We start from the raw sequence: 72089 nt of genomic DNA, 5'->3' as shown, positions 1-72089 counted from the left end.
CTCTCTCTCTCTCGTTCTCGTTCTCACTCTCTCGTATCCGTCTGAGATGGGCGATGATGAATAGTTCACAGGCTGCGATTATAACAGCCCAGACATAGCCCGGAGCTATTCCCATTACGTACGTTCGCTGGGGGCAGCTCCATCCCACACCGGACGGCGGCCCCTAGTCATTGAACTGCTCAGGCATTTCTCCTGCAGTCAATCAGCAACCATTCGTCTGCTGAGGCTCAGCATCGGGCAAGTAATTATACCTATATCTAGTTAGTTACTTCGCTGCATACGCTTTGATCATACAATAATAGGGTTGGGACCTATCTGCATGCTCTGTATGTTTTGGTAAAATAAAAAAGCTCAGAATTTTTAATGATTTAATTTAAAATCACTTTGTTAAAAAAGTGCCTAGTTAATTCAGAAATTAATTATTTGTGGCTGAAAACAACTTGCTTCTGATTGGTCGGGCTAATCATGACGTCACATGTAGGTATATAACTGTCTGTATATTTGGCGCAGTTGAGACATACATTTTCTATGTATTTTCCTATGGTAAATCGGAGCGATTGGTCGTGTTTTCAGTGTCTCTTTATTTTGAGCTGGTATTGCGTGGCTAAGAAGTTTTATCAAGAATGGCATATACTAAAATGTTCCTTTAATAATGGAGCTTCAATATCTGTGAGTTTTATTGGCAAGCGAAAACTGATTTCGCTGTTATTTTATCTGGAAATTACTCATTTTTTTAGGTCAATATTCAAAATATTTTACGGGAACAAGTTGGCACTTTTCTTGATTTTTGCACTCAAATCGCGTGCGATTCAACTGTATTGGAACTTGCAAAGAAGCTTGGTGATTAATTAACTGTGTTGTTATGGCACTGTTTGCAAAGCATGGATAATGAAACTCTGCCAAAGACTTAGCTACATAGCAATGCCTCAAGTAATACGCAGGAGGAACAGAATTCAGAGTCCGATCGAGAAGAATCGGTGCAAATGCTACGAAGACCAGGCAGCTCTGATACAATAGCTAGTCGTCTCACTACTCTCACTCCATTAGACCAGCTGATTCCTGACAGCACCGACTCGGATGCAAAGATGGAGCTCATCTTCCAAGCCAGAAACCAGTTCTTTGATGGAAGATGTGATGCTGCCTCTGTCTCTGCTTTGTTGGCCACTTTGGACGGGGCGGAGCTCCGCTCCTTGCGTGAGCGGTTATTCGCCTGTCATCCTATGTATCCTATGTATCCTATGTACATGTTTGTATGTTCTATGTATGTTTGTTTTAAAAACGTTGCAGCGGCGCTGGAAACTGCAGTCTTAGATCTGGGTATGTTTGGCATCTGCAACTCTTCATATACACATTAACCCTATTTCGGACGGGGAGACCTTTCAGGATTTTCTTGTACAATTGCCAAACGCCGCGAGACTTCAGCTCATATTTGGTGACTTTTCCTAAATGCTCATTGCGCACATCTCAGCAAAAAAAAAAAAAAATGCCGGGTCAGGTCAGGTCAGGTAACCAGAGCGGGTTTGTTGACCCCACCTCAGAAAAGTTTGCAAACACGTCAGAGCTTGAGTTTTTCACGAAGTTATTTCCTCTCATCAAGTCTTCAAAAGTACCTGCAGTATGTGTCGTTTGTATATCTCAGAATTTTTGATCTGTGACCTGAGGTTAGGTCAGAGTCGTGACCTTTACATTGCAAGCCTATGGAAAAGTATTGAAATGCGACCTGCACCTCGAGTAAACGAGTCAAAACCACCCAATTCTTTAAGAATTATGACAAATTATCTTATCTGTAATGATCCAGGTGCCATTTACTGACAGGGACACCGGAGAGGGTTATCTGAGCCGAGATCATGTGAGGTGATATCTACCATACATCAATGCTCACAATAGGTACTTACAATATTGACAATGCTTTTGCTTACAACACTTACAATACTTACGATGAGACCAGCAAGCACTCTGCCGTTACAGTTCTAACTTCTGCTTCGAAAAACGACGTTACACACATTCGCTGCCAGCATAACATGTATTGTTTGACAGTAACAAAATACAATTGACATCTGAACCCCAAACGGACCGCCATCCACTCAAATTTTATAACCCTGACCGGTCAGGGGGCGAATGGAGGTCATTTCCTGGGCATTACACTCAGCCCTTGCACAAAATATCTCACCTCACAGTGATCATTACAACAATAGCACCGACTTGATAGTGGATTTCAAAGTACTTGCATCAGCTCTTCCTGCTATTGCAGACGATCATCTCAGTTGGGCAAACTAGACTTTTGGAATCAAAATATGGAGGCATCAATAATTTGATTCTGGTGGGAGGAGCCATGACCAAATATGGGCATGGAATCAATTTTTTGATTCATTTGGGTACACTTTTGACTTCAAATGAATCGTTACGGTTGAAAAAAGGCCCATGACGGTGAGATTTTTCTTTTAAAAGGTAGAAAAATGTGGTAGGTTTGCAAAAAGTGTTACCTCAAAGCTAAGAAATTGTCCCTTTGGCCTTGTGAATGGGAAAAAGACAGAGCCAGTGTCCATCACGTAAAACCTGTTTTGAGGAAATCACACTGTATGTTATTTTTATATCATGAATCACATACTAACTGATCAGTATTTGTGTAAAATGGCAAAATGAAATTTTTAAACCCCTAATTATCATTTTTGTAGTGCTTTTATATTATTTATATGGTTTTTACCTGTTGCTTCAGTTTTTGTATTCTTGACATTTAAAAATTGTGAATTGTTATCAAATGTAGTGAAGGTTAAGTACAACAATGCTATAGGTATCAGTTGTGGTGCTGAGGATACCACTAAATGAGAATAATAGCAAGATAAATGCTGTATTCTTGCAAGTCATTGTTGCCTATCTGTTAACATTACCTGTGAATCAAAATAATGATTAGCCAGCTGATGGGGAATCAATATTATGATTATCTGTTTAAAGTGAATCAATTCCTTGATTGCCTTTCACTACCTATAGAATTCAAATTGTTATGATAGGAGCAATATTATTTTGCTTAGGAGATAGTTCAAGCATTTCTGTTCAAGATCAGGCATGCTCCTTCTTGAAACACTCTCTTATTTTTATGTGATTGGTAAGCTAGAAATGGTCTGCATTTATGCCCAAAAGGAATCAATCTTTTGATGCCTCCATATTTTGATTCCAAAGGTCTAGTTTGCCCAACTGATCTCCTCAGGGTAATGTTGTTCGGGATGATGAACGAAGATCGTTTTCGGAGTTTCATAAGTGCTACTGCAACAGCCTGGCACAAAACAGGACTTGTACGCTCTTCTCTGCACTTTGCCCTTCAGTATATCACAAAAGAATTGTTTAGAATCCATCTTACGCTTCTTTCACAGTCTCCCTTGCCACCGTAGGGCGTAGATAGATTGCTGTTGCTGGTAAGTTAAGGCACGGTAGATAGAAATTACCTCGGTTCTCAACGCCTTAAGTTATTTTCATAAAAAAGAACAAATAAATGATCAATAAGATGACAGGAATGTAAACATTTTAATCGTAAAGTAGTCCAAATATTGGAATGAGCTTTTGCTTTTCATCATCCTCCGATTCATCATCTTTATCATTTGAAAATTCGAGGTACATAAAATGTTTATCACGCGCTCATGTTAAGTGGGAATATAGTAGGTACACGGCAGACACATCAATTTTTGACACTGAACATTTCATCCGTAAATGTTTTAGCATAATTTAAAGTTAAAAACAGCGCGAATGGCAGAGTGAAGCAAACAACATCTTTCACCCATTCCTTGCATTGATATAACATGTAATCTGTGGTGCGCCAGATGCGCCATTATTTGTCAACCGCAGAAGGTGACATGTGACGTAACAGCATCAAGAGCATCTTTTTTCAAGAACTTTTCAAAACAAGTTTCCTATCTTTCTTCCCCCATTTCTCTCAGCTTATTGATTTTATGAGGCAATGGTATGCACCATAAATTCTGTGAAAATAGTTTGATCATTTTCATGCATTCTTAAAAAATCGAGTTCCCAACCCCATTGCAAGGACTAATTCAGCTCCATTCGATTTCAGAATGCCCATAATAAGCCATTAGTAAAAAAAAAGGTTGGCGCTTAGCCTCCTTGCATAAACGCAACAAAATGTGTGGACACGTTTACATCCAACAACGTGAAATATAGCCAACAGCCCAACACCGTTGCCACAGGTGTCTCACATCACGTCTGGGGCCCATCCATCCTTTACAACGGCGTCTCCATATTAATATGGGCCGCACTGTGTCCCCTGAATGGGGATAGACGTGTTCAGAAAACAGCCGGCACTTGGGCGCCCGCCTGGGCCCAATCTCACCAAGTGGGGTAAACTCAATTTGGGGTAAAATACCAAACTACCCCACTCCGTAACTACAAAAATACTACCCCGAAATTAGTTAAACTAGCTTGGTGAGGTTGGGCACTTGGCCCAACCTCACCAAGCTAGTTTAACTAATTTCGGGGTAGTATTTTTGTAGTTACGGAGTGGGGTAGTTTGGTATTTTACCCCAAATTGACTTTACCCCACTTGGTGAGATTGGGCCCTGGTGTCATCCGGCCCGCAAGTTTCACGGGTTTCCGGGGCATGGCTCTGAATTCTCAGTTTTCCAGGAACAGTTGACGCGGTATTCCGTTATGTAAGCTAATGCAACGTTTAAATCAACTGCAATCACAAAACTGTGCGCTGTTAGCTACAGCTTTGGACAAGAACTCACCGGATATAGGAGAATCTGCATAAACTCGCCATTCCTGTCAACCCGCCCACATAGCGGCAAACAGGCTACGACAGCGAAGAGCCTGCAGTCCGTCCATCCATTGGCATTCCAAAACAGCGACCTGGACATCATACCTTAGACGCAGAGAACACATTCCTCGTTCGTACTCACATGCGAATGGATGCTCCATTATGCTTTATGGTGGATTCAGTTGAGCGATTTGGAACGGAACTATAAACAAAATTACATAACATGAATGAATTTAGCATGAAAGGAAAAAATAGTGCAAAGCCCAAATGCAGCTATAAATGCTTCCATATGTTATGCCACTTGCCAGCGATCCTAAACACACGAGCACTGCTTTGGCGAGGGTAACAGTTTGGAAAAGTTAGAATGAGCTGCATCATGAAGCACAAGCTAGTTGTTGAAGCGAGTCACATCAAGTGCTAGATAAAATGTTTTTATTATCAGCTCCATGTTATTGTTAACCAGGAGTGTTAAGTCGATGTATTTTTGTGACTGATTCCGACTCCGACTTCAAAAATCGACTCCAACTCCAACTCCGACTCCGGACATTTCTCCTCAATTCCATACAATGAACGTGAATCTCATGTCGGAGATCTTTTTATCTTGCCTGAAATGGCCCTAGGTCATGGGTTTCGAGCAGGGATGCGGAGCCGTGGAAATTTCAGACGGCTCCGGCTCCGGCTCTGGAGAATAAAATCGGCTCCGGCTCCGGCTCCGGGTGAAATGCCATGGCGGCTCCGGCTCCGCCTCCAATAGGTACTCAGTACATCCCCTATGCAATTAAATACGGGTGGAAGAAAACAGACGATGGGATTGGTGCGCGTTGCTTCTGTATTTGCAGGAGCTAACGAGCATTGTCAATGCATATGAGCCATGAGGTGTTGTCCGTCTCTACACTGCAGAGCGGAGGTCATCTGGTGACCGCCGGCTACACCACCGTCCGATGGGCCGATCCCGGTCGCGGCCATTCGTCTCGTGTCACGGCACCATGCACAGCCACTTTTGCGGCGTGTAGAAACACGGGTCTCCAACCTGGCCGGCCGCGCCGACTGCAGAGCACGAGGGTGCAGAACTCATTTTAGGAGCGTGCGTTTCGCAACTTTGTTGGATATGAATTACAGACCACGGTGTCAGTTGCACGCTCGATGGAACTTTGATTGATATTGGTCTTGCACGAGCCGTGTACTAATTAACGTCCACGGCTACGTTATAAATTACTGCATAAAACAGCCAATAAAGGGTGGCACGGACATGATAAATGGCCAATATGGGTGCTTCTTCTTTATAATTTTACAATCACGGCTACAAGGCAATGACTTAGAAGCTGTAAGGATTCATTTGGCCATTTCAAAGGGGGACTCGCTGGGGCCTTGACACATTAGTGACAGGAGGGAAAAGCAGTTTCGGGTCTGCAAATGGCTCCCTTCTACGCATATTTGCTCCTCTAGTCGCACATTATCGATAAGAAGCTGTTCGGATAAGTCACATTTGATTACATTGTTCTGTCATTGACATACTGTTTTGACACTAATGTCCCATTTCTCAACGGGGAGAGCTCGCGGGCGTGACCTCCCTAAGGCCCATTCAGGAAGAGACAGAATGGGGCTCTGCCTGGAAAAATGGGACGACGGGCCACATTTATGAGATGAGGACTGACCCGTCGTGGGAGAAATGGAGCTCAATTCTCAATCGGGTTCTCAATCAGTTCTCAATGGGAAGAAACCGGATGGGACTCGGGACTTTAAACTCGTAAAGAGGCGGGACCTCAATTGAGGACTTGTCAGACGCACAGTTAGAGAATGTTGCGTGCGGTTCAGCTGGGAACAACGAGGTCCCAGCCGGGGACGGGGGTCAAGAACTTAGCCCGAGAGACAACGGGAGATCAACCGTCAATTTCGTAGGAAAACAATGCGCCTCGACTAAGTCTTCTAATGTGAACCTTCGAGCAAAAGCATTCTCTTCTAGGTACTGGTTATCTAATTGGCATTCACAATGAGGTGTGTCCCTTGAATCCGCTTATTAATTTTGTTTTAACTAGACAACTCAAATTTAACTCTCACTCTTCGCCGCTCTCAATATATTCAAATGCCCGTAGAGCGGAGGTATCGGACCGCACTAAGGAGGGTGGCTGTGGGATGGGCGCAGCACGGGACGGTACGGGCAGCACGCCGCAGCCACCACGCACGAGCGGTCATCGTGTAGCGTTCCGCCGGGCCGCGCTACCGACGGCGTGGGAGCGGCACCAGCCGAGGTCGGCGGGGCGTCAGTGGCGCACCGGCAGTCCGCTCCCCGGCCCCCCAGGCCGCTACCTCGGCACGGCACATAGCTCCGCCGGCCGCTAACGGTAACGGTTGTGCCCCGATGACGCTCATACCGGCGTGACTGTCCCCGCGATCCTGCCGAGCAGCTGCTGCTGAAGTGACGCTGTAGCGGTGCGCGGAACAACATTCTACGTGCCAGGCTCCGGCCGGTTTTCACGCCTCCCTTTGCTGTCACGGCGGCTACTGTGACAAACACAGTGACACATGCCAAAGGCGATGGATCTGTTTGGACTCCGGAATCACTAATGTCTATTTTTAATGCCGCACAAATTTGATGTCTGCTCTTGGCTCGCTAAAACGATCCTTTTAAAAGCAATAAAAGTGATCCTTCTAAAATTTGTCATTTTAATGTTATCGTTTACTGTTTACAACTTTCATATGTCAAAGCAAATTGAGTTTGAATTTTGACTTGAGGCAGATGCATCGTTCACACTTTGATACCTTTAAGTATTTGGTATACCAAATTAACGCCGTTCGCATTGTAGGTAAATAGATGCCATTCACGCAGCACTCCAGCAGATTGTGAACTTTTTAATATTCTTAGATCACCTCAGCATATGTCGTGGGCCGTTAAGAGGCCATTCAGCATTGTTGATGCAAAGCAAATCTAGAATGTACAGCAAACACCACCAGTTACCCCGGCGAGTTGGGAATGCACCAGCTGAACGCTCAGTGGAATTTGACGTACAGATGGATGCTTGTAACAGGCAGTCCCACCGGAATCGATGCCACGTTAGGTATTTCGATTACCATGCGGCAGAGGTGGCTATAAAAAGACGGGAATTTCATTGGAAGAGACGGCTTCCAGGAAGGAGCGATACGTCTGTCTATGACAAAACAAGGTCACTATACGCCACCGTCTGCACGCCACGCACATACGCAATGATCGGGTCGTATGGAGTCAATTGGGTGAAAAACAGAGGGAACCGTTTTGGCGGCGTAAGCACCGACAACTTTTTACTTGAAAATACGCATGTCAAATGACGACGACAATAACCACAATGACGATGTATGACGTCACGTGGGGCACGTGGCTGGTCACCCCAGTCTTAGCCCCGGTCATCCGTTACACCTTACACGTAACCCAATGGCAGATTCGAGACGAATCACACCTGTCATTGCACAGTACAGTGTGAATCTATCAAGGTGTTTTATCCATTCAGATTCAGTCAGATGTCACTGGTTTTTGTCCTTTCAAACCAAAGAGCCACAATGTCTGCAGTCTACCGGTGCCCACGCACACCTCCATTGGTGCTTACGCACGCGTCTATCGGCGCTTGTTGGCTCGCCCCCATTAGGGGTTGGGGCCCATTGGCGCTTCCTCGCACGCCACTTGTTGCTTACGCACGATTAAGGAAACGTGCTAGAACAGAAAAAAGAAATGCTGAAAGGTTTCACACATATACAATGAAAGATAGGACGCTTTACAGACACATTGCTGATTGCACACTTTCCACGACAGCACAGTCAAGGTCAGAACTGTTTGGCAGATTCGTAGTACCTAGGTATATTCCTGTCAGAAGAGTACGCATAGGCAGTGGAGCACATGCAATATGCATCTACAATTAGGGTGAAGTCGTATAAGAGTACGCACTTAGTGGATTTCTTGCTCTCATTTGTTTAATATTTGAAAGAAAGAAATCGCAAATAGGGAATATTAAAGTTCATTGAATTAGCCATCATCCCATGAGGCAACGATCCTTCAGCGTAAATGGAAGTGGTCTAAAACTGACATTTTCTGAACCGCTGCAGTTGCGTACTCTTACCATATGGGGTGTGTAAGAGTACGCACGCCAGGCGGGTGGAGTACGCAAGCATATGAACACACACCTATGTAGCTTGTACGGTCCAAATGCTTAACTTTAAACTCAGAGGGCATTTAAGTTAATTCTAGTATCCAAAAAGAAAAACATAAAATAAATCTTTCAAGTCTATAAATCAGTAAATAATCATGTCGTGTGTTTCTTTAAAAACATGCACAATCAAAAGGGAGAATAACTCGTATTTGGAAGAATTTCGGGTACGCATCTGCATCACAGTGCTCCATTGATGATATACCTACAAAACAAACGTCATTGAGCGATAGATTAATAATTGTATATTTCTGTATATTCGATTTAATGTATAATTCTGCGTACTCTTACCCTCCTGAACAGTGCGTCCTCTTACCATACATGCAATTCGCGCACAAAACAACCCCGAAACGTTGTGCAAAACTTCGCAAACAGAATATTGCACTGCACAGTATTTCCCCAGATAACCTCACAAGTTTGCCACAACAATCGCGGAAATGTACCTTATCTGAACTGCCAAGTATCAACATTATTGTACCATACCATAATAATATCATAACGCTCTAAAATAATATTCATCGCCTTAAACTCAACAGCGTCGCCGCTCAACGCCCACGTTCCGTTGGTGACAAGCACGCACTGGCGGCTTCATGTCACTTCATGAACTCGACAAACCCGCGTTGCTAAGCAACCGAAACAGCTGATGCGTACTCTTATCGCCCGCGTACTCTTACCCGCCCTTACCCTAATATCAACCGTCTCAGAAGAAACCGAGAGCTGAAGCCACACATGGATGCGAAGCACGCAGCCAGCACTGGCCACTTATCTGACACGTGCGTCTGACCGAGGGCAGGGCGAGGCTTAGGGCGGGGCAGCCCCTGCACGCACGATGGGGTGAGCGTTCGGTTGATGGCCCACGCGCTCTGTGTATAGCTCGCCGTCCCTGCAGCAGGGGTGGCCGTCCGGACCCGGGTGGCCGGCGGCAGGTGCCGGGCACTGGCACTTCCTGCCCTCTGATCTGCAGGCAGGAGGCGACGTGCCGCAGGCGGCAGCGCTGCTCCCAGGGTGGTACCGCCAGCGGATGGATGGTGGCTGGACGTTGACCTGCGGCTCAGCCTTGACCCAGGGCGGTGCGCGGCGGCGGCCGGCCGGGCGTCGGTAATGACCGACCGCACTGCACGGCCACCACTGCCGCCGGCGGCCCGAGCAGCAGACAGGGAGAGGGGCGGAGATAGAAGGAGGGATCGTGGGTACAGGCAGAGGTAAATGGAGCTGACTGAGACGAACAGGGACCGTCAACGGTCTCAGATAGAGAGGGATAGGGAGGCAATGCCCATCGCTCATCTAATTATCTTATCTAAAATATGCCATCAATTATAATCAACTCATCATGTTTCTTGATTGGTGACTACCGTGGGCGGGGTGGACACTTTTGTTCCACTTTGAGCGGAGCTGTTCCATTTTAGCATAACTGCATTGTTTGCATTAGCTCGATTGTGGCATTAAACTTTTCTTTATCAGACTGGGCTTTCCATTTTTTTCTTTATACCTACCTACCTATAAGACAACGAAACACATCCCAATTTCGCTAGTGCGGTCCTGCCTCCGAACTAGCGAGAGCAGCCGAATCGAAAAAAAATACACAGATTTACACGCGCGCACAAAAATAAGCTCGAAAGTAACAGCACCTCTTTCAGCGACATCCGCGGCAATCGCGTCTACCGACCAAAGAAAATTCACGGCCTCAGCAGCAGCCGGGCGACACCGGTAGGTCACCTGGCACCGAGCCGGGGCGGCCCCGCAGCCAACCATCACCCAACGTCTCCGGGGAGGGATGGGGCGTATCGGAGGTAAGGGATCATTTATAAGGTGAACAAAATTCATGTATTATAATTTCCACTAGGTTCCGTGGTCATGTGAGCTTCAGTATTTCCTACAAAAGCAAAATAAAACAATAAAAAATATCACACCAGGGCAAAGGCAAGAATTCAGTTTCATTTTTCGGGCAATGTACATATATCACTAACCCCAAAAACCTGCATTGCCGTTAATCGGACAATCTTCGAACCTAAAAAGGGACGTAATTCTCTAACCCTTTAAGTGTCGGACAGATACACCTTTTACTTTGAACAACACTTTCGGCTTTGAGAGAATGTTGCCTTTATCATCTCATCCCAGCATTCTGAGTAGATCTTATTGAATCGAAAAAGCCAAGCCCAGGAAAGCAAATAAATATACAACAGGTTATGAGGTATTAATCAAGGGAGGCTGTTGCTCCAAAGGTGCATCCGTCTTTTCTACGGTTATTGCCACTGAAGCGTGGTGGAAATTAAATCACTACAAAACAAGCCAAAAGAAACCAAAAGAGAGCTCAAACAAATATTTTGTTACGGATAATTCAAAGGCAAGGAAATGGCATTTTATGAGAAGTGAGAACCTCGCTCATTAAATTTCAGAGTTTCATTTGATGAAAAAAATCAAGAGGCTTCACATCACAGATAAGTCTTTCGCGACCCAACATTCAGCAAGTCGTGCACCTCTCCACCATCGATCGACCGCCGCCGTCCCTAAAAATCTCGGACGGCGGCTTATATCTTCGCCCATTGGTCTCCCTCGAGCCAGCTGCACTAGTCTCCTCGCTGGGTGTCTCCGTTAGTGTTAACTCGGGCGCCTCCGCTCGATCGTCTCCGACAGTCACTACCGTCTCTGGCCGATCGCCTACCCCCGGTCACAACCGTCTCAGGTCCAACGTCTCCGCCGGTCTTCCCTCGGTCGTCTCTGTCGGCCGCTACCGTCTCCGCTCGGACGTCTCCGAGTCACTACCGTCTCCGCCCTAAGCATCTCGCACGGCGGCTTCCATCGCTGTCCAGGGATCTCCCTTAGGCCAGCCGCTACTGTCTTCAAGCCGAGCGTCTCTATTGGTCATAGCTCGGCCGTCTCTGCCGGCCATACCGTCTCCTCCTCCGAGAAGGCCGCTACCCCTCTCCGCTGGTTTCTCTCCCCCGACTGGTCTCCCCGATCCGTCCGCTACCGTCTCCCCGATCCGGCCGCTACCGTCTCCCCCGTCGGGCAGCTCCCGTCGCACCATCTGCGGCCCGGGGCGCCGTGCCGTGACGTCACGTCACGGTCAGGCCTTAAAGTGAGCGCGTGCGATGACCCGTGTCAGTCCGGCAGTGGCGTGGTGCGTTTGGGCGAGCGGCTGCGTCGGCTCCGTCACTGGTCCACGAGCAGAGAGGTAGGTGAGCTGACCCCTAAACGGTCCATATTGATAACTTCTCAGATCTTCTACCCTCCCTACCAAAATTCTAATTATGACCACAAAAACCAATCTGCGACAAATTGAGAGTAAAAGTGAATCCTCGCGTAACCGTGTAGCTCGATGAGAGTGAGAGTGTTTGCCAAGATCAGCCTCAGAATCACGTTGAAAGTGAGAGCGACTCCCAACTTCAGTTCTGGGTCTCACCGAAAGTGACAGTGAAGCGGCACAGTTATCTTCGCCCGAGCCTGGTTGCGAACCGTGCTTTGGTATACTTTGGTTGCTGAGGCTCTTGCCTTGGTATCGAAAGACAAAGGCTGGTTGTTTCCTGTTTTGCACAGGTGAACTTTTTAAAGCCGTAAATGTGTCATTGATCTGTACGTCGCAGCTAGAAAAAAATACGCTTCCAAATCTAATGGTGGGCGTGGGTATCGTAAAATTTAATGCCTTGGAAGAGTGACTGAGCAATGTGTAAGCATAAATAGGAAAAATAAGCACCCTAATTTGTCTACAGAGGTGTCAAAGTGGATATATTTTCCAGATATGTGCATGGATCCGAGAAAATGGATCTAGAATTTGATCCCACGGATCCTGATCTCGGATTCGTCGGGATCATAGATCCAGCTCTTTAAATCATCGAGAGATCCGTAGAGATCATAGATCCAAGTCTAATTTTTTACTTAAGATCCAATGAGATCATAGAACCTAATTACTTTGAGTCAACACAGAAATCCAGAAAAAAATCCATCGCTGAAACTCACAAACGTTCTGTTTTAGTGATTTCATGTGAGTGCATGCCATAATCCATAGTTTTGTGGCACTTATTGCCATAAAAACACTTGCAAACCTAATTTCGAGTTTGTATTTGTATTTGTATATTTAAAATCGCCAACAGACAATAAGTCCACTTAAAAGGCGAAGTCAAAGAGACAGTAAAACAGCACACACCCACACACACAACACACACACACCTACATACACACACACACACACACTGAAGATAAAAACACGTAGGGTTATAAACACAGGAGATGTAAATAAATAAATAATAGCCTAAAAAGCCTAGTAAACAAGAAACACTAAAAGCACAGCGGATGCGATCACGCCGCTTCCAGCCCTTTCACATAGTTTAAAACGTGTCCTCTAAAAGTGTAGAAACTATCGCTAAAAACATCAGCGGGACTTCTAGTTAAAAACACGTTCATGGCCCTCGGTAGTCGGCGCAGAAAACCATCCCCGACGGTCCGTACGCGCCAGGGAAGCTCGGCGAAGAGCCGCTGTGAGCGGGTTGATCGCGGCGGCACATGGAGCGGAAAGCTACCAAGGAGGTTAGAAGAACGGATTTTACCGGCCAGGATATTCCTCAGGAAGAGCAGGTCGTGTTGGTTTCTACGGACAGACAGTGATGTAATACCAAAATGATGCAGAAGAGAAGGATAGGACAGAGAGGAACATGGCGAGGATGTGTGGCTATTCAACCACAACAAGAATTTGTGCTGCACACGATCAACCCGCTCTGTGTGGGATTTGGCCGCTCCCGCCCAGACCACGCAACCGTATTCCAAAATTGAACGAACATTGGCATAGTAAGTAACGAGTAACGTATGTTTGTTAAATTTCGATCTCTTAGTCCCGGCCTGAAAGGTTCTGATCATCAGGCCTAGGGCCCTGTTTGCCTGGCATACAATCCGGGACACGTGCGCCGAAAATGACAGCTTGCTGTCAATTGTGACGCCAAGATCTTTGATCTCGTCTACGCTCTCCAGAACAGCGCTGCCAATACGGTAGGTGGTCCGAACGGGAGCGCGCCGCAGAGTCACACTGAATCCTTTACATTTGGCTGGGTTTAGAGACAGACCCCATGTGGCCGACCAGGAGCTCAGCCGGTCGATGTCCGTCTGCAGAGTGGCAGCATCCTGGCGCGTCGTGATTTTCCTGAAGATTTTTGCATCGTCTGCGTAGAGTAAACATTCTGAGTCTAGATCGGAAGGGAGGTCATTGATAAAAATAGAAAATAGGATCGGAGCAATCAATGACCCCTCTGGAGTTCCCGAAATGACACTAGTCCATTCCGACGTTTTGCCGTTCAGTGTGACTCTTTGGCGCCTATCGGAGAGGTACGAGACAAACCACATGAGAGCCGAGCCGTGGACGTGGAACGAATTTTTTAGTTTGTGGATCAAGTAAATGTTGTGCATGATGGGATCCACTCAGATCATCATCATCATCATCATCACGTTTATTAAGAAACAAAAGAATACACAAAATCAAGATAAGTAAGAACTGGTGCAAAAGCACTCGAAAGTGCTTAATTCGAGGCACCAGCTCTGTTAAAGAACATACAAGCAAATAAACACATACACACATATACAAGAACTTAAAATGGACTCAAACAAACTAAATCGCCGGTCGCCGCCACCAAGCCGAACGCGTCGCGCATTAGAGGTTGTCCAGAGAGCCCCGTTGCCGACGCCACCCCACCGAGACACGCCCATCCCGCCTCGTAATTAAATAGTCAGAGTGTTGGGATTGTAAAGCGCCCAGAATTAAGTAAGAACGTTTGGAAGTGTTGAGCCACCGCCCGGCCGTCGCCACTATTTAGGTTGGTGCCATGAAGAAGGATTTCCAATTTTTTATTAGTTTGGTATTCATGAAAGTTAGTATGGAGTGTTTGCGATACTTTTTGGTAAAGGATGCGTCTTTGAGGTAAAAACAATGGACATGCTGTGATGAAATGACGAACGCTTTCTATGCTGTGACCACAAGGGCATGCCGGAGAATCTTGTTTTTGAATGTTAAATTGTTGTGAATTTAAATCGGACATTCCATTTCTTAGTCGCGAATGTAGGATGTTGCCTGTCTTTGACCCAAACGAGTAGTATTTTGGTGGCTGGGGGGAGCCAATATGGTGTACAATGTGTTTTTTGAATTCTACTATGGATAAGGATTTAAATGTTGCCGGTAGTTCGTTGTACTCTTTGCTTGTGGTGATAAAGAATGATCGTTGATATGATGATGTTTTCGGACGTTGGATCGTGTGGTCATGGGCATTTCTTAAAACCAACTGTGTGTCTGTCACCCTTGTGTTTGTTATAAGTTCTTGTATGTACTTCGGTAAAATTGGTTTCGATTTAACGAGTTTGTGATATAGTGACAATCTATGAATGCGTCTTCTTGTCGTTAGTCTGTCCCATCCTGTCTCGAGTCGTAATTTGTCGGAGGGTGTTCTAAAGAGTGCTCCTGTCGTCAGTCTAGCCGCTCTGTTTTGCAATGTCTCCAGTCGTGTCGTGTCCTGTACTGTGATATGTCCGTCGTAAACAGTGTCACAATAGTCAAAATGTGGTCTTACATAGGTTGTATATATTTGGTGAAGGATGGGTCTTGGCAAATGTTGTGCAATAGGATACAACTAGGGTGACCCGCGTGCTCCGCAACGCGAAAAGGGATATTTTCGATCGGCGGGTGTTCGGTTGTTCTTGTGTCGGTTGGGTTATCTATCCATTTCGGTCGATTGCTTTTTGACGGCTAAACGTTTTGGTTTGTGGAAAAAATATCCACCGCATCGAGGTGCCCGTGTCTGATAAGCATGCTTTCCACTTCAGAATCTGTCAAATGTGCTTTATAATTGAGGTGCGTAGTTTTAAGACAAATGAAAGGCGTAGATAATTTTCGCTAAAAATCGTTTTGCAGAGGTTTAAAACATTTATATTTTTAAGAATACTGTTGCTTGTCATGCAAACGTGATGATTGGATCTTGGAGAGAATTGAATGCTCTTTCTAATGATAGCATTTTCAATTGTCAAGCGTATCAGGTTAAGCAGCAAATCCCGTGTAACTTTTTAGTGGCACATTTTGGACAAATACCATTTAATTCAGCGATTTTTTCCACATTGTTTTTGATCAATTAGCTTTTCACAATTTTTCCATGAGAGACGGTACATTTTTATTGCTAATAGGCGCTGTTTCAACTCATTCCGTCTGACGATCACCTGAAATTAATATAAATTCCAAAATCCGTTTAAAATGGCACTTTTTGAAATGAAATTGCCCTCACACTTGCACGTGGCGCGTGCCACCCCTGCACCGCACACTATTCGATTGCCCGTTCGATTCTCTACACGATGCTGTTTTCCCCGTGCCGATCGGGCGCACGGCTACCGAGATATTGCACGGGGAACGGACCCGTGTCGGGCAAATTTAGCCATTTTCGCTCGTTTTTGCCAGCCGATTTATACATGTAAAGTCTATGACGCGAATTTGCACTTTTTGGGCACGCGCCACGCGCTCGCTATCGATCCGATCGAGCCGAGACCGCTCAAAGGCACGTTGTCCATCCTTGTTCTATAACTTGCGCAAATTTCAGCGCGGTAGGTGCAACGGTGTGACCTGTAACCCGCGCTACGTAGCACCATGTCGCGACCTTCGTAATAGACAGAAACTACGCCTTCCTCAAATAGTAATATAGACAAGCGGCTGCGCCACTTGCTTCGCGGCGTAGCCATAAAATACGCAGCAGCCAGTTTGCTTTCGAATGGTGTTTGATTCATACCGATGAGCCGTCTGGAAGCAGATATATAAAGGAACTTTCTGATGGCTTATTTGGATAAAATTTGGGTCATACGGGGTCAAGTCAGGTCAAGTCGGTCACCCTGATCACACTGGGTCAGGCCAGGTCACCTTCGGTCAGGCCAGGTCGTATAGGTCACCACGTCACATTGGATCGGCCTGTACCACACTTCTACTAATTCTACCCATACCACTACTCCTACCACTACCCCTACCACTACCCCTACCCCTACCAATACCCCTACCACTACTCCTACCACTACCCCTACCACTACCTCTACCACTACCCCTACCACTACCGGCACTACCCCTACCACTACCCCTACTACTACCACTACCCCTACTTCTACCCCTACCACTACTACTACCCCTACCACTACCACTACCCCTACCACTACCCTACTACTACCCCTACTACTACCCCTACCACTACCCCTAAGACTACCCCTACTACTACCCCTAACACTACCCCTACCACTACCCTTAATACTACCACTACCCCTAACGCTACTCCTACCAATACTACTACCACTTCACTACCACCACTACCACTGGGTCATGTGAGGTCACAGATTATCATTTAAACTGATGAACTAAAAAAAGAGTTCCTTACCGTGCTCCTGCTCGTGTAATTCCATTATTCTTAATCATATTTGGTGGAAATAGCGCCTTGTGACGAATGTGGCGCGTTGCGACAAACGTGGCGCATTTGTACCTGTTATTTTGCCATGCATCCTTCCACCGCATTGCACCTTTATCGGACCATATTTGACAAAGTTGTGCGATTTGCGGCAAAAATAGCGCATGTGGACAAATGTGGCTCACTACGGCAAACGCGGTGCATTTGTGTAAGCGCATTGAAAACTGTCTTTCTTTTCCGAAAATCAACACCTTCATTCGCCTCTGTTTAGCAAAATAAATAACTTGGCCAATCTGCAAATGAGAGGCACCCGCCGCCGATCGTCATGCATTTTATTGTCAAAGGCGAATGAACCCGGCTGCCGATGCCTTGAAGCAAGCTTGAGAGCCGAGCAAAATTTGGAGAAAATGCACCTTTTTCCAGCGCGTGCCACGTGCGAACCATCCACCCCCCGGGACTCGAGCCTCGACACTGCACGTGCGCGTGACGTCATCAACACCCTGCGAAAATTTCAGCCCAATCGACCGCACCGTTTGACCTGTGCACGGCGTCAAAGCACACCTCTGCACGGTGCAAACAGACAGAAACACAGACAGAGTTTCATTCTACAAATAGTATAGTAGATGGACTGAGGGATATGTTAACTTTTTTGCATATTTCGTTAATATGACAATGAAAGCGAAGATCGTCAGAGAAAATTAAACCGAGATGTTTGTGTGATTTTGCTAGTGGTATTGCTTTCCCTCCGAACGAAAGAGTCGGTGGCATTTTGGAATGTTGTCTGTGAGTGAATGTTTGTTGCACTGTTTTGTCGGCGTTGAAAGTGATAGCCCAATTTCTTCCGTATTCGAAAATAGAGTCCAGGTCTTTTTGGAGCGATTGTTCTGTTTCGATCATAGATCCATATTCCGGGTTTTATCTTCGGATCCTGTGAGATCATAGATCCAGAATAAATTTTTCACGTCGGATCCGGTGGCATCATAGGTCCTAACCTGCAATTTGCTTCGAGATCCACTGAGATCATAGATCCATCACTCGGATCCATGCACATGTCTGGTATTTTCAGCGATTGATGAGACAGCATCAGCATTATGTATGCACAAGTTGAATCAGCCGTATTTATAGTCACCGTGGAATCAGCTAATGCAGGGCTCTCAGTCCCCTGTCTGAATATTACTTAGTTGTGAGGAATTAACAAAACAAAACAATATCTTTGTCATTTTTTAATAATATGTCGGGCACACAGACGGTAATTTAAAGGTTTACAGACGGTAATTCAAAGGTTTTATCATGTAAAACAAAAAATGTTGTGAACTTGCATATAGAGGTCATGTCAGGTTAAAATGATGGCATATCTCAAGCAAGATCCCTTTACTACTCACGATCGCAAGTACCCTATGGTCATACTTGACTACTTGCCAGTCGGCGATGGCCGAATGAGATTTGTGCCTGACGATTACGAGCCCTAATTTAGGACATAAGCACGTTGTATGACTTCAACCGGCATGAATTCCATCGAGTTTTTTTTTACAAAAGGTTTAATGTTCTGAAAAGCATTCGTTACATGCACGGCTGAGCCACCCGGCCGTTTTCCTGTCGCGCTCGTGAGTCCCGTCCTGCTGCGGTGACGGTGATGAGGGTTTCTCCCGAAGTGCCCACCTGTCGATCTGTGTCGCCGACACGTGTAGCCGCTGCACTCGACACGGTGGAACGGCCCACCTGTAGCACTCGGCGCTGCCGCCGGAATCGAAATTCCAGCTCCGCCGCACACACGAGTAGGAGCAATCGAACAGCGCCAGAGCGGCAGGCCGTGCAGGTACAGTCCCTTTCCACCACTGATATGGAAGCAGCACATATGGAGCCGGCGCAGCCAACCCAGCTCCTATTTCATGATATCTCTGTATGTAAAATGTAAGATAATCCTGATTTTTACAGCCAGGATCGACAAAGCCCAAATGGTGTTTTCAGAAAGTGACCGAAAGTGTTTGGCTTTGCAGAATGTTATTAACCCTCGCCCGCACATGGGGGGGGGGGGGTGGTTGCCACCCCCCCCCCCCAGGCAGTCTTTCTGCTCTGCACTCAACATTTTTAGAGCTAGAAGGCTGATTTTTCGTATAGCTGCTCGTCTATCCTTTCTTGATGTCCACTTAAAATTTCAAGTTTCTGTGATTTTTGGTTTCGGAGATATGACCTTGTTTTTCAGGTCATGTCATGACCCAAATGGCCAATTCTCAACATCTTGCGTTTGCCATGGGCCTTGTGAGCTTTTGACACCCTGATTTCGGCCTTTTTTGCCAGTCTTACCTCCCACCTATCATGGAACATGTTGTTCGACGATGTACAGGGGTCAAGGTCAGGGTCAAGGTCAACCTAGGTCATCTAAGATAATTGCGTTTTAGGCAAGCTGAATTTTCTTTTTGTGAAGTTTTTTGACTGCATTTTTGGTAAAAGCTTCTCAGATCATGATTTCATGTAATATGGACCCAAAAACAATCGGTGCACACATCAGTATACACACAGACACACACAGACATACAAACACATATAATTGACCTTGACCTAACTTGACCTGAAATGACCTCAGCACCAAAATTCTGGTCGGATAGTGTGACAAAGAGGTTCTAGCTGGCTTGGCACCAGAAAACAGCATCGTCATCGGTATTTGATAAGCAGCGCACTTGATATCCAACGGTGACCCAAAACAGCAACATTTTTTTGTTTGACCTGACCTGGAAGGTCAATGACTGACCTGAGAAGGTAAAACTGGGTATCATTGGATTCGTCTCTTCCCAAAGAATCTTTTTGGTCTTTACTGCTAAGCTCTATCTCCAACAGGAACGAAATGGCGCGGGGGGGTGGCAACCACCCCCCCCCCCCATGTGCGTTCTAGGATGGCAAAATGGCATGTGCGGGCGAGGGTTAATGATCAATTTGCAAATACCTGTTTGGTGAGCCAATTGTAAAAAATAGCTTGACGCGCAAAACGTAACAAGATGGTGTTTTATCTTATGTAAAAACCGGCTAATTTATTAGTTTAAGGGCAAACCATTCCACACTGTCACATTTTGTTAAAATAACGTAGTACTGGGGTTACTTGGGAGTTCTTTCTGCTACGTTCAGGCTCTGCTTGCCGAGTTGATGGTAATCGGCAGTCGGCACTCCTACAAACCTACATATATGCGGATCATGCTTCAACGCAACCTCCCGCTTTCACAGCTAGTTAACGATCTCACGAAAATGGGATGGACAGCAATTTGCAAGAATGATGTCAGTAGTACTTCAGGGCAAGTTGATGCATGATGCAACCAGTAACAACAACACTGGTCCGTTGCGCGATTGAGTGTCTGTTGGTGATTGGTCAGCTTGGCACCATCCTCATTTGATGGCCTCTTGCGAACCAATTCTTGCTTACATCACTCTGACCTTACACTTTGTGAAATATTGGAAAGCAATGTATTCCGAGTTACTGCAGAGCATGTTACAAAACCTGCAATATCGTGATCAATTTACAAAATTGCACACCTCTGGAGTCATCGACGAATCTTCGTTCGAATAACTAGGGCGACTACGACAGTCACGCAGACTGACCCTGGCCATATTAGACGTTTTGTAATCGTCTCGTGCATTCTTCGTGAAATGTTGAATGCGAAACATTTAAAACATTCAACAGATACGGCATTATAAGGTCCGATGAAGAAAACGTCGAGCAGCTACTTGCTCGGGCTCCGGCATCGCATTTGTCATTTTACGAATATAGGCATTACATTGACCGCTGATGAAAAGAATCGTTCTTCAAAGAAACTATAAATGAAATTAAACATTTCTATCAATATATTTCAGCCAAGAGCAGATTAAATTCATCCCATCGGCACACGCTAGGTATATGGATATCGAAATTGCGGTCCGAGTCGTCTGGCCCACCGAGTCTAAGAACCCTCCATCCTTTGAGCCGCAAGACCGGCCAGTCTGTCACACCCCGCTGTTTGGACTGAGCGCAGCGTGGGACGTGGGCAGTAAACGCTGACAGACAACCTCTGCAAACCGAACCGATCGAAAAGGAGCCACACCACTCAGCCCAGCTTTCACAATTATGTAGTCATTGCTAAACCAAACCGCATGTCATCTTTATTGAAACATCGGGAATCTGCCCGGAGTCGTGCTGGGATGCTGTCACGACGGCCCGCGGCCAGTCTGTCCGGGAGGGCGCGCCAGACGCGCACAGGTGGGGCCGCCCCCCTGACTGGCCCCAGGGCGCGACCAGGTGCAGTCACCAGGTGTCCCGATACTCCAGCCAAGGCGTCAATCGGTGAGCGGCACCGGTGGCCTTCTGTGCCAGCTCGGCCACCTCAGCACTCTATCGAGGACACAAATCGCGCTCCCTGCTCAATAAACTGGTGCCCGGTCAGGCTCTGGCGCGCGCCGGTTGCGCCATCGCCACCAGTCGGCGTTACCCCACTGGGTGCCGGCGCGCGCACAATCCACTCCACATCAGCGGACAAATAGAAAGTCCACGTCGGTGGCGTTACCGGGCGAGCCACCACCACTCTGGCGTCGTCCCCATCTCGCACTCCAGACGGCCGGCGCGTCCCGGAGACAGCCCTCACCGGCCAGCCGCGGCCCCCTTCCCTCTCAAGGGCTCCGCGACCGGGCGACCGCTGAAATTTGACCGGCGCGACCGGCGCGAGCGCGTTGGCCTAATAGCCCTGGCGGGCGGGCCGGTCCGTGAACCCGATATAGTCCACCGTCTCCGAGATAAAGGTATGCAGATGAGTGGCTAGCACGTATGCAGGGTGCACGTGCAAAGTTTCCCCTCATTGAGACGTGGAAGCTACTGAAGCCTTCTAACTTCTCCCCGTTACGAAATCCCCACAGTCTGAGTTACCGTCTGAGCTTCGAGTCTACAAATGGCCCAATAGCAAGAATTCAAACGAAAATGCTTGAAGCTTAGGTTGCTTGTGTTGAATGGATCAATTTTTAAATGACTGGGAGTAATCAATCCCTCTCATTAACGATTATACAAAACAATTAAACAAAATAATAAGTACTCAAGAAATTCATGTCTGTTCGTACACCTACAAACAGTGCCCACTGATATGAATTCACCACAGTCTGCATTGTTCGGGGTAGATCTAGACAGCTGATCTGAGAAGGCTTTATTCATTCATACAGCTATGGTGAGAGACGATGCCGTCACGACGCCCAAGGGGAACACTGATGTAACCCATAGGTATCGATGATTCAGGCACGGATGTGAGATATCTGCTGTCGACTCGGCATGGAACAGGGCCGCATATTTTTAACTCCCATCTGCAACAGGGTCGCGTGCTCCTGACCCGCCCGGAGCAAGGCCGCGTGCTCCTGACCCGCCCCGAAGCAGGGCCGTGTACTCCTGGCCCGACCTGGAGGCGTGCTCCTGACCTGCCCAGAGCAGGCCGCCTGCCCCATTTGTTTTGCGCACGCTGCTGAGAGTAAAAACGGATCTCTGGGGCAGATGTGACGCGTCTCGGCGGCTCGGTTGTTTGGTCCTGTCGACGTGCCGTGAGAGATGGCCGCTGGCCATGCGGCGGCTGTCGGCGGCTGTCTGGGACTGTCGAGGACGGCGACAGGTGCGGCGCCGACACAGGCCCGATCGGGCGGCCCCTGACCGACTGACCGGCGCGCGGGCACGGCCGACGCAAAAACCGACAGCGGGGAGTGGACGCAGAGAGACATGGGGCGTGAAATCGTGTACGAGTATGGCGAGCGTCGGCTCATAAAGACAAGTGAGAATGCACACACAGATAACGCTGCCGCCACGCAAAAACTGCAGGCAATGTTCTTGGCTGTCGCGTTGAAAGGCCTACGCAATGACTTGTAAGGACAGGGTATTACGGTATTACCATATCCGGTCCGGTTGCTTTAAGCGTTTCATTCGTCAGCCATTTCGCAAACCTATGCGGTTTTTCTATGAGTCAATAGATACCGATAGCAAGTCTGTACGAAGGCACGCCTACGTTGCATCCAAACGCAATGCCACAAAGCGTTGCAACTGCGTGGAAATACCTCGACAACACGACTGTGACAGGCAGTGTGCCCGTCGAGCCATTTTATTTCAAATGCCGTCAGCAGGATTTGAATGCGTCTTAGGTATGCATAAAATATACAAGATAGGTATTAGGTAGGCTATGGGGAGTGTAGGTCACCTGTCGCATGATTTTAGGTACATGAGTGCAGGCAGCCGTGCAAGGCACCTATGTTCCTAATGTTCAGCAATCAATGTAGGTATTATGCATGCAGAGTATAATCAAATAGCATATGCAAATTACCCAGCCCTGTAGAGGCGGACGAAAGGAGACGATTCATACAATCATCGATGTACCGAGCTTACATCCATGAGATTGAGAATGCATCGAACGAAACATAGAACAATATACTTGCACAATAAGTTTGAAGTGCAAGCTGCGTGCATGTGGACAGCTGTGACTCTCACTGGTATAGCTTGCTGAACACTGCTTGCTCCAAGTCTCAAATTGTTGTCACGTTTTCACGCAGTGCGACTGACCGGCCGCTCTCCCGTCTGTCCGCAGAATGGCCTCTGCCCTGTACCTGAGTCTGGTGCTGAGTGGAGTCGGCGTCTGTCTCGCCGCTCCCGACTTCTACTCGGCCTGGTGCCCCTGCAGGCGCTCCAACCAGTGTCCCGTGCCGTACGGCAGCTTCTTCGACGACATCGCCCTGTTCGGAGAGGTGCCGCCCTGCAAGAAGTTCGACTACGTCCGCTGCTGCTCGTCCAGCAACATTCCGGAGGGTTTCGACCTGGCGCGGCGGCCCGAGTACCTGCCGCGCGCGGTGGCACCCGCAGAGAACAGACAACAGGGCCGGCTGCTGGCCGTCGCAGCCGACACCAAAATCGACTTACAGAGCATCGAAAAGCGACAGGACGTCATCGACTTCAAGGCAGCCCAGGAGAAGCTGAAGCGCGACATCGCCAACGGGATCGACAACCCGAACCCGCCGTGCGGTTGCTACACGGCCGGCACCTGCCCGGGCCGGTACTCGACCAAGTCGACCGGCCGCGACATCGGCTGTCTGGCCGGCTTCGAGACGTGCTGTTTCCTCGACGACCCGTGGCCCAACTACCAGGTCACCAACCTCACCATCAACGCGCCCTGCTCCATCGAGGAGGCGTGCTCGCGCTTCTTCGGCAGATCGCCGTTCGACATCGCGTCATTCGGTCCGCTGGAGCCGTGCTACCTGGGCCAGAACCGGTGTCTGGACTACCTGGCTGACAGCACCGGCAACACCCCCACCGTCGTGAGGCCGCCCACAACGCAGGCACCCACCACCAGGCGCACAACCACGCGGCGCACGACCACTCGGCGAACAACTACGACGCGGCGTCCTACGACTACCTACCGCACCACGACACGCCGTCCTACGACCACCTACCGCACCACAACACGACGTCCCACAACCACCTACCGCACTACGACCCGTCGTCCTACGACCACGTACAGGACCACCACGTCGCGACGATTCCCAACTACCTACAGAACCACGACGCAGCGCCCCACGACCACCTACCGCACCACAACCGAGAGGCAGCCGGAGCCGGAGCCAGCTCCGAGCGGCGGCAGCAGCAACAACATCATCGACATCATCACCAACGGGGCCTACCTGCCCCCGTCCTACGACTTCGGCAACGCGGCGGAGCGGGCAGAGCCGGACGACATCCAGTTCGCCCTACCGTTCTGAGCAAGCACTGCTGTAAGTCAGAGCTTCTCACAGAACAATCCTGCAGTGATCTTTGTGCTTTTGGAGGAGGGAAGGGATTGTTGTACTTTGAGAGCTGCTGGCAAGCTGAAGTGTCCTAATCTGCCCATAGCGCGCAATCAGCAGCCAATTTTTGCAGGCGGCTTGTCCTCAAATTTCAATGATAGAGTCGGTAGTCACCAGAACGTGCTTGAACACAGGCCAGTGGAAAGACGACCGTGTAACTCTGGTGTCGAACGAAACGAGGTAAAATTGAGTAGCGTTGGCCAGTCCAGAAATGGGGAGCGTGAGTCACCATGGTTGAATCTGATGCCTGCTTAGGGGATGGCGGCTCAACGCATCCCTCAGAGACCTCAGTCTGTCTGTCTGTTGGGAGGAAATTGGCCAAGTCCCATTGTCGATGATGAGTGTTCACCACGTCCCCTTACGGACCAGTCCTGCCGCTGCTGCGCCAGTCGGCTGCTCAGAGTGTTGTTCTGTGTGCAGTTTATGAGCGCGCTCGTGGCGCCGTGTGTGCGTCGGTCGTACGTCGGGTGTGTTTTCGTGCCTGCCGGACCGGTATCAGATGAAACGGCCCGGCTCGGACGCGAGGCGTCGGAGAGTCGCGCCGCTGAGCGCAACAAATCGCGCACGCCGCTTGTTTTGTTTCTCGTCGACGTAATACAGTGTGTGTGCGGAGGAGTGTAACGACGCTTTCTTTGGAGATACCATCCAGTGAGACAAGGTCATTAATATGCATTGAGTGAGCCAACATCAGTGATGTCCGTACTTGGGTCACTAGGTCGACAGCTATTGATTTTGCAACAGGATGCACATCGAAATATGAATATGACGAGAAACGTTACCGATGACACGAACATGTGATCTGGCCATGGACCGGAGGTCAGTCTGAGACTCCGGACAGTGCGGCCATGAGCGCTCGCCCGGAGAGCATTTGTCTTGGGAAGGGCGACGGGGACGCACGGTGACAGGTGGATCAAGGTCCTGCACGGCGCGGCTGGCGTGTCATCCCGTGTGCGACTCGGGCCACGTCAATAGAGCCATGTCACAACAGTCGTGTCACTGCGTCACACGGCCCTCGGGAGGGTGTAACACACGGGCCGTCACAGAGCCCGGCTGTGCAGGTCGGGTCGATGCGTCACACTGCAGCGGCGACGCCAGCCTGCCAAACCACACGGCCTATAGGAGCGCCTCGCTCCGGCGACCAACATAACACCAATGCGGGGAATGCGTAACGTCTGACCCACATCGGCGGGTCACAGACGATGAATCAGAACTGCGCGCTGCCAGTCAGCAACGCCACACCATCCGATCCGAGTCGGACCTTTTTCACAACCGCAAAAATGGCAGACAGCACATCAATCAAATGGCGCACAATTCCTCACGGCCCGAGGGGATCCTACAATGCAGGACTATGTATAAGAGATCGTCATCAGAGAGCCGGCCATGTGGCTGGCAGGCAGCGCCAGGCACAGATTCAGGATCCTCATTTGCTGCGGACCGTGAATGCTAAACGTCGCGTTGTGAGCGGTGGCAACAGGCACAGAAGCGCGTCTGCCGTCTGCACATGCTCAACTTGCTCTTTACATAAATTTACATGTGCGCGCGTGTTGCATTTGGGCCATCCCCAAATCTTCCAGCCGTATTTAGTTAAGTTGGCTACCTGAACCACACCACGCATTGGCATTCAGTTCAGGTTGCTCTGCATTAGGCCATGCCACCTCCATTTCAGACGACCAGCATACCACACAGTAGCATTGATTTCCCCCTCACGAACGCGGAAGTAGCATGCATAAACACCTTACGAGCGTTATAAGACTGTATGAGGGCGTTAATGGGAATAAAACGACCTTATGCCAATCTACTAGGGTTGACTATTAAGTAATGGAAGTGCCTTAAGCAATTAAACGGGTTTGCACGTGCACACATTATTTAGGTGTCATTTCATGCGCCGATCTTTTTTCTATCCAATGGTGAAGACCACATGTCCCTAGCTACTTTTTGCTATAAGCTATCGTCGTTTTCCCAAGAGACCTCCCGAACCTGTGGCGCACCACCTGGCAATGGCCAAAGCCGCGCGCCAGCGCCGAGTGCAAGGTCATTAGAGCTCAGTTTGTCGTAGGGAAAAGGCCTACCAATATCAGAAAACTTATTTTCTAGTATGGAGCGACGCAGCCTCCCCACAGACGATATGTCGGTGGTTTCATCGGTTTGAGAAAGAAAGCGCCGATCAGTCTTCTGGCGGCGTTCCAGGAGTGGGTCAAGACGAGGCTGGAATGGTGTGTGATGCTTGAAGGCGATTATTTGGAGTAGTGTATGCTGTCATTTATCGTGCCAATGTGTATTGTTTTGATGAAAATATAGAAATTGTCCATTGTGTAGCCATAACAATAAGCCAATAAGCTATGATGACCTCGCGCTGGCGCTTGGCGCGCGATTTTGGCCATTGCCAGACTCCTTTTTCATGGTGCGCCGCAGGTTCGGGTGGTCTCTTGGGAAAACGACGATAGCTTGGAGCAAGAAGTAGCTAAGGACATGTGGTCTTCACCATTGGATAGAAAAAACATCGGCGCATGAAATGACACCAAGAAAACATGTGCACGTGCAAAAACGTTAAATTGCTTAAGGCACTTCCATTACTTAATAGTCAACCCTAGTATAAGCCCACTGTACACGTAATGAGGAGCTGAGGGATAAGAGCCCGGGATGACCCGTTCATAAAACTGGAAAATCCCACTTTCCGACGGGCGCCGGATCCCCTGGCATGATACCTAATGTATGCAGTCCAGTGGCGCCTTTCTGATCAGTGCGAGTGAGAACAGCATCGGCCATGGCTGTTACGACAGCGCGGAATATACATCCACCTGCGGGCTAACCGGGTACGAGATACGTCTGCAGATAACTGCCAGGAAGACGCGTCAGGCTAGGGAATACCTACAGGGGACAGGTGCGATTCAAGATGAACGCCTGCGGCCCGGCAGACGTGAGACGAAACATGATCGCCCGCGAGCCGAGCGGGAGCGAAACGTGACTCCAAAGGAACGCTCCGATAGGAGTGGGTGGAAAGTCAGATGAAAGATAGATAGTCTCCATATTACTTACTCAAACCTGGAAAATGCAGAGACGACCAATTGCACAAAACTGCCGCATTGTGACATCCTCATATCGAATTTCTAACTAATGCTGTTTTAATTGTATCTGTTTTAGTGCTTGTTGGAGGATCATTATTAATGTAAAAATCAAGTATTTCTTTATTATTATGACCTTTCTTCCTGTCCAAAAATATCCTGACTCCTGAGCCAAAATAATATTGCTTTAGCGTTTTCAAATATATCAGCCACAGGCCTTCATCAGTGAAATATCCTTTTAGATTTTGGATTTGAAATATCCTTTTGGATATTTCACTGATGAAGGCCTGTGGCTGATATATTTGAAAACGCTTAACCCGCGCACGGGGGTCTGCGCCAACTTCGCACCGACGGGGGGGGCGGATGACCGCCCCCCCCCCCCCCCTGAGATCTCGAGAACGAAGCAAGATAGCGACAAGCGGTAAACGGCATCGGATACGCACGGTCAAGATCTACAATTTTTACTAAGGTCATTTTCAGGTCAGGTCAAATATGACGTCACAGGGGTCGAAAAAGTCAAAATGGCGGCGCTAGATATGGAGAGTTTTTCTCGAATAACTTTCGAATTAGTCAAGATAGGAACAAACTAAGGGCATCACCGTGATCCTCTCGTCAATCCGCATCGAATGATATATATGTTGACCTCGAAAGGTCAAGGTCAAAGGTTGACCTCAGGTCACGTGACCTCGAGGTCATCATGTATATCATTCGATGCGTCTTGACGAGCTGAACACAATGAGACCATCCACGCGTCTGTATCTTGTTCCTGTACCGAGTTATTGGCAAAAAAACCTTTGGTGACCTTTGATGACGTCACATGACCTCACAGCTGTCCAACAGCAAAACAGACCTCAAGGTAGTGAAGGTTGATCGTATATGAAGTCATGTATGGTATATGGGGCCATTCCGACCCGTTTTAGTGGTAAAAACAGGGAGTTGATTTTTCCCCCATTTGTATAAGGGGGAGGTCGCGAAATTGACCTGACCTTAGGTCACCGATATCAAAATTCCGAGATTGTAGCTACTAATGACCTAATAACATCCTGCGACTTTCAAAGGCCTCCGACATCTACTGTAGCTCTGGCACGGTGACAAAGTTGCAAAAAAGTGACTTGAGGTTGGGTCATTCAAAGTGACCTGGTGACCTGACCTTGAAAGGTAGGAGGTTCAAACTTGCACACCATGTGTAAAATTGATGAGGGAATAGTCATACCAAATTTCGCGTACGCGCCGCGGTTTTCCCGCTATTCGCGAAAAACCTCAGGGGGGGCGGATATCCGCCCCCCCCCCCCCGTCGGTGCGCGGGTTAAACAATATAATATTGGATCAGCATATTTTTGAAAAGGAGGAAAGGTCATGATAATAAAGAAATGTTGTTTTAAATGGAAGATTAAATAGCTTCGAAATTTTCGGATGAAAAAAAACGGACGATGAATAAAAAGTATACGAGACGCTGATGAACGTTTGGATGTCACCACAGTAATAGTTTTCGGTCAATAACGGATTAATAAGTCTCTACTTATTAATAAAAGTCGCTTCCGAATTTCACATTACATCTACCAATATCATAAATATTTCTTTTTTTGGCTGATGAAAGGAGACGGTGGGGAGCCCAGAGAGGAACATTTGACCGAGGCGATTAACAGACTAGTGACAACTGTGACTACACGAGTACCGCCGGGTACGGCAGAAACCTTAGGATCCACTGTATGAACAGACCGGTCACCAGCGCCTGTTTACCTGGCAACTCAAACTGTTATCCGCTGCAAATTCCCCGGAATTGATCCACGCTGACAAAGTGCATACTAGCCTTGATTTAAGACCATTTCACGGTGACTTGCACCGCATATCACAACAGCTGAAACGTTTGCATTAGTTGATGAATTCCAGAGACTGTGCAGTTTTGACACACGAATCACGCCAGAAGTAAAGCAGGTGCAGAATGAGAAAACCCTTTTGCAGTCTGATAAAATACCACAAATTCTCTCTGAGATGACTGGACGACGGAGGCAAAAAGTCAACTCCGGGATCCCGATGAGATTTGCTGCAGTAGCCAGTATTTGTCGGAGCCAGATCCGCCGCAGGAATCAATATGGTTTATACACATTATACACAATCCTTTATCCCTTAGCGTCTAGCGGTAGCACAACTAGAACACAGACATAGGTTGTTGCCTATTGAGTTGTCTCGAGAAACAGGTCACAGGGCGAATGTCATTGGCGTCAGGGGCCAGGGCCATGACATTTTTCAGAGGATGTGTTAAGTTGATAAGTCGAGAGTGCTGAAATTTACAGTCACTTTTTACGCAAGTTATTATATATATATAAAAAAAAAACAGAGGGGCCATCAGCCCTTCCCCTTCCCTATAAGTGCGAGGATAAATATTTTTTTTTTTTTGTCAGTTCCGTTTATTTAACAATGTCATGCTGATTGTCGTCGTGCTTCTCTGTAGACAAAGGAGCAGCATAAATGCAACTGCGTGAGCGAAGTAAGTTAAATAGATGTTAACATAAAAATCCGCCCCGGCTCAGATTACGAAAGTACATAATCCATTTCCAAACTCAGCTAAAAGCTAATATAGGTTTGATGACAGCATATAGAACGGTACTAAATAAATATTCTAGTTTTGATGCATAAAAAACGATAGACAAAAAGCGCATACAAACTGCAAACTAAGCATACATGAACACACCACATACACATCACAAAAAGCTGCCAGAACACGATCAGATTATGCGATGAGATTCGATGAAATTCACTCTAATTACGTCCCCATGTCACTATGTGATTCCTATAAAAGCACGCGCTCGGTCTCCGTGCACAGGCCGGCTGGTCTCAGAGTGACTGACTGGAGTGATACGTCCCTGGCCGCCCCGACACTCCAGGGCGCCCACACTGGGCAGCCAGCGGGGACAGAGAAGTGTGTGGGGACCGACTGGCGCACTGCTGAGAGCTACTGACTGCTCTAAACGTGACTATGTCCGCAACAGACGTAAACTCTTATCAATAACGGTAACACCGCGAACAGTATATCACGCAGGATAGCTGAACACTGACCCACAACCACCGCCTGTTACGGAACAGTTCTCCTAGAAGCTAGTTAGTCAAAGTAGCACAATCACTATGCTTTAGAAAATAAGCAGCAATTTCAACTTTACAGGTAACGTTCACCCATACTGTAAAAGTTAAAGTGCTCATCTCAACTTAAAATTAGTTTTGAGTTGAGATAGAATTGGGGCCCTGCCTTGCCTGGCTTGCAATTGCCGGTTTGGGCACTCACAGCATCGAGAAATGCCCTAAATCGAAAATATTTAATTTCAAAGTTGCAGCACTTTGGAGTGAGAGGGGCTAATGCATTTCAATGCCCCCTCTGAATTTGTTACGTCAGTGCCAAGCTAACGATTTTAAAATCATAAATCGTATGCGTACCTTTGGTAAAACGTGGTGGTATGTGCTGTTTTGCGCGCAACATCTGCCGCAATTTAAGGATGCCATTGCTTCCAATTGACGTCACAGGAACAGCGGAGGTCCCGAAAAGTAAACATATTAAAGTGTAATATATTGAAAACCAGTGAATATTTTTCGGTGAAATTTGGTAGATATTCGTTTTTGCTCCTTCTGAACCGAGCGACATCACTGTTATGCCAATTCACAAACTTTTTTAAGGTGGGAGGATTCGTTTTATTGTACCGAAATGTTCTCCCGAGTAACAGTAACAACACGATGCATGATTTATCTGAGAGTCCAAAATGTAGGTGTGTTTTAGTCCATGTTTCCGGTGCTCAATAACTAGCTTTACAAAACTATCAATGAATTTCATCAGCTGATCCTTGCCCTAGACTAAGGCGTCACATTACCGATCACTAAAAAATTTGCACACTACGCGGCGTCTAGCTTCAGGAAAAGCATCTATCAGCACTTATTACATTCATTATCACATGTGGTCACTGTAGAGCGCTCTTCTTGGATGGTGTGCTCACTGACGACACACTCCTCACAGACCAACAGACCCGCCTCACAACCACCCAGCGAGCGGGCGAAGAGAGCATTCATCCACAACCGGGTTCTGTACTCTAGCGACCCCTGGGCGGCACGTCACATCACAGCACTGCCTCTCCGGCGGACGGCAGCACCGTTCGGCCCCTCTGCCGGCGCTGGTGCCTGTTCCCCGCCCGTGGCGCCTCTGACCCGGCCCAGCCCGTACCGGGGCGACCCCTCACGGGGGCGGCGTCGGCGGCGGCCGGCCGGCGGCGCTGGCGGAGCAGCTCGGCCGCGCCGACGCCGCCGACGCCCCGGGACAAATGCGGGCAGTCATCTCTCGCAGCGCCTCCAGTTCGCGAGGTTTAACCAGCTCGAACTCGGTGACAAAGTAGTAGAAGTGCTTGTAACATGTGTTGACATGGGCCTCCTGGTGACACAACGTGACTTTAATCAGCCGAGATGCTTTCGGATCAGCCTTTTGCGTCTAAAAAAAACTTTAATAATGAACACTTCTCTGAACGTGCTTATGGTCTGGTATGACAGTTCAAAAGTCTAAATGAGATTACCAATAACAAAACAAGAGACGAGTTCTCTTCAATATGTCGAAAAATATCAGCATAAGCGAGCCGATCTGACCCGACCATGACAAGAAAGTCTACGTGCTTAAAAATCAGCCGGATCGAGCAGCCACATTCAAGTTTTAGATCCGGGATCCTATGATAAAACAACTATTCATGCTCCGCACCATCCAGAGTGCAGCCAAACTAAAGATTTAAAATCCAAATGACTCAGATAATGAACGTAATACCTATCTAAAACGCAAAATCATAATGAAATTAAAGCAACATTAAGGCACTTAATGGCTTGTTCAGTTTCTGCAATAATACGAGGAACTTCGCACAATGCCCAAATCCAAATATCAATAAGACTTCAAACAAGAAATCAAGCATGGAGGTCAATGATTGACTGAATCCCATGGCACTACTGGAATGACAGCCAACTTCTAAGCAAATTATCTTAACAAAACACGAAATTAGGATTTAGCACGTTGGTTCTCGGAGATTCAGAATATTCCGTCCTTTTCGTTTCTTGACTCAACTCCGGCTCCAGAAATCACAAGAACAGTTGTCAAGTTAGCCCATTGTCATGCGGCCTCGACCACCACTGAGTTGGTAAAGCTTTGTCTTGCACGACAGCGCCGGGCTCATGCCATTCTACAATTCTACTTTCAGCACAAGACGGGTACTCACCGCTCCTATGGCGACCAACGAGTCGAAGTGATGAATGTAGACGTGTACGAATACGCGGAACAGCCGCGTCAGCATCTTCTTACACTGGCTGATAAACGTTTTCGGAAACGGTTTATCTGAAAAGGTGACGGAAAATGATTTAGTGTTACTCAACATGAAGAGCCCTGTCTTGCATCCACACTCCGCTCGAAAGCTGCGGAACTGTTGGTACCGGTGAGGCACAGCAATAAGAAAATCGGCAGCCAGAGTAATAGAAGGTACATATGCACACCTAGTGCATGATAAACTGGGTATCGACTACATACTATAGCTACGCAGAGTGCAATACCCATACCAAAGAAGTGGCTATACACTACAGACCGAGTAAAACTCACCGACAGTGGCCGGGAAGAGCGACTCGTCGTTGATCTGCGTTTCGACCCACTCCATCAGCAGTGTGATGTACTGGGGTGCCGGCAGCGCGGTGGGCCGCTTGTAGCGGACGCCGTCGGCCCAGCGATACTCGAACTTCGGTCCGCCGGACATCACCGGACACGACTCCTCCGTGCAGTTGTCACACACCGTACCGTAGATCAGGTTGATCCGGTTGAAGAAGTCCACCACTGGAGAAAACAGGTAATCAAAGATTGATATCTTACCCAAAACAAAAGATATCATTACCATCATCATCGGTTTTTCCCTTATGAAGGAAATATTTCTCATATCAAAACAGTACTCATAGGTAATGACCCAAAAGTCACCTGAGAAAAATTAAGTTTAAGTAAAAATTTAGCACCCCTCTGAAGCAAGAAAGCATCTTTACAAGTATCGGTACAAGTGATAAACGAACATACGTTGAACTTACTCTGAAGTCACTCTCGAGTATCATGTACCTTCCACACGATTTATGGATACCAACTAGAAACGACACACATCCAATCTGCCGAGTCCGGCGGCCTGGCCCCGTACCGTGCACGGCGATCCAGTCGTTGAGCTGCTCGCCGGGAGGCAGCCGGACCGCCAGCCGCAGGTCCAGCCCGCAGTTCAGCGACGCCTGGGCGTGCTTGTACAGTGAATACTTTATCGTGCCCGGCTGGAAGTTCTTCTTCGGCCGAAAAGTCTGCAGATCATGACAAATGTTTGAAAAAAGGAGCGCTCCACTGAGCTACTTGTCATTGTGACAAGTAACCCAGTGACAAGTGAACAGTTAGCACCTTACAGGTAGCGTCAATGTCAGACACGGCTTTCAGACTCGTAGTAGTTTCATCAATACTTCTATACAGAATGCATGGAGAAGTAGTACCTATATTGAAGTCACATATCATATTGAGACTCTTTTCTGGCACTAACTTACCTTCCCCTTGTGGAATAAGTCAGCGAGGCCTCCCAAGGAAGCCATGTCGAAGCTGGGAATGGCTATCGCTGTGAGGTGTTCACCTGCTTATTAAGTGGCTTTACATCAGTGCTAGTTTGTCTCATATACCGCTGGGAAAAGAAAAGCAAAAACATGGTCAACAATAATGTGGCTTAGCTTAGCTACGCTACAGTAAATAAAATTACCAAATGGAAACACCAATGTAGCATTACCTCTTCCGTCACCAATTTTTAAATAAGGAGATAATGCAAGAACCCAGTGAAATATGTACCTACCTACCTACCAAGAATGACAGCAAACAAGAATTTAACACATCATTGGCCAATTTCATCCCCCCCCCCTCTCCAGCTACAGTATAGATAGAGTCAAACAGCAGACACACAGTCAGTCACTGTGAAATGTGAATGCTGCCACTGGCACAGTGACACAGTGCACATGTCAGCTCAACCACAACATGCCCTCAGACACCATAAATGTGCTGAGGACTAAACAAACCTCAGACACTCACAAAATAAATTCATGAAAAGAAAGAGTACATCCTTTTAAGGTTGATAAGTTACACCTCACCTTGATGCTTACAACACTTTTCACACAAATCCAAAAGTTACACCCAACCAGACCCTGAGTGTGTTGAGGTTGGAACTTTGATTACCATAGGCTAGATTAGGTTAGTTTTTGATATTCATGGTTATTGAATGCCTTTTTTGGGGGGGGGTGATTGCATTAATGATTTTCAAGGTCATTTTAACCAAAACCATGCAGAGAAACTGGTGATCTTCCTAACACACTCATGAACAATTCATCCACTGAACAGGTAAGAAATCCATGGTTTCCTCTTGAATGGTTGGGCAGTCTCTAGCAAACTTAGTTTCAATAGTGCAAAGTTTTATAGCTAAGAAAATTTACCAAAATGACCATTGAAAAACAATTCTTCCAAATCCAGCATAAATATTGAAAAAAAAAAAACGCCACCCATGTTTGTGTTATGCTGGCAATTGTCTTCAGGCTCAGGTTCAGGTTCAGGTTCATGTTCAGGTTATGAGCTAGGAGTAGAAAATATATATTTGGTGCTCATGTCGTGGAAGGCACTGATCAGAGGATGAGCTTTCAAATACACAATTTTTTAGCACTCAAGGCAGTCTTGGCAGTGTTTCACAACCACGCTACCAGCCACTGCCAGCGCATTTCACGAGCTGACGACATATCTCCTTGCGGTAGTGTGGTCTGTGGAGCATAGCTCGGTTATGATGGCCTCTCCGACCGAGCTATGCATTTGTTTCTATGGAAATCCAAATCGGCACATCTGCTGGCACTTGGCAGCATCGGTGAAACACAACCCTTGAATAGTATTTTTATGCTTTTTTGGCAAAGTAAATTAATGTAGGTACCAGACATGGGCATGGATCCCAGACGACCAAAGACGAAAATCGAGATGACCACTAGATTAGTGGTCTTTAAGCGTGTAGTTATTGTGGAAAACATGGCTAACAGATGCCTCTCAACAAACCAGCTATTTTGCAATCCCTCAGAGCTTAGAGTTTTGAGAAAATCCCTCAAGATCCATCTCGGATCCATGATCGCGAGCCATGGATCCGAGATGGATCTTGAGGGATTTTCTCTGAACTGTTAGCTCTGAAGGAATGTAAAATAGTTGGTTCACTGAGAGGCTTCTATTAGCCATGTTTTCCACCATAATTTCATGCTTGAAGACCGTCAATCTAACGGCCATCTCGATTTTCGTGATTGGTTGTCTGGGATCCGTGCCCATGTCTGGTAGGTACCTACCTAACCTAGGTACTTGCCTTGTAAGATTTTAAACTCCACTTATCAGAGTTATGTGCAAGACAATCCTTATCGTCTGGCTGGGCAGCTGGCTGAGACCAAACCAAAATCCAAAGGAATATCTCGACCTATCAAAATCTTCACCTGGACCACCCTAAGCAACACACACCGGCATCATGCATGGCGTTGACCATAAAGAAATAACTCCACGATACATTACTATTTTCGGCCGCCAAGCTCTTTCTCTGCCCCTCTCTAATGCACAGTTGCGCAATTTACTGTTCAGTGCTTATGTCAGCTGTTTATTTAAGGCAATCTCCTGTTTCACAAACTGACGTCATTCAACTCTTTTGTTCAAAAATGGCATCAAATAGTCTCAAAAATGGGAGCTATTGGTACATTACCATAAAGTATCTGACCATCATCTATTTTACCAAGGTAATAGCCAAATCTCATCTAAAATTAAAAAAAAATTGTATGTTGCCATGGAAACAAAGTGACTTACGAAGTTACGATTATTTGTTGTGAACACAATTGCTCTGAGCCTGTTTTTTGGCGTTCTTTAGACTAACGTAACGCAAGCAATTATTCAGGGTATATTCAATTATTTGATGGCCTGCCTATTTGGAATGCCCGTTATGCCTGAGAATCAAGGCAGTATATACCGCCTGAATTATTTATTGACAGTTTTTATATCAAAATACCTTGAATTATTTATAGAAAAATCTTAAATGCAGTTGAGATAGAATTATTTGGTAAGGTACCGGTAAGAGGTATTTGTAATTGGATCCTTATTATTACCTTAAAATCTTTGAGTGGCAAATTTGGCCTTCACCAGAGGTCATTGAAGGCCAAATTTAGCCGATTATCAGGTCGAATGTCGACAATTTTCAACAAACGGCGCATAGCTCGGAAACCAATAGAGCAATTTTCAACAACGCCCCGGAAAAGTGCATTTGATAGACCCATTAACGCTCTTTCTGGGTATTACACTTAGATTTGACCTAAGGTCAACGGTTTTGCTTGCAAGGGGCAAAACTGCCAAAATAGACGATTTTTGCGGAAACAATTTTTCTGCAACAACTTTTGACCCAAGTCTTGCACAAGTTTGCCCTTAGCTGCTTTTAGCTGCTTTGCTTAGCTGCTTTTAATTCTTAGGTGAAATTGCAACATCAATTATGTTAGGTCATAGACGACTATAGCAGGGTCATAATTAGCTTTCTCACGTCTTTCCCCAATCCCCATCGCTGGCGTCCTCCACTGTGTTCCGACGTTATATCGGTTATGCGTAGCATTAGGTCACCGAGATTAACGCCGTAAAACTCAGTCGAAAGAAAATAATTAAACGCATTCATTCTTCTCGATGCAATGTTGGCCTGTGTTGTAAAACGATACCGTAAACCGGGATGAGTTGATATGGGGTGGTGAGTTGATATAAATTGCTCGAAAAAATGTTAAAATGTGTGCTGCTCATCCATTTGTAAACCAATTTTCAGTTTTATTTTTCTGTGAAGTGAAGCAACCAATAAGTGATGCATATAGCTGAGAAAGGCATGCATGTGGTGCAGTGCCTTCTTAACACATTACTTTTTTCAAAGTCCTTTTTTTCTTCTGATTTTGAAACTAAGGAAAAGTCCCCACCCTACAGCAAAGACGGTGGATATTCATGGAACAACATGCACTGGGAAAGAAACTATAGTTCGTTTTTTCAAAAGGACGCTGGCTCCAAGTTCCTTTTCGAACCTCTCACGTGAGTTTTGGCAGCTTCAGCATGGATGAGATAATAATGGATTGGTGTCTTCGCTGTTTTTGGCGACATTGAGCTCAGGCCTGCCATCTAGCGGGAGAATTGTCGTAAGTTAGGAGCAAGCCGAGTGAACGCCGCTGATTAGCATTGTGACACACGGGAGTGTGGTGTAGTAGCAGGCTTGTTGTGCAATTTTTCAAAAGGTTATGCCTTTATTTGTCAGTAAAAGCGAAGAAATTAATAGATTTATGTGCAGGGTCAGTAATAAGATAAGCAGTTCCATGTTATTTCCTCATTAAATCGTGAAACAGGGAGCTATTGGAGACTTCGCCAGCACGTGTCGTTTTCGCTATTTTTCACATGAGTCTTTACTTGGCCTAAATCAAACAAATTGTCCGATCAAAGAACAAAACGAACGTAAGTACTATCTATAAGTCTAATGAAAAAGTTAAACGGAATTGCTAACGTCATTGCCGCTCAATATGCCATTCAAGACGCTCTATGAAAAGGACCCAACCAGTGCTGCGTAGTCGATGAAATTTCAGTGACTTTGGCTCAAACTCCGATTCCGGTATCCAAATATCGACTCCGACTCCTTCGGGCAGAACTGTCGATTCGCACAGACTCCGACTCTGCAGCCCTGGTAAGTCTGTGGAGTCGATGACTTTTCGGTGACGTTCGACTCATACTCCGACTACAGCTTTTAAAAGTCAACCGATTCCGAGTCGGAACAGAACCGCTGGCTCTGACTACAACTCCGCAGTCCTGGCCCAAGATAGCCGCCTAAAACAACTTTGATGTGTGATCTTCTTCGTACATTGTTAATGTTATTTTAAACAAGGAGTGGAAAAGGGAGACGAACCCTTCACAAACAAGGATCTCCTGTTGCGGATCAATCAGCTGCTGGAACAGAAAGGCATAAACACCACGCATCTCATTTCATCGTTTTCCTAACGACTCCAATGTAAGCACTGATCAATGCAGTGCGAGCATCGATGTGACATTTGTGTACCAAGTTTGAGTGTTATCCGCCCAGCCCTTCTTGAGATATGGAAGCGGCAGCCCGCACGTGCGCACGTGCAGTAGCACCCCCATAGTGACACATGGAAATGCATTGGCCACTGGCCCTGGGTGTCTAACTATTGACGAAATTTTACTGTAATGGGCCCAGCCATTGCGGAGTTATACTTCATGTGGAACAATTTCGACACCCCTAAGTTGGCACGTGGCACGTGCCGTAACATTAACTAAGATGAAGAAAATCGGGCGAAATTCGGAGAAGAAGGAATAAGCCTACCAAATATGTATGACATATTGTCAAACTGCTGTACCATTGTGAGTAAATGGCCATATAAAAGCTCGTACAAGCCAATGGGACTGGGCGTTTCAATGCACACCGTCTTACGCATTTTATTTTCGTTATTACCTAAAGGCTGCTTGACGTTTTTGGCTTTCAAGCATTTAAGACATTTTTTGTCGTCTCAGGTCCAGTTAGATTACCTCCAACTCGTGGGAATATGCACTTCGAGCCAACCAACACACCACACCCACGTGTGTCATAATGCTGAGAGATAGCGTTCACTCGGCTTGCTCCTAACTTACGATAATTCTCTCGCTAGATGGCAGGCCTGATCCCAATGTCGCGGATCCCAATGTTAATTTCCACGAGACACCAATCCAGTGTTATATCATCCATGGCTTCAGCAAAGCTTCAGCGTCTGGCCAAGAATTTCTTACCGAAAAAAATATTCGATTTCAAATTGTGCACGGTAAGTACCCGGCAATTGTGTCTTGAAAAATTAGCATACTATGATGACGTCACTGGTGGCAGCAGGCACCCAATGTCCGTACGATGGGACAAAGTTTCGACGGTTTTGGGGGAAACTTCGTTTTTCACTGTTGCCGAGGTTATAATCGAGTAAGCGGTTTCGTCCATGATAGTTATACCATGGATGAAGGAGAACCTGGATTGGAAACTAACAGCTGATTGCGTTCCCTTCGGTAAGTGCCCGAGGGCACACGCGGCGGCAGCGGGAGCCGCGTCTGCCGCGCATTCACTGGCGCCGCGTAAGCGTTCACCGGCGCCGCGTAAGAGAAAAACACTAGAAATGGCCCTCTTTTTCAAGGTCGCCTGTATTCGGCCCTCGTGTACGACTTTTGTGCGGAACGGACAATAATAGTTTTGGTCTCATTCGATAGCCTGATCAATTTTGTCTGTCGTAAATAGCTTCTAAACCTAAAAATAAATCCGCATTGCGGTCTAATACCCGTTTCTATACATGCCGCCCCACGTCCCCCATAGGCCGTAATGCTTAACGGCGGGAGTTTCCAGTCCCGATACTTACCGAACGCTAGGTGGCAGGTCGATCGCCCGGAACGCTGCCCGTAATGTTGAAGGAATAGGAGTTTCCTATCCAGGTTCTTTCATCCATGGTTATACGTTACATTGCAATACAAGTTTGACAGCATGACGTCACCACTGTTCCCATATCTGGTTCCAAAATGCACGTATGAAAATTTTTGGGAATATTTCACATGTTAAAATAAGGCGACGTTCGAGTTTCTCAGGTTCAGTTCAGTTTTTGCTCGTTTTGGTCGCTAAAACGCGTGCTTTTTCGAAAAACGTGCTTGGAGCCAGAGTCCTTTTGAAAAAAAAAACGAACTATACCATCAATTTACTGTTGATCCCAGGTAGTTTTGGGTTTCACCTATAAGAACGCTTTTTTATAATTTTGAGAAAAGTGACAGGTGGTGAGTTGATATGCCATCAAGTGGTGAGTTGATATGCATGATAAAAGCTGATACCAGGCTGTTATGCATGCAAATTAGCATGAAATATGGGTCTGCAGGTAAGACAAAGTCAATTAGACCAACTCTTCTCCTTTTCTTTCCCCACATCATTCCATCAACCCCCAAAAGCTTTAGTTTTTTTTCTGAATGCTTGAGACGAGGCCTGTTAGTATCACTGATGTTAGTTGTCGGACTTTCGTCCCCGTCTTGAGTTGAGATGTTAGTTTCACAACGTTTCAGCCAGTAACTTCTCCGGCCATAGTCAAATCTGCCTCGATAGTGGAGTGGTTACAACCGTGAACCATAACCGGGGAAACTCGAGTTCGATTCCCGCTGACTACAGGAGCTTTCGAACTGTTTGACGCGTACGGCGCAACGCCACCAACATCCAGGTCCTTCTGAGGGTCAAAGAACACCTGACGAGTGTCGACGGCCGGAGAGTAACTGACCGAAGCGTTGTGAAACTAACATCTCAACTCAAGACGGGAACGAAGGTCCGGCAACTAACATCAGTAACCCCAAAGTTTTTTTTTCTGTGGACATACCTAACATGCAAAAGACACAGCACAACTCCCTGCCAAGTCTCAAGATGGCTCCCTAAAATCTACAAAGGAACACTATCAGTCGGTGACACACCAGGGAAATAAGCTAAAATAAGAGCGCTCTATTTATTGCTCCCGCTACTTCACCGTCTCCCATAGGGTCCTGTGTTGAGCTGGTGTCGAGGCTCTAAAAATGACGCCGATTTTTGCACCCTTCTCACGAAAACCGCTCGGACCGCCTGGAAACTAATTGTTCCGCTCTAAAAATTTCATGATCGACGGGAAAATGAATGAGGAAAAGATTGGTCTTGAAATAATTCTGAACTCCCTGTAGAACATATCGAAATATGGCTGCAAACTAGGAGCATGTCAAAATCGACAAAACAATACAAATAAACTTACCGGGATTTTTTTATTTTCCATGCATCTGTGTATGAAATCAGTCGGTTTTTCGGAAAGATCATCTTCTGTTTAATAAATAATTCCACAATTGCAATCGAGAAAAAAAAAGATTTCCGCTGTGACAGCAGTTTTGGCATTGTGCCAGTAGTGTGGCGTGCACGGTACTGAGTGGTCGTCGGAACGGAGTTGTGAGTATTTTCGGTGTTTTAAATGGTTGATGGCCATTTGAACCAGCTTTATATTATTTCCTACAAATTTTTGCATCAAATTATTGCTTTGAAAGACCATTGAAACCCCTTATCTCTTCATGAAACACTATCATATTCATCGTCGACGAAATTGGCGCGGGACTCCATGTGCATTCCGATCGAAATAAATCGTAAATTAAATAATATTCGATGATAAGTATCATATTCTAGTGACACATTTTCATAAAATAAGGCATAAACTTTGCAAGGAAGTCAACTTTGGATAATTGGATTCTTATTTTGCTCACATATCCTTGTAGTAGTCAAATGGCTCAATTGTAAGATAAATGTAAGTATATGTTTTGGCTTGATGTTTGCTGTGAAACCACCCAGCCACTTGCTGGTTGAATGGTTTTCTGATAATTACCTGATAATCATTTCTCCTTTTCCTTAAAAGAAACTAAAATTCCTTTCAAAGTAATCCATTTTTAGGAAAGGCGGCTTGCTCATTGACATTTCATGTTCTTGTTTTGTTATTGCTGGCAGTATTTTGATACAATAATGCAATATGAATTTTTTGCAATAATAAAACCTAAGACAAACTTAGTTAATGCGTCAATCAAACACCCAACAGAAAGATTGTGAGTCCTTGTGACGTGAAGTAGAATATTCTATGAATGTGTTATATAGAATATGCCAAATATTAAATTAATTATTATTTGATACTGATAGCTGAGCATGTGAATTATGCCACAATATAATTTCATTTTCTGGTTTTGAAATAGCCGGCAGTATTTTACTTCAACAAATGTAATATACGTGGAATACATGTTATGTTATGTTAAAAGTTTAATAACAGCCAACAGAAGGGGCTGTTTCAGCAGATAATGTTTGTACCTTATGCATTACCTTTCTTTTCTGCAGGACATGCTTCCGCTGGGTGGTCGACATTTGCCTCCTGAAGAAGTTGAGCAACATGAAGACCACCAGATGAGGTGTCTGCAGTTCATGTGGAACTCTGCAGACTACAAGTTATGCCAACCACAACCAAAGTGCTGTGATCATGGAGGCATGAACCTCATGACAACACTTCAGATTTGCAGTTGAACCAAAGTGTGATTCAAACCACCTGTGGCATCTCACTCAATGTGTGAACAGTGTGATTATTGTGCAGTGTTCAGCTGCAACTAAGACATTTATTAGTGACTTGTTTTGCAATTAGCCACCAAAAGCATTTTTTGGGCTTGCTTCTGTAATTTGTTGTGCACTGCGCAATAGTGGTAGTGTTTTGTCACTTGTCAAGTTGTCAGTTGTGCATGTTGCATGTTTCTCTTCCCTCGGCCCTCATTATCAGTTAAGTGGTGAATTGGCATCAGTCTCCCCAGATCTCCATTGACTGTCTGTCAACCACCTAACTTGAGATGGTATTTGCTAATAGTGTCAGAAAAGAAGTGATTGTAGACATTTTTAGGAATATGAGCTCCGTTTCATGCGTGTTCCAGTGGTCATTTTGTCACATGTCCCATAGTGTAATAAATGGAAACTGTTGTTCCCTTTTGAAGGTACTCGCGGATGCAGAAAGCGTTGGGCCTAATTATTAAACGCACCCTCCTATCAGCGACGCACGAAATCGACAAATATCATCCTTTTTAGAACAGGAGGAAACGAAAACTTGTGAACATAGCTGTACCTACAACAGTGCATAAGGAATTGAAATTCTGGGAATTTTTGAAATTCGGAGAAACTCAAGTTGTCGACAGGTATGCCCCTTGCACGTCAAAGACCGCCTAAAAAACAAACGTCTACAAATGATGGCAGTATTCGTATGTTCGTTGTAATTGCAGCAGCCTAGCAACATGCATTGCGGTCCGATGGCGAATTACACTCGTGCCCAAAAACTATGCCGGTAACTGCCAATGCACTTAGGTCATAGGTGAGGAGAGGAAGGGTTATGTCATATGTCAACATCATAGAAATGGCTTCATCTGAGCTGTGCCTATTTTACATAATTCAACCAATCTATGCATTTCGTTTCTTGCAATCTACTCATGCTTTCACTCCAGCTTCAGAGTAATCATCCCATATTGTACGTCTTAAGATATTGATTTCTATGGCGGTTTGCAATTGCTAGCCACGTCTCACCTCAGTTTGGTGGCCCCGCATCGGCCCTTGATCGGCCCGCGTATTTACAAATTGCAACCGAGCTCCGCCGTGGGGTAAGGTGGGCAGGGGTTTTCGCACTACGGCTGCGGTTGAGCTACCGTCTGTGGTAGAAACTTCTGGATGATGGCGCGTTTCATACGAAATCTGGCGCAATGTTTATTTGCTTCTGAACTTGTATTGTTATTGCTGTGAACTCTTGAAGTGTGGGAGTGTTTCAATAACAATTTGTGGATTATTTGGGTTTCTTGATATAAAAATCGAATAATATTATGAAGCATTGTGTGGAAACTGCAAATACTGATATAATCAATAGCTTAGTTTGGGAATTGATACACATTTTGTAGAGCTTTGTCTGGCAAATGGTGTAACAAACTTCAAGCCTATTATGATCTGAAGCTGTTGTAACAAATCAAAATTGCTTTGATGTTCCATGGTACCTTGTTGGAAAGACTGGAGCATGGTTCAAGATGATGTGTAAAAATTCAAGATTTGTGCAAAAGCTTATTGACTGAAGAGCGAAAACACTTCTATATGATGGCTCAATCACAATCAAACGTGGAAATGGACGACAAAAGTAGAGTTTCAACATTCCAGCATGTGAGAATAACTTCAGAACTTCATAGTTTTTGTAACATTGCATTCTTCTTTTGTACAGTTCTAGGTTTTGTAAGGGTATTTCAATTTCAATGTGTCAGTTGAGATATTGGTGGATTGCGGATAAAATTTAGAATCATTGCATGGTAGATAGGTACTTGTTCGGAAAAAAGGTATGTGATGAATGCCATTGCCACAAGAAAGTTTTTTTATGATTAAATATATGTTCATTGTACCTACAAAAATGCAAGCTTACTAGCACCTAGTAATTGAATCAAATTGAAAGTATTTGCTATGATTGTAAATATGTACCTGCAAAGTATGTCAATAAATTTGTGTGATGTTGACCAGAGAGCTGTATCATCTGGGCATTTATGTTGCTTCTTACATCAGGTGTTAAGCATAGTAATTATGGATGAACTTTGTGCCAATATCTTCAATTCACAGTGTATGATCCTGCTATAGCTATAGGCATTTGACTCCAGCAAGACCAAGGGCATGAACTTCACAGTTGCACAACCTTTTTCATGTACCACCAGTCACTTGTTTTCCTTAAGGTGCACATGGCAGTGTACACAATAATGCGCATAGGGCCTACACAAAAACAACATGATTAGTGTGGACTATGATGCACAGCATTGTACCCTGATTATTTGAATATTCTGATCACTCAACAGTCAGGAGACCATTTTTGAATGTCACATTTATTACACTTTTTTTTGTCAAACAAGAGCATGATGACACACATTTTGACAAGCAATCATGGTAAAATTCCAATAAGTTGGACAGCTCCCTGGGCGTCATTTTCCAGGAAGGTACCTCTGCAGGTGTTGTGGTAGGTTAGGTTGAATTGGGTTAAGTTAGGTGAAGTAAGGCGGTTAGGATCAGGTCAGACCGTAAGACCTGGTCAGGTTGATTTTGGTAATAAGTTCATTTTGTTTTGTTTTTTATCTGTCTTGTTTTGTGTTTTTGTCCCTTATGTTTTGCCCCATAGGCAAGGGTGGAGCTTTTCCAGGGAAGGTGGTGCTGGTGGGGCAAAAAGCTGTCAAACCTGCAATGCTCGGTTGTTAAGTTAGATTATGTGCAACACTGAATCAATTCTTTTAATTACAGAACTAACATTTTGAATTACACAGACATTTCAAAGCTCCTCAATGCGAACAACATAGTGGTTTGCTAAGCAACGAAGCTCTACAAATAAGCAAAAGTTGGAGGGGCAGAACGCTATTTTTTCTCTGACAGCTTCGTAACATGTCACGAAGGCACTAAAACTACTTCAGTACAGGGTGTAACGATTCCGGACATCTATTTTTTCGCCATATCTGTTTGCACAGTTTTCTAATCCTTTCTGATGTTAGAAGTGGGAATATTGGATGAATACGTGCCTCTTCTATCGGTTGGTCGCGACCACAAAAGCCGCCCTTTGTCAAGTGGTGAGGAGAGTCATCAAGATAGCGGCAAGGAAACGGCACCAACCAATCCGCAAATTGACTCGAATTCTTACCAAGTCAGATAATAAGAGATCCCATATCATGGTTTACCGCTACCCGCCCTTTAACTTGGTTCTAGTGCCCTTCAAACTGAAAAAGACAACGAAACTGACGGGAAAACAACCAGTTCACCACCTTTCGCCTCACGCCAGATCGCGTCCACTGGTTGAAGAATGATAAGGGTGAGGTGGTCTGGTTGGATGGGTAGCCGTTCGAGCTGTATTTTCCTTTGAACCGTCAAATCGGCCATGTATGGGCGGCCAGCCGCTCGAACTTGCTGGCCTTCGCCGCCGTCAAACATCCGGACAATATCCAGAACTGGAGCATGTTCAGCTGCTTAGCGATCCTCCAATAGGACATAGTGTCACATAATACCACCATCAACGTAAGTATTACCGGAGAAACATACTGGCCAATGAATAGTCGGAGGCGCTCAACCAGACGGTATAGGAGGGCTCGGTTTCTGAACGCGCACTGATGCCTGATTCAAGCCACGCTGTCTTCATGCGGGGCGGTGCGCTACTTAAAAGTCCCTAAAAGAACGGGAAGTGATGCCGATAGAACCTTCAATCATTCTGGGCTAACGCTTATGACTTGGAAAAAGTCGCGATCCCAATTCAATCGAAAACCTGTGGGCTCTTGTTCAGCAGGTGACTGAAGAGACGCCCGCCACAAGCACCACCCAACCGCAGGCACAGGTTTAGACGGCGTTGGTCCGCATCAAAGCCAGTGTGCTGGAGAATCCATTGGCTGAAATGCTCCAAAACATTCGCCACTGTGTGTTTATGAAAGGTGGCTACATGCTCAGTCAAAATAAAAAGTACCACAATGTTTTGCTTTTTAATTACAGCGGGAAGAAAGATGTCCGGATAATTTCGTTACACCCCCTGTAATGTTCAAATGGTTGCTAAATTCGAAATCAGCTCCAAAAACTAGCCTAGAAACATGCTAAACTCGAAAAAGTGAGCCGAGGTCATTAAAGGTCATTGAGCTGACCTGACCTTCATGTGACACCCATCCTAATGCATGGGACCAGCATCATATAACATGTTTCAACGCTTGAAACCACGTAGACTGCAAACGCGCGGCTAATGCGAGCCGACATACGCCGAATCGCGATTCGGGCCAAACATGGTCTCGAGAAATAGGTCACAGGTCAAAGGTCATTTGGGTCAGGGTCATGAAATTTTCAGGGTAGGAGTAAAATTGATAAAATCAGGGGTATTGAAAGTTTCGTCGCGATCGGACGGTTTTTACGCGAGTTACTCACGAAAAACCGATGGGGTCCGCTCAACGCCTACCCCTATACGGGCAAGGGAAAAGCGCAACCAAAAAGGCTAAAATATGCACATGCGATAACCTATACTGCGAAAAAAGGTGCATCATTTTTAACGTCGCCGACAAATTGTAATTACCTCAAGCTCAGGCAGATGTATGGTAGAAAATACCCCAACTGAAATATACTACGGCGGAAATAAAATACCCTACGGCGGAGCTCGGTTGCAGTTTGTAAATACGCGATCGGCCCACTCGGCCGCTCTAAAATTGACTTACGGAGGAGCAAGGCCCTATATACCAGGATGGTGGCTTTTATTTTAGCTTCTCCGCTGACTGCGGGGGGACATGCCTAAGAGCTGGACTTTTTGCACGCGTTCCCCGCCAGGGGGCGCCACTGAGGAAGCACCCTCTGACGTCACGATAAAACTGCGCGCACTGTGCGCACGGTTCTGTAAGCAAGTAATATAGTGGTGGTTTCATGGTGGAAATTGGAATAAGTATTTTGACGTTGTAAAATTTCAAGCCGTTTTTGTGAAATTAATTAGTAAATGCATTTAAAAAGTATTTATTTTAAGTGTGAAAGGAGAATAATTAGAAGAACATGCATATTTTTGTTCCAATAGCTTATAATGTGAGACATGATCGGTACTAACGGGTACTTCTAAGAAGTAGTGAAGAAGTACCAAACAGCCTGCTCGGCTACGATCGTCAGCTGTCCTTTGGAGCTGGACTTCAACGCTGTAAAAAAAATATGTGCTGAATTAATTTTTAGTTTCACCAAAATATAAGCAATTTATCATTTCTTTTTCACTTTTGTAATTATTGTTGAGTGAAGAGACATGTTGCTAGTTCTGACTATATAAATTATTAATTTAAAAAAACGAAATGCGACGGTAAGTATCTGCTACTAAATTATCACTAAAACCAAATACATGGAGAATCTTGCTACCATTGCTTATAAAACGTGCTTATCAATACACAAATGTTTCATTTCAGACAAGAAGGATTTATTTGCCTGAAGTCTTGCGTCATGTGCTACTGCTTTGATTCCAAAGACGCTCTCCGGGTCGGGGTACTTTAGTTCTTCATCGATCGATAAGAGATTTTGATTCAATTGATATCCAAATTGATAAGCTCGGCACCATGGAGTAAGGGCGTCCCCACAGGCGTATTTACAAATTGCAACCGAGCTCCGCCGTAGGGTATTTTATTTCCGCCATAGTGTATTTCACTTGGGGGATTTTCTACCATACATTTGCCTGAGCTCAGGGTAATTACAATTTGTCGGCGACGTTAAAAAATGATGCACCTTTTTTCGCAGTATAGGATATCGCATGTGCATATTTCTGCCTTTTTGGGTGCGCTTTATCGGTTCTTCGTGAGTAACTCGCGTAAAAACCGTCCGATCGCGACGAAACTTTCAATGCCCCCGATTTTATCAATTTTACACCTACCCTGACCCAAATGACCTTTGACCTGTGACCTATTTCTCGAGACCATGTTTGGCCCGAATCGCGATTCGGCGTATGTCGGCTCGCATTAGCCGCGCGGTTGCAGTCTTCACGTGGTTTCAAGCGTTGAAACATGTGATATGATGCAGCGATGCTGGTCCCATGCATTAGGGTGGGTGTCAAGGTCACCTGAAGGTCAGGTCAGCTCAATGACCTTTGATGACCTCGGTTCCTTTTTCGAGTTTTACATGTTTCTAGGCTAGTTTTTGGAGCTGATTTCGAATTTAGCAACCATTTGAACATCACAGGGGGTGTAACGAAATTATCCGAACACCTTTCTTCCCGCTGTAATTAAAAAGCAAAAAAATCTGGTACTTTTTCTTTTAACTGAGCTTGTAGCCACCTTTCATAAAAACACAGTGATGAATGTTCTGGAGCATTTCAGCCAATGGATTCTCCAGCACACTGGCTTTGATGCGGACCAACGCCGTCTAAACCTGTGCCTGCGGTTGAGCAGTGCTTATGGCGGGTGGCTCTTCATACACCTTCTGCTGAACAAGAGCCCACGCCCCACAGGTTTTCGATTGAATAGGGATCGCGACTTTTTCCAAGTCATAAGCGTTAGCCCAGAATGATTGAAGGTTCTATCGGCATCACTTCCCGTTCGTTTAGGGACTTTTAAGTAGCGCGCCGCCCCGCATGAAGACAGTGTGGCTTGAATCAGGCATCAGTGCGCGTTCAGAAACCGTGCCCCCTATGCCGTCTGGTTGAGCGCCTCCAATCATGCTCCTACACCTTCCCTGGAAAAGCTCCACCCTTGCCTATGCATAGGCAAGGGTGGAGGGGGGGCGTTAGACGCCATAGGGGGCCATAGGGGGCCATATGAGGGGGGGCCATAGCTATGTTTTGCCCCATAGCTATGGGGCAAAACATAACCCGCGAGTTGCTGGGGGGCGTTAAACGCCCCCACTTTTTTCGCCGGGCCATAGCATAAAAACGGCGCGCCGCAGGCGCGCCAAATTTTGGGTACCTGTAGGGAATTGATTGAAGTGTATTGTGACAAAGTTTCAAAAAAATCGGTCGGAATTTTTTTGAGATATCGAGGTTTTAGTGACGTCATGATTTCTGAGTTTTCGACCAAAAACGGCATATGTTCAAAAAATCATATAAAATCACAGAATAGACATACAGACATGCCGTAAACGCCATTAGACTACCAATACCATGAACAATCAAATGGCTATCTTCGATTATTGATTATCGTTCCGCATTTTCCAAAATTTTGAACTGAATCTTGGCAATTTCTCGTGACTACTTCACGCCCATGATACATGCATTTCTTCAATTGGACTTTTTGAGCCAAACACGTACACATATGATAAAATGAATGTCACCATCGTGTTCTACGCCCCAAATTACCCACATAACATGTGTCACAGGCTGCGAATATCAGTTTTGATTTTCGGGGATATGTGCCTACCCGGTTGACCTGACCTTGACCCTGACCTATGCTTGACTGACCCCTACATGGAGCTGACACTCTTGTTGGCCTTATTTGATGGATTGTGCACCGTTTTGACAGAGTTTATGACGAGAGGCGCCCATTGCGAAGTCCTGAAGTCCATGCTACTGAAAGCCCCATTTCAGGTGTTTGACCTGACCTTGACCCGACCTGTGACCTCAAAATTCAACTTTAAAGTACTCATCTGAAGCGTCTCGTCGCGTTCTTTCGTTTGCCGCCTCGTGCGTTTCGCTGCGCCTATTGGTTCTCGAGTTATCGGCTGGGGGCGTTTTTTAACGCCCCCCCCCCCAGCAAACGGTGGGTGGCGAAATACCCCAGCAACTGCCGGGTTAACCCTATTAGTGGCAGGGGGGGGGGTTGTTTTTATCCACCCCTCAGGTTTTTCGGGAATATCTCCGAAACCGCTGAAGCTACGATGCTGAAATTTTCTGACTTTTCCTAAAACTAAATTGGGCACATTCCCTGAAAATTTCAAGTTCATAACTTTACCAGGGGCGGCTCCAGAGCACTGGGAATTGGGGGTCCTATTCGTGAAGCGAGTCATTTGGGCGAAGATCACGATGCTGCACCAGTTTTACGAACAGTGAATGAAAGGTATCATGTGATAACATATACAAAGTTATTGTGCATCCTCTTTTGACACGTTTTTGCTATAATAGGCGGATCCAGGCGTCCAAAAAGGGGGGTTATTTTTTACCTCCCAGCATAGGTGCCCTGACACCGCCTATGCATGACCAATACAATTTTAGTCGTTCTCTCATAAGAAAATTGTAACATAACAAGACCATTACCACCCTTTTTAGAAACAGTACCAACAAAAACCTTATTTACTGTACTTTTTGTGTACCCCCAATCTCAATGATCTGTATCCGCCTATGATTTTTGAAAATACATATTTTTAGGATCCATGTGAATTCCTGGTTCATTCTCTATCGATCGGCAAAAGTTGCGTTAAGATTGGTTCAGAAACCTGGCCGTGATAAACAGTCTAAAATGTATCTGCAATTTGCCCGTTTTTACCCCCCTCTACCCCCCTATTGACATTTTTTAATTTTATTTTTTTTTAGAAATGTAGATCTCGAGCGAAATCGAATGCCGTTTGAATTTTGAAAATCGGCCCGTTAGATCTCGAGATATCAAGGGGGGGTCGTAAACAGCCCCCCCTGCCACTAATAGGGGGTAGCCAGGAGCCTGCCACTAATAGGGTTAAGGGACAAAAACACAAAACAAGACAGATAAAAACAAAGCAAAATTAACTCATTACCTAATGAAATTAAGGCTGGAGCAAAAACATAGGTAATAGGTATATATGTCAAATTAGAATGAAAGGTTAAAATCAACCTGACCAGGCCTTACGGTCTGACCTGGTCCTAACCACCTTACTTCGCCTAACTTAACCCAATTCAACCTAGCCTACCACAACACCTGCAGAGGTACCTTCCTGGAAAAATGACGCCCAGGGAGGTGACTGTCCAACTTATTGGAATAGGTACTACCATGATTGCTTGTCAAAATGTGTGTCATCATGCTCTTGTTTGACAAGTGATGTATAATAAATGTGATATTCAATAATTATCTCCTGACTGCTGACTGTTGAGTGATCAAAATATTCAAATAATCAGGGTACAATGCTTTGCATAGTGCACACTAATCATGTTGTTTTTGTGTAGGCCCTCTGCACATTGTTGTGTGCAGTGCTATGTGCACCTTAATTAAGTAAAAAAGTGACTGGTGGTACATGACAAAAGGTTGTGCAACTGTGAAGTTCATGCCCTTGGTCAAGCTGGTGCCAAATGCCTATAGCTATAGCAGGATCAGTGAGGGTTGTAGACATGCTACTACATACATTGTGCATTGAAGATATTGGCACAAAGTTCATCCGTAATTACTATGCTTAACACCTAATGTAAGAAGCGACATAAATGCCCAGATGATAAAACTCTCTGGTCAACATCACACAAATTTATTGACATACTTTGCAGGTACATATTTACATTCATGGCAAATACTTTTGATTTGATTCAGAAACTAGTTGCTAGTAAGCTTGCATTTTTGTAGGTACCACAACAATCATATATTAAATCATAAAAAACCTTCTCATGGCATTTATCACATACCTTTTTACCAAACAAGTACCTAGCTACCATACAATGATTCTACAAATTTTCTGCAATCCATCTATCTATATCTCAACTGACACAATGAATTGAAATACCCTAGCAAAACCTATAAATGTACATAAAAAGAATGCAATGCTACAAGAACTATGAATTTCTGAAGTTATTCTCACATGCTGGAACGTTGAAACTCACTTTTGTCTTCCATTTCCACGTTTGATTGAGCCATCATATCGAACTGTTTTCGTTCTTCAGTCACAAGCTTTCGCACAAATCTTGAATTTTTACACATCATCTTGAACCATGCTCCAGTCTTTCCAACAAGGTACTATGTAACATCAAAGCAATTTTGATTTGTTACAGCAGCTTCAGATCATGATAGGCTTGAGGTTTGTTACACCATTTGCCAGACAAATCGCTACAAAATGTGTATCAACTCCCAAACTAAGTAATTGATCATATCAGTATTTGCAGTTTCCACACAATGTTTCATAATATTATTCTATGTTTATATAAAGAAACTCAAATAATCCACAAATTGTTATTGAAACACTCCCACTTCAAGAATTCACAGCAATAACAGTACAAGTTCAGAAGCAAACAAACATTGCGCCAGATTTCGTATGAAACGCGCCATCGTCCTGAACTTTCTACCACAGACGGTAGTTCAACCGCAGCCGTAGTGCGAAAACCCCTGCCCACCTTACCCCACGGCGGAGCTCGGTTGCAATTTGTAAATACGCTCCCCACAGGGGTGACGCAGGAAATATAAATGGCGCTTACACCGACAGTAGTTTCCCACAGCCGGCAATGGGAATCTCATGTCGGTGTAAACGCCACTATAGTCCCATCCAACTCAAACACTGGGGAATATCCCCGCACTTTCGATGACGGAAACCTATGGACCTGCTCGAAAAATAGTGGATAAAATACGGCGAGCTTTCAGTTTTATGGTTGGGTCTCCCTTCCGAGGCACATATTTACGGGGGATATTGGGTCATATTCCCCCGCGGCGTCCTGATGATCGGCGCCCAGCTCAACGTCGAAGGCGCCCTGATACGCGGCACTGCTATCTGTGAAGGTGCCCAGGTTGCTGCCGCTCGAATTTTGGTCGCCTACTTAACAAAACCTCCGTTGGTGCCATCTCAGTTTCCTCGAGGTCAGGCAACCTTCACACGCCGTTGGCTACCTTGGCTCGCCGGCGACTCGTTCCCCTCGTGGCGACGCTCTTGACATCCAGTCAAAAGTTGGAGTGGCTGGCGCCCCCAGTGGGGGCCGGGGAAGGGGCAGTGGGCCTCCACGTTGCTCTCTTCCCGAGCCTATGGTGACTTGGCTCAACTCTCCTCAAGAGAATCTGGATTCTGCACGCTGTATGAACATGGGCGTATTTGTATTTTGTATTTGTATCCATGACACCACTACGGACAATACGGACAGTGGGTGTGACAATCAGTAGTGCCATTCATATAGAGGGTGTCATATATGAGCGGAGAGGCAACAGTACAGCTGAGCGGAGAGACAACATTAAAACAACAGTACAACTGGCGTTGCATGGAGCTGCAGGCAGCCGGACAGCAGAGGCTTGCGAAAAATAAACAATTCGTCACTTCAACGTATAAACAATAGTAAAAGCAACATAAACACATATTCTCATGGTCGAACCCATGCACTAGCGGCTCACGGCGGGCACAGGCACGCAGTGCGGTAGCGGTACCGGATCACACGTCATGGGCGTTGTCTCAGCATAGGTTGTTATGAGCGGAGAGGCAACAGTACAGCTGAGCGGAGAGACAACATTAAAACAACAGTACAGCTGGCGTTGCATGGAGCTGCAGGCAACCGGACAGCGGAGGCTTGCGAAAAATAAACAATTCGTCACTTCAACGTATAAACAATAGTATAAAAAGCAACATAAACACATATTCTCATGGTCGAACCCATGCACTAGCGGCTCACGGCGGGCACAGGCACGCAGTGCGGTAGCGGTACCGGATCACACGACATGGGCGTTGTCTCACCATAGGTTGTTTGCAATCTAGTTGAAGCCTAAGAAGACGGCCAGTGGGGTCTCACTGCTGCTGAGGCGACCTCGGAGACGATGCGTCGCCCCTCCTGTCGGCGACCTGCGGTGAGCACTGAGCAGGACTCCAGATAGCTGTCTGGCACGTTGCCGACACTGCCAGACGCTGTCAGCAGGCCTCACTGCTGCAAGTGATGTGCAGATGGACGCCAGGTGACTTCGTCTGCAGGCGATTCCGGAGACCGCGGCCTCACCAGGCAGCACCACCTGCATCGCCATGTCGGTGTTTCTAGAAATGGAAAAATAACAGTATCAGTGAAGGACAAGCAATACAATGTATTCTGTTTTCCTCTCTTGCAGGTATACGTAATCTACAATTATCATTGTTCCTATTTCATTCAACTGAACCTGAAAATTCCATATTGGCACATTGTTTGACTAAATTTGTGTAGTTGGGAACAGGGGCGACGGGAGGGGACATTGTCCATTTTGGAGGGGACGAGGACCATTTCAAGTCGATTCTTTCCAAGCAACGCCATAGGCGTAATGTTAAAATTTTAAAAAGTGGAGGGGACGAGATCCCCTCCATCCCCCCCCCTGTGGCAACGCCCTTGGTTGGGAAACAGATTGTTTGAAATACATGTTTGGCTGAACAGTGCGGAAAATATTTCATTGATCACTATAGCTGCAACAAAAATACTGAGACAGAAAACATTTGTGCTGCTTACCTGGCTCCTTAGTCAGTCCCGCACAATGGAAGTGGTACCATTTATCGCAGCCGTCGCATCCAACCATCGGTGCTGCACTGATGCTGCTGCACTCCCCACATTCCCAGCACCTTAGGAGCATCTTGGCTGTGAAAAGATTACATGAGTCATGGCGCATACATGAATAGTAAGATGTTTTATATGTTTAACATCGCATAGCAAAGACACAACAGCTGGGAGTCAAGTGTAAGCAAGTGTAAGCAAGGGACAGAAACAGGAAAATCTGGTGCAGAAGTTAAAAAATTGACACAGAAGTGATTTTCTCAGCTTCTCACTGCTTCCTACATCATTATATCATTACATTATTTGCATCATTAGGGACAGGAATTGGGATGCCCCTGGACTCAGCATTCTGATTCGGGGCAGGATTTTGTCTGCCCCGAAAATCTTGTCGAGCTCCCTGCCATGTTTTGCAGACTGGATTTTAAGCAAGAAAAGCTTTGCTAAAAATGACGCTTGACGAAGCCTCATCCTACTGGGCTGTCTGACATGTCTCCCTGTAAAAAACATGTGGCCCTTATATCGTATATATGATGAATATGTTAATAATGCAGAGAAAACACAGTATAAATTATACCCAACGTTTCAACGTTGAACAGCTTGAGATGAGTGAAGTGTAAGGGTACCTAGGTACATCTGAAAATAAACTGAATCTGCGTTCAATAAACATTGATTTTGATAATACATTTCACAAATCAACTGCGAATAACAATCTTCTATATACCCTATACTCTGGTCCGAACGAATGTTGTCTGAAGTTACACATTTGTCTTTTCTGCGCAGCATTTGTGTTTGCCATTTACTGCACCAATGTTCGCCAGCGGTGGTCACTTTTCCTTACCTGCTCACGAAACGTCACACACGACATGACGTCACCCGAAGACGTCATCAAAAAGTCCAGCTCTTAGGCGTGTCCCTGCGGGGAGCGCCGTCGCCGAGGTAGGAGCAATAATTAGCTTATGTTTGGGACTAATTTCCACGCTTAATTAACATTTTAATGTTATTTTAATTAGTTCATGTTAATCTTTGACGCATTCTCTTTCTATTGATACCATCCACCGGTCTGAGAATTACTGCCTTGCTGCGTAAGGGCCGATAAAAGATCACGCTTTTAGGGGTATCTCTTCAACATGGGGCAGGAGCAATAAATAGAGCGCTCTAATTTTAGCTTATTTCCCTGGTATGTCACCAACTGCTATAGAACACCTATAAACATACAGATTAAAAAACTTATAATTATTCGTAGTTTCGATAATGACAGAACTGTCGTTTCTGTATGGCTAACAGCGCGGGAATTCTGATCTCGTGAAACTGATAAGCAGTGCTGCCAGATGGGGAAGGCTGTAATCCTCCATATCAGTTACAAAAACCCTCCAGATTCCTCCAAATCCTATTGGTAGATATAGAAAGGCGGTCTTGGACGCTGCGGGGGGCTATACCCCCAAAAAAGTTTCACCAAATTCTAAAAACTCATCGGATTTTGAATCCTTTCGCACTGCTGTGCAGTTTAAAAGATAATTTTTCTTATAAAAGTTGTTGAGTTTTCGTTTTATTTAAAAAAAAAACGAAAATTTTCGTCGATTTCGGGCGCTGCAGGGGAGCCGGTCAACTCATTTACCCCAAATGTCCCTCTTAGATCCGCCAGTAGTTTGGTACCCTCGTAAATATAGCTACAGACTGAGACATTCTGCAGTCTCACGGTGATAAAGGGCGTGATATATCCTAACGGGTATGGTGACGCTGGGCAGGAAAATGCCTTTTTAGTCTTGAATGTGTTATATTTTTCATAGGCGGCGGAACGGGGGGGGCACCGGGGCACCGTGCCCCCCTTGAATTCTGCAAGGGGGGCACCAATAGCAAGGTGCCCCCCTTAAATTTGATGTATTAGTACCAGGAGCAGATTCGGGAAAACTCCAAGGGAAGGGTCATGAATCGAAGTGGTGCCCCTACCTATACCCAAAATGAAAACCTCAACGGATTTCGGCCACTTAATTTTGGTGGTGCCCTATTTTCAGCTTTCTATTTTCTTTATTTTTGGTTAGTCGTGTGATGACTGGTGCCTCTGCTAGGCCGCTGGTGCCCCTGGAAAGATTGTGGTACCTACCTACCTTGCCCCCTGACAAGCCCACGGTGGGCCCTGGGTGCCATGGGTCCTAACAGGCCCGTGGTGCCCCTGACAGGCCTGTGGTGTCCTTGCTAGGCCTGTGGTGTCCCTGGGCCTTGGCAGGTCTGTGGTGCCCCTGGCGAGCCTGTGGTGCCCCTGTTAGAACGCAGGTGCCCTTAACAGGTTTGTGGTGCCCCTGACAATCCTAAAGTGCCAACGACAGGCTTGTGGTGCCCTTGACAGGCCCATGGTGCCCTTGCGAGGCTGGTGGTTCCCCTGCGAAGCCGATAGTACCCCTGGCAGGCCTCTGGTGCCCCTGGCAGGTCTGTGGTGCCCCTGGAAGACCTGTAGTGCTTTTGCTAGGCCGATGGTGCTCCTGACAGGCCTGTGGTGCCACTGACAGGCCCGTGGTGCCCCTGCTAGGCCTGTGGTACCCCTGGCGGGCCTGTGGTGCCCCTGTCGGCTGTCAGGCCTGTGGTGCTCCTGGCAGGCATGTGGTGACCCCAGGCCCAAAGTCATGACCCATGTGACCTCCCCCCTGGGATTCGCCACTGATTAGTACTGCAATGGCTTCTTGGTAATTTGATACATGTAGGATTAACCCTCGCCAGGCGAGGGCCTTTTCCATAACACGGACGGCGAGGGGGGGAGGGTTGGTACGACCCCCCTCGCGATTGGCTCCTATGGCACTTAGAAACGACAAATTTACAGGGTAGGTGGGTCCATGGGAGATCTCGCCCCTAGGAAAGTTTGGTGACTCTAAGTCAATATTTAGGGGGTTTTGGGGTATGAATGCAAAAATTTTGCAAAAATTTTCGCTTATAACTTTTTACCTAGCAAAGATAGAGCAAAAATAAAAGCACCAGTGAACTCAGGACGTCAGTGCGCATCGAATGGTATACTTTGTTACCAATTTTAGTGAACTTTGGAATTCAGTTGCCGCTAAGCTAGTCCAATTTTCCCCTGACCTTGTACCGGTTTTTGTGACCTGGTGACCTGACCTGAAATGACTGGGACTTCAAATTTTCAGGAAAGGTGCGAAAATGTTACCCCAGAAGGTATGCCAAATTTGGCGGCGCTACGCGCCGCCGTTTTTACGTTATTTGCGAAAAACTTTGGGGGGGGGGTTGCACCAACCCCCCTCGTCGGGCGAGGGTTAATGGAATTTATCAAACGAGAATAAGAAAGAGACAAACACATAGGTACTTGAGGATCAGCTTCAAGTTAACCACACATACGGGAGTGTTCTGCCATTTTCGTTTAGTAAAAAAAAGAAAAGAAAAAAAAATCATCGTGTCAGGGCTGTGACGAAAATAAGTGGCCTAAATCCGATGAGAAAACAGGATTTGGGGGTACCCTAGGTTTGGCTCCTTGAGCTGGTGCCCCCCCTTGTCTCAAATCGTTCCGCCGCCTATGATATTTTTCCATGAAATTGAATATAATAATCGGGCGAGAAATCCTCCAGATTTTCCTCCAGAATCAAAAATCCTCCAAAAGCGAAATTTGTCCGCAAATAGAGTTCAAAATCCTCCAGATTTGCGGAAATCCTCCAAATCTGGCAGCACTGCTGATAAGTTTTCCTGCTTGGCAGTTGCCAACCGAGAATGAGTGACAAAGTGAAATGGAACAAACAATATAAATAAATTGACTGGTGTTTTAGCCCTCGCCCGTATTCGTGTTTTTCCAGCGTTTAACGTATAGGGGGGGGGGTCCGTTGGAATCCCATCGTCGTTTGGCCCCTGGTGGAGCTAGAGCTTCGCGGAAAAAAATGAGCGTGTTGCCCGAGACGCGAGGAAGTCGATGATAACCAACTTTAAGGTCCTAGGTCATTGGTTAACCTTCCAGGCCAGGCCAATTACCCAGAAGTCGGGAAAATAGGGGGTTATTTGAAGTTCGTAAAACGAGTTTATTATTTTTTGGCTGTTGCTGATCACGAATGTCATTTTAGTTTCGATCACAGATGTCTTCGTACATTTAGGCCAGGTCAGGTCAGGTCAGGTCAACCAGTAGGTGTCCTGCCGGCTATCCATACGGAGTGTCAAGTGTCAACTACCACTGACGGTGTCGTAACATGTTACGAAGGCACTAAAACTACTTCATAAATGATCAAATGCATGTTAAATTCGAAATCGGCCCGAAAAAACTACCCTAGAAACATGTAAAACTCCAAAAAGTGAACCGAGGTCACCAAAGGTCAATGACCTGACCTGACCTTCAGGTGACCTTGACAGTTGATACCCACAATACTGTGTCGGACCAACATCATTTGCATGTTTGGACGTTACAATCACAAAAAGACTGGAAATGCGCGGATAATGTGAGCCGACTACGCCAAATCGCGATTCCGGCCAAGCATGGTCTCGAGAATCAGGTTACAAGTCAAAAACCATTTGAGTCAGGGTCATGAAATCTTTAGAACATGTGTAAAATTGATAAACTCGAGAGGTACTGAAAGTTTCGTCGTGATCGGCCGCTTTTTGCGCGAGTTATGTGCGAAAAGCCGAGGTGGTCCGTTCGCCCGCCTATAAGTGCGAGGGTTAATTTTGGCTTTTGATGCCGAATTCTGTTTTATGTCGCTTATTTCACCTTATAGAATACAGTCTGAATTAGATTCGCTTCATTTCACTTCATTACTATTTTGTTGACTACCAGTCAACAAAAGCTCAGAAGTATATGTATTCTTTCATTTCAATCCATTATCTCTGTCAGAGGCATATCAACCTTGACCCGCAACTGACAATGTGTTTTAATTACAAGAAAATACACTTGTAATTCCAAAATATATTGCCAGTTTTGATACCGTTGGCTTGAGGACACGTGACTAGCCAAGTTCAGAATGTTCTAAGTAAAACTAAGTATCATAAAGCGAAAAAATGATGCTGCTAAAATCAAGCCATTTTGATAGCGCTGTGTTGGACATGATTGCGTTTTCATGAATGTGAGGTCTGCTGCCAAACTACTACCATTTTTCTGATGGTTTCTTTTAGGATGTGTTCTCACATCCTTTTTTTAAACACTGGCATTTTATCAACTCACCTCTGAGCTTCTTTAGCCGAGAAATTTTGAATGAACTTTGGCGTTTTAAAAAAGGGGCTTAATATATACATTTTTTATTCATTTTTGCTGATTGCCTCCCCAAGGCATGTGCTATGAAACTGGCACAAAAAACATTTCGTAAATGAATGTGACTTTTAAAGAAATCTAGAAAAACCTCAAAATCCATATCAACTCACCCCGGTTTACGGTATGTCAAATTAAAGGGACCCTCCCACCTTAACATTAGTTTTGAGTTGAGATAGCCAAGTTTGCGGCCAGGCTCAGAAACCACCATTTATCCTGGTCGCAACCCCCGCAGCTTTATGGTATTCAAGAAATTTCTTCCCTTTACTTGCAGGGTGGGACCAGCTTGGTCCCTATCTCTTAACCATTACGGGAATCTGATGACGTCATCAGGCTTTCGAACGTCCGTCATTAAGTTTGACTAAAACGTTTTGTAGCACGCGGTGGTATATGCTATTTGCGCGCAACATCTGCCGCAAACGCCGCACTTCTAAAATAAAGTCGCTAGAAACAGCGGAGATCCCAAAAAGTAAACAAAAGTAAAAGTCTAATATCTTGAAAACCGGTGAATATTTTTCGGTGAAATTTGGTAGATATTCGTTTTCGCTCTTTCTGAACCGAGCGACATCACTTTCATGCCAATTCATAAACTTTTTTGAAGGTGGGAGGGTCCCTTTAATGGAACATCATTTTCAGAAGAAAAGGAAATGTCGAAAATGGTAACACTTGTGGACAGCATTGTGAAGAAGACTCGAGTTCTAACTAGGATACCAACACTCCTAAAAGCATCAGTTGCTGGCACTAAGGGCGGCGGTGTTGCCGAAATCCAAACGACTTGGTCGCAAAGTGTGGTCGAGACTGCCGAGACGGTTCAGTTTGAGCGTACGTTTGTTGTGGAGCAGCCTTCCCTGCGGCTTATTGCGGCCACACCATCACAAAATGTCGGCCAAAATGTTGTCGTCTGCTACTCGCCGTCTCATCAGAAAAAGGCCGTGTTCCGAAAGAAGGAGGGCGAAAACAAAAAGGACAAGTGGCTGCTGGAGATTTGGTCCCAAGGCAATATGACCCAGGTGCTGGATCTGACCGCCATGGACAAACACGGCGCTGTGTACAGCAGCGGCGACTTTAGCTCGTTCCAGTGGAGTGACGACGAGCGGCTGCTGCTGTACATCGCCGAGAAGAGGCGGCCGCCGGCCGTCTCCTTCTTCGACGAGAACGCCCGCGAGGGCTCGGAGCGCGGCGCCGAGAGCCGCTACTACGCCGACTGGGGCGAGCAGCAGACGGGCCAGCACCGGCCGGTGGTGGTCGTGCTGGACGCGGCCGCCGGCCAGCTCACCGTGCTGGCGCCGCCGCAGGACGTGTCGCTCGGCCAGGCGCGCTGGCGCCGTCACGGCGACACACACTCAGTGGTGGCCATCGCCTGGGAGAACGAGCCGCGCCGGCTGGGCCTCATCTACTGCTCCAACCGGGCCTCGCACGTGCTGGAGCTGCCCGTGGAGGCGGACGCGGCCGGCGCCCGGCTGAGCGGCGAGGCCGCGGTGTCGTGCCGCAGCCCGCGCGTCTCCCCGGACGGCAGCGCCGTGCTGTGGCTGGAGTCTACCGCCGGCGGGCCGCACCACGCCGGCGCGCGCCTCGTGCGCCGAGACATGAACAGCGGCGCCGTCAGCGTGCTCATCGACCTGGTGGACATCCCCGAGCCGGACGGCTTCAGCGGTCTGTACCTGCAGCAGCTGCCGACCCAGTGCTGGATCTCCGACACGGCGGTCTGCTTCTCCACGCCGGTGGGCACCGGGCTTTGGTCGCTGACCGTGGACACGGCCTCGGGCGCCCGGACCCGTCTGGAGGCCGCCGGTGTCACCGTGCTGGCAGCCACGCCGCGGCTGGTGGTGGGTGCGCGCTCCGGACTGCTGCAGCCGCCTGAGCTGGTGGCCCTGCCGCCGGCCGGCGGTGAGCCGGTGGCGCTGACGGAGGCGGCGCCCGCCAGCGCCGGCACCGTGCGGCCGCTGACGTTCAGCCGCCCGGAGCCGGCCGAGCTGGCGGCGCTGCCCTACAGCGGCCTGCTGGTGCTGCCGCCGGCCGGCGCCACCCCCGCGCCGCTGATCATGTTCCCGCACGGCGGCCCGCACGGAGTCATGACCGACGCGTGGTCGGCGCACGTGGCGCTCTTCAACCAGCTGGGCCTGGCCGTGCTGCTTATCAACTACCGCGGATCGACCGGTGCCGGCGAGCGCTCGCTGCACGCGCTGCCGGGCCGCGTCAGCACGCTGGACGTGGCCGACTGCGAGCACGCCGCTCGCCAGGTGCTCTCTGCCGAGCCGTCGCTGCTGGACGCTGGCCGGGTAGCGGCCTACGGCGGCTCGCACGGCGGGTTTCTGGTGACGCACCTGAGCGGCCAGCACCCGGACCTAGTCAAGGCAGTGGTGGCGCGCAACCCCGTGTGTGACATAGCCGGCATGCTGGAAGGCACAGACATCCCCGACTGGAACCACGTCGAGTCGGGCGAGGCGTACGATCCGCTGCTGACGCCGACGCCGCAGCGGCTGGCCGCCATGCTCACCTGCTCACCAATCAGTCACGTGGACAAGGTGCGCGCGGCCACCCTGCTGATGGTGGGCACGGCCGACCGGCGCGTGCCGCCCTACCAGGTCTTCTACTACGGTGAGGCGCTGCGGCAGCGCGGCGTGCCGGCCGAGGTGCGCGTCTATGACGACTGCCACCCGCTGTCCAAGGCGGCCGTGAACGGGGACGTCATGGTGCACGCGGCCACCTGGATGTGTGAGAAGCTCGACCACAGCCCGCCGGTCTAGGCCGTCCACCGGAGTGCCTCCGTCGGCCGCCGGTGAGCCAACTACCGATCTTGCCACCTCATTTTGCTAATTCTTTAGAGGGGTTTGGTGCTTATTTAGCTTGGGAAAACCAGCAACATTCAGCACCGGTGCTTATGTTTTTGTTGGTGAAATGTGCCAAAATAACTTGCTTAATGGTTATGCTTACGTGCATTTTTTTTATGGTCAGTCGTTTTTAAAGGAGATGTTAGGGAGATGTTAACCAAGAAGAAAGTCACATTGTCACAAAGGGCAAATACACTTGCACTTAGTGCGTGGTTGAAATAGTTGTTTGAAAACCTCTCAGTCAAATCAGTGCAGCAGCCCCGTCTAATCTCGGGAAATTACCAACCGATTTGGATAGAACAAAGGGCATTCGATTACTTCCATAATTCATACTCAGTCTAAAGAGACGGCATTTTAATCCTTTGACAAAAGCAAGATCGGAACGTAGTACCTACGAAGGACAAAAGACGCTAACTAGGTGATGGAGATTCCCTTTCTTTTAACTTACCTATGCTTATCAGCGTTATGATCGAGGCCATTCTCCCACTTTCGAAACCTTGAATCGTATTTCATAAAAGATGAAGTCTCGATGGTTACGTTTATTTATGTTTGCCTTGTTTTATTCTGAGTTGAAGACGAAGCAACAAATTTTCGAACGATCAGTGAGCTTGTCGGCAGCTCTAAAGTCATTGATAGTGCCGATTCATTGTACTGACTCGAGTGCTTGATTCGTCGAGCTTGACTGTTGTCTCTTGAAGGGTTTAACGACGCCGACTTCGTTATGACAGCCCTACGACCTGCCGACTCGTATACCGGTTTATTGGGTCGTCCGCTGTGATGAGAGGCTGGGCACACATGTGGACGAGAGTCCCACCGACCCTCAATGTACGGTAGGCGAGCCACTCGCCCCACTGTGTGCCCCTCCTTAGTCTGTCGAGTGTCGACATAATTCGAGCCGCTGTGTAGACCCACAATAATAGCCGCTTAAATAGCCGGGTGCTCTTCCGTAGCCGCTTGAACTGTGGGGTGGTCCTTCGAAGCTGCTTGAACTGTGGGTGGGATGCTCCTTCGTAGCCGCTTAAACTGTTGGGTGCTCCTCCGTAGCCGTTTGAACTGTCGGGTTTTCCTCCACAGCCGCTTGAAATGTTGGTCGTTCCGTTCCTCCGTAGTCGCTTGAACGACAGTAAGCTCCTCCGTAGCCATTTGTACGGTTTCGTACCCCTATGTACCCCTCCTCGGTTTCGTATCCCTCTGTAGCTGTCTGAACAGTTTTATACTCCCCTTACCCGTTTCAACGGCTGTGTGCCCCTCTAGTCGTTTGAACATGAATAATTTCTCTGTAGCCGTTTGTACGGTTTCGTACCCCTCCGTAGCTGTTTGAACGGTTTGGTTCTCCTCTGTAGCTGTTTGAACAGTTTTATACTCCCCTTACCCGTTTCAACGGCTGTGTGCCCCTCTAGTCGTTTGAACATGAATAATTCCTCTGTAGCCGTTTGTACGGTTTCGTACCCCTCCGTAGCTGTTTGAACGGTTTGGTTCTCCTCTGTAGCTGTTTGAACAGTTTTATACTCCCCTTACCCGTTTCAACGGCTGTGTGCTCCTCTAGTGAACATGAATAATTCCTTTGTAGCCGTTTGTACGGTTTCGTACCCCTCCGTAGCTGTTTGAACGGTTTGGTTCTCCTCTGTAGCTGTTTGTCTGGTTTTGTACTCCCCGTACCCGTTTGAACGGCTGTGTGCTCCTCTGTGACGGCTTGAACAACAATCAGTTCCTCTGCAGCCGTTTGAATGGTGTCGTGCCCATCTCTAGCTGTTTGAACGGTTTTGTACACCTCCGTAGCCGTTTGAACTGGTTGGGTGTTCCTGCGTAGAGTCGCCCCGACACTGGCAGCATGTCGTTATTGAATTGCGCCATGGAACCTATTAGGCTATTTGCCCTATATTCGTCAGGGGAATAATTAATTCCGTATTCAATTTTTAGGACGCCTGTCCCTCCGCCTCAGAGAGGTACACATTAAAGGGACCCTCCCACCTTCAAAAAAGTTTATGAATTGGCATGAAAGTGATGTCGTTCGGTTCAGAAAGAGCGAAAACGAATATCTACCAAATTTCACCAAAAAATATTCACCGGTTTTCAAGATATTAGACTTTTACTTTTGCTTACTTTTTTGGGATCTCCGCTGTTTCTAGCGACTTTATTTTAGAAGTGCGGCGTTTGCGGCAGATGTTGCGCGCAAATAGGTAGCATATACCACCGCGTGCTACAAAACGTTTTAGTCAAACATTTAAAAATCGTTAGACATCTGCGCTGACGTCACACATTCAGAGGGGTATTCCTAAGCATTAGCCCCTCTGAATCAAAATGCAATTTTGAAATTCAATATTTCTGATTTAAGGCATTTCTCGATGTTGTGAGTGCCGAAACCGGTAATTTTGAGCCAGGGACCCCATTTTGGCTATCTCAACTCAAATCTAATGTTAAGGTGGGAGGGTCCCTTTAACCAAATAACAGTTGTTAGGCTTTCTTATGCAGCTGAAAATAGTGCTCACCGGTAGCGCTGATGGCCGCCGCTGCTTCTTAGATCGCCGGCCAATGGTCAACGGTTACCGGTTACTGATCTCCGTTCACTGGTCCGTTGTCTATGGTCAGATCACCATTGATAAATAATCGGTCACCGGCCACCAGCCACTGCTCACTGATCACTTGTCGCTGTTCACTGACCACTGACCACCGATCACCGGTCATTGATCGTGTCACGCCGCGGTCACTGCCACTGATCGCTCGGTCCCTGGCCGGCGCGCTAGTCGGTAAGGCCGCGTCCTTCACCGGCAGCCTACTGACCCGCCTTCCCGAGCGGTGTGTCGCGCGCGAGCGTCGGGAAAAGAGAGAGGGAGAGGCAGCAGATCCGGGCGCAACGCCCTCGCCGCGCGACCCCGCCCACTGACTCGCCCGTCTCGATGCACGTGGAACGCACGTGCTGTGCTCCAAGGAGATAATATGACTGATTATCCATTAAATCAGTCGGCAATTTATAAATAGTCAACACCATTAAATCCACAACACACTGTTGTGAATGCCAATGAAGCGGGGTACTCTCATGGACGTCCCCAGGCCTGTCTGGGTCAATGGCATGGCACGGCCCCGGGTAGAAGGCAGATACCATTCTATAATTTTTATTTTTTGCCTCACATTTTTAGTCACCAGTCCTTGAAATTCACTGCCGTTTATATTTTCTGCCCCAATGTAACAAAATTATCGACTGGTTGGAGCAACTAATCCAGATAGCTGATAAATTGTCGCCAGAATGAAGACTGATAGGGCGACATCAGTGCAGCTGAGTCTGAATTAAGCGCACATGGTGGCTGGCCGGCCGTTTTCTCGGGCTAGCTGCTCCGCCGGGTGGGCTCTGACCGCGCGCCGCCAGGTGCAGCCAGACACGCGGACCGTTCGCGCGCTCACATCCGGCTCGGCCGCGAGATGTGCGCCCGATACCAGACGGCGGCCGCCGCCGGAGCGCGGGCCGTGGCCGTTTTCTCCCGGCCGCCGCCGGTCCGACAGACTTTCCTGGCGCGCGGACGGTCACGTGACCGGGCGGCGGCCGGCGTCCATCGGTCACGTGTCGCCGCCGCCGTCGAGCGGAGAGAGTGCCACAGTTCCGGCTTTCCACTGCGGCGGATCCGGGATCCGGCCACGCTGCCGTCGCTCGTACCTGCCGCCCGCGCTCAGGTGTGTGTGCCGCTACTGGTGCCTCGGGCGGCGTCAGAACCGTCTGACCGTCTGCTGCAGCGCTCTGCAGGCCAGACCAGTGTCAACGCATGCCGTAGTGGTTGTCTATCGGTCACTTCGCCGTGCTGAGATGCGTCGAATGAATCATTTTTTCGTTTGGGCGAGGTCAGTTTGGGGTGTTGACCTAAAGTCAAGGCCAGGTCAAAGCCACCCAGGGCACGAAATATGTCAAAGGAGGTCATGCTACATATTCGATTCGGCAGGTCTTCCTGTACCATTGGTTACTTTCCGGACTGGCTAGCTCAATTTGATCGGGAGTTATTGAACACAAAGTACAAACTCCGATGACCTTAACTGCGTCATGAAGTCACGCAAGGTCTTAGGTCAACGGTGCAAAATGTATGCATCGGACCTCGCAAGGAGTGTATGAACTCACGACCTCATGTATGTACTCGAGCTGATCTTAGATCAGTCCCAGAATAACATTTTCAATATTGTCCAAGTAGGTATAAGTTCCATCTCCGTGCAAAGGATTCCCTGGTGATTGAGTGCGTTGTGAAATTGTGACATTAAGCCCTTGCAAAGTTCACCAATGACGTCTACTGAGGTGCCTGAGGCCGCAAGGTCTGTGACCTGACTTGACCTAATCTGACCTGAGTCTGGTTGGTGTCAAGTTCTCGCTTCTAGCAAGGGTTTGCAACCTTTCAGCTCGCATCAGCAAAGCGTTTAGAGAATTCGCGGGGTAAAACGGCAGGGATGGCACCCCCTTCCCCCTCGGCCGGGAAGCGAAACTCTCGCCAAAGCTTATAAAAAAATATCTTACAGGAATTAGTTTTTGCTATCATATACATAATTTGTCCGTTATCATACTCATCGGCATCGAGTGATATGTAGGACTTGTAGCCTGTAGGTATACGTTTCTACCGATTGTTAGGAAAAGGTCGTTCTGAGTTTGGAGTTCAGATCAAGGTCGGTTCAAATCCGGTCAGTTCAGCGACTTCCTCTCCATCGTCCGGGGAAGGCTCGTTGTCGACTGTGTGATCAGTGACGGGCCGCGGGTCACGGGGTTACGCGGTGCCGCAGGCGGACGCCGGGCGAACGAGATGGTGCTCAGCTCTGGAGACACGTTTGTATTTGTATTGTATTTACATTTAAGAGCGATCCACATACAAAGTGCGTGGCTGGCGATTACTGCTGATGCTGTGACGGCCTTTCATACCTACGGACATTCGGACATCTACACAGTGAGTTTGATGCGCGGAGTTACAAATCTAGCATTTCGAGGGAAGTGGGAAGCCGTTTCTGACCATAGCTGACATGGCTGACAGTTGACACAGTGACGCCTGACGGGATCGGATCGTCTCGAAACAACTACAGACTGCGTAACGGAGGCTGGAACAGACTGTCATTACAAAATTGCCACTAGATGGCACCAGGAGTAAACGCCTGAAGCTAGACTGTACCGCATGGCACAAAAATTATTCGGAACAGCCAAGAATAACTACACGGTACATGGGCTTGAAACGTATTTTGACCAATATTCTACTTCTTTTAGTTTGTTCGGCGTATTTTCTTTCAGTTATCCGATTTTTATCACGGTGAAATTATATTGCACCAGTATAACGCCTTTTGGGGCGACTAACGGAGCGAGCGAGAGGGTGGGCCTTGCACGTGCGAAATTGCGAGGGGGTACCTCCAACTGACTTGTGCACGGCACCCTACTAACTGGTCTCTAGCGATGTGGCAAATTTGGGCACAATCGGCCCAGCCGTTCTCGAGATCTGGAAGCGGCACCCTGCACGTGCGCACGTGCAAAATGGGTCCCAACTGACTTGTGCACGGCACCCTACTAACCGGTCCCTAACCGTGTACCAAATTTGAGCGCAATCGGTCCAGCCGTTCCCGAGATCTGGAAACGACCCCTGCACGTGCGCACGTGCAGCAGCACCCCAACTCTAGCACATGTATATGCAGTGCCTAGTGGGTGCCTACCTACATGCCAACTTTCAGCGCAATCGGCCAAGTAGTTACCGAGATATTGCAACAATTACAAAACTGACACCTCTTCGTTTTGCACGTGGCACGTGCATAAGGGGTCACCCACATGCATCGGGAATAGTCCAATACTTGGTAGAAGGAATGAAGCTACCCTACAAAAATTACCGCGTGTAAATCGGTCAAGTGATTGCTGAGATATAAGCCTCGCAAAAGCGTGACCACGGCCGGCCGGCCGCTCATACTCAGAAATTTCCGTTATTCTACGTAAGACTCCGCTCGCTTCGCTCGCTCCGTAATCAAGTAGGAGCTAAGCTCGTAAGCAGGTAAGCTTGTAGGTAGCTTTGTCTGCTTGACTATCTGTTCCGTTATCCCCGCGTCCTTGTTCGTTGTTGCCCAGGTTCTGATCAGGTTGGAATTTCTCGTTTTATTTACTATGGACAGTGTAGTTAATAACGAGATCCCTACACCGAATTACGTTATCGAGCAGAATCACATTTAACAGGCATATCCTTAGAAAGGGAAGTTTTGCGTTGCCTACGTCTAGAAAAGATACTTGATTAACCAGTAAGTCACTTTTCCTGCATCTGACCGCCGAGTGGCGACGTAAAGAGAAAATATTATGGATCTATTGTCACATTATTTATTGTTTGGTCTAGAGTACATTACAAACTTAACGTACAAGCGGGACAAAACTCCGCGCTACACACGTCCAAAATAACCAATCACATGCGTGTCACACACCCGACCAGTGTTGGCTGGCCTCCCCAGTCCCCGGTGATGTTAGATCGCGCCGGTCGAGCGGTCTCTCAGGCCTGGGCGGCCTCCAGCAGCGGCCGCAGCTGCAGGTCGAGTCGCTCCGGCGCCGGGTGGCACCAGGAGGTCAGGCGCGTCACGAAGGGCCGCGTGTGGCCGCGCGGCCGCGCCGACGCCAGGTCAGCCACCAGCGCCGCCACGTTAGCGGCCACATGTTCGGCGGGCATGTGCAGCCGGCCGACGGGCGCCACCACCTGGGCAAAGTCGAGCTGGCGCTCGTCGCGCTCGGAGCTGAGCTCCAGGCCGTGCCGGAACCGGTCGATGGTTGCCTCCAGCTCGGTGGTCAGCGTGCCATCCTTGATGGAGGGAAAGCGGCGCCGGAGCAGGCCGCGGATCGGCAGCAGCTCCTGCGCCAGCTCCGGGTGGCCCACGAAGTAGTCGAACTGGTCGGCGGCCATTGCCCCGCTCTGGAACTGTTTGATGAGTTCGGTGCCGCCGACCACGGCCACACCGCGACTCTCGGCCAGCTGGCGCAGCTCCGCCGACTGACAGAAGACGGCCACCTCGCGCGGCGGCCGGTACTCGAACGGGTGCGGCAGCGACACCACGCGCCGCACCGGGTCCGCGTAGCGCGTCTTCTTGTCCAGCTGCATGTCCAGCTCGGCGGTGACGAACATGAGCGCCTCCGGCTGGTTGAACACGGTCGGGTGGTGCGTCTGCCGGTGCATGGCCACCGCCTCCTCCACGGCGTGCTCGCGCCAGCGGAACCAGTTGCGCACGTACACGTCATCGATGGGCTCCGGCAGCCGCTCCCGGTCAAACCTGGCGGCGCGCCACATCGCGTCACACACACATACTCATTACAAACAGGGCGCGTTGTGTGCTAGCTCAGGGAAATATCCAACGTATTTGATCAGCCCCCAAAAGTTCGCACGCCTGGCACATACATTTTGGCACCTACATGCGATCTAAGGGAAAGTCCACTAATGTTCACGGCAATGGACGATTTTCCGTCCCCTCCCTTCATTTTTTAACGGAAAACAGGCAGATGCGTGACCTACCTGCGGTTGGCGCGGGGCTGCAGACTCAGTAGCTGCGCCCGGCGCACACTCTGTGGCACCCACTCAGTCTTCACCTCCTCCTTTTTGACAATCTTGGCCTTCTTTCGCTCACGGGTGCCCTTCCTGGCAGCGGCTAGTGGCGCTGACGTGGAGAGGGGGCGTCGCGCCAAAGTCCGCAGAGATGCTGGGAGGAGCATGGTGAAGTCCTGAGAATAATAGAGGCGTGACACTCACTGTGCATGACAACATGTAGGTATCACACATTTACTGGCAACTGCAATACATTGTACATTATTTCCTTTTTACAAGTGTGTCCAAAATTGTAATGTTGCGGGGAAATCCACCCATAATGAAAAGTGTAATGACATCCTAAAAATAGAAATAAAGACATCCTCACGGCAGTCACAAGTCACAACTTATAATATATCCTCGAACTTAAACTTTTAGGAGCAAGAGAAACACGAACCTCGCAAACTCTCAAAAGACGCCAAGACAACCATTCGAATAACCAAGATATTTGAATGTTTGACCCGACTCAAAAACCTCTCCCGAATATCAGAATGCCTTCAAATTTTTATCAGTACCTATTCAATATTTCTACATCATTTTCTCGTGAAGTATATGAAAACGGTGACATGTCTGTATGAAGAAAGGGTCAAGGTCAAATTTTATGAAAATAACGACATCCTTTCCGGCCTTTTCTTCCACATCCTCCCCCTAACGTAAAATGAATTTAGCCACACTGTTTTACAATATCACTTAACCTACTTGATTTGGCTAGTATTTAAATGCACCTTACCTACCTAATAGGTTAGGTACAAAGAATGGCTCGCAAGTCCAATACAGCCATTCTTGGTATGGTCTTTCATTTTTATATCGTCTTCAGGCTAAAATGCTAAACAAAA

General features: G+C 47.2%; 4 protein-coding genes across 7 annotated transcripts in view; 2 read left to right on the top strand and 2 right to left on the bottom strand.

Annotated features, from left to right (window-relative positions):
• The first annotated feature begins 12039 nt into the window (after positions 1-12039).
• On the top strand, positions 12040-25768 carry LOC122373901. Its single transcript, XM_043352349.1, has 2 exons — positions 12040-12109; positions 23903-25768. Exon 2 carries the CDS (start codon positions 23904-23906, stop codon positions 25065-25067), a length of 1164 nt encoding a protein of 387 aa, XP_043208284.1. The 5' UTR covers positions 12040-12109; position 23903; the 3' UTR covers positions 25068-25768.
• A 4829-nt stretch (positions 25769-30597) lies between these two features.
• Positions 30598-36841, bottom strand: LOC122373902 (MOB kinase activator 3A-like). Of its 3 annotated transcripts, none has more exons than XM_043352351.1 (6): positions 36584-36841; positions 34778-34908; positions 34393-34543; positions 33819-34046; positions 33445-33560; positions 30598-32621 (listed from the first exon to the last, which is right to left on the bottom strand). In XM_043352351.1, exons 2-6 carry the CDS (start codon positions 34820-34822, stop codon positions 32430-32432), a joined length of 732 nt encoding a protein of 243 aa, XP_043208286.1. In that variant the 5' UTR covers positions 34823-34908; positions 36584-36841; the 3' UTR covers positions 30598-32429. The 3 variants fall into 3 exon arrangements, with proteins under 3 accessions (XP_043208286.1, XP_043208285.1, XP_043208287.1); XM_043352350.1 differs by having other exon boundaries at positions 36601-36841; XM_043352352.1 differs by having other exon boundaries at positions 36725-36784.
• Positions 36842-61507: 24666 nt separating this feature from the next.
• Positions 61508-63885, top strand: LOC122373899 (acylamino-acid-releasing enzyme-like). The gene has a single exon (XM_043352347.1). It carries the CDS (start codon positions 61523-61525, stop codon positions 63620-63622), a length of 2100 nt encoding a protein of 699 aa, XP_043208282.1. The 5' UTR covers positions 61508-61522; the 3' UTR covers positions 63623-63885.
• Positions 63886-69994: 6109 nt separating this feature from the next.
• Positions 69995-72089, bottom strand: part of LOC122373906 (39S ribosomal protein L1, mitochondrial-like) — a 3691-nt gene continuing 1596 nt past the window's right edge. For both annotated transcript variants that reach the window (XM_043352356.1, XM_043352357.1), the window contains exons 2-3: positions 71185-71390; positions 69995-70945 (exon numbers count right to left, since the gene is read on the bottom strand). In XM_043352356.1, coding sequence (XP_043208291.1) covers positions 70177-70945; positions 71185-71381 — 966 coding nt within the window. In that variant the 5' untranslated portion in view covers positions 71382-71390 and the 3' untranslated portion in view covers positions 69995-70176. The remainder of the gene's footprint in view (positions 70946-71184; positions 71391-72089) is intronic.

The sequence above is a fragment of the Amphibalanus amphitrite genome, unplaced genomic scaffold (genome assembly GCF_019059575.1).
Source record: "Amphibalanus amphitrite isolate SeventyFive unplaced genomic scaffold, NRLGWU_Aamphi_draft 001569F_arrow, whole genome shotgun sequence".
Lineage (NCBI taxonomy): Eukaryota > Metazoa > Arthropoda > Thecostraca > Balanomorpha > Balanidae > Amphibalanus > Amphibalanus amphitrite.
This window is presented reverse-complemented; position numbering and strand designations above follow the sequence as displayed.

Bases quoted from the DNA above. Each gene is read 5' to 3' on its own strand.
- LOC122373901 (XM_043352349.1), top strand. From the start codon at position 23,904: ATGGCCTCTGCCCTGTACCTGAGTCTGGTGCTGAGTGGAGTCGGCGTC.
- LOC122373902 (XM_043352351.1), bottom strand. From the start codon at position 34,822: ATGGCTTCCTTGGGAGGCCTCGCTGACTTATTCCACAAGGGGAAG. The intron at 33,561-33,818 runs GTGAGTTTTACT...TCACCTTTTCAG, and splicing joins GCTCTTCCCGGCCACTGTCG to ATAAACCGTTTCCGAAAACG. The intron at 32,622-33,444 runs GTGAGTACCCGT...TTGTGTCACCAG, and splicing joins CGTTGGTCGCCATAGGAGCG to GAGGCCCATGTCAACACATG.
- LOC122373899 (XM_043352347.1), top strand. From the start codon at position 61,523: ATGTCGAAAATGGTAACACTTGTGGACAGCATTGTGAAGAAGACTCGA.